General features: G+C 37.0%; 3 protein-coding genes and 1 long non-coding RNA gene across 6 annotated transcripts; 3 read left to right on the top strand and 1 right to left on the bottom strand.

Annotated features, from left to right (window-relative positions):
* Positions 1-8482: 8482 nt before the first annotated feature.
* LOC142533351 (alpha-soluble NSF attachment protein-like) lies at positions 8483-16137 on the top strand. The gene is made up of 9 exons (XM_075640090.1): positions 8483-8709; positions 9143-9192; positions 9267-9339; positions 9780-9859; positions 11873-12024; positions 12470-12629; positions 12714-12761; positions 13011-13091; positions 15847-16137. Exons 1-9 carry the CDS (start codon positions 8565-8567, stop codon positions 15925-15927), a joined length of 870 nt encoding a protein of 289 aa, XP_075496205.1. The 5' UTR covers positions 8483-8564; the 3' UTR covers positions 15928-16137.
* A 15243-nt stretch (positions 16138-31380) lies between these two features.
* LOC142533530 (uncharacterized) lies at positions 31381-32262 on the top strand. Its single transcript, XM_075640342.1, has one exon. The coding sequence runs from the start codon at positions 31381-31383 to the stop codon at positions 32260-32262; it is 882 nt and encodes a 293-aa protein (XP_075496457.1).
* Positions 32263-36880: 4618 nt separating this feature from the next.
* LOC142532933 (uncharacterized) lies at positions 36881-57174 on the top strand. Of its 3 annotated transcripts, none has more exons than XM_075639483.1 (4): positions 36881-37327; positions 37949-38018; positions 38120-38172; positions 56975-57174. In XM_075639483.1, the coding sequence occupies exons 1-3, from the start codon at positions 36908-36910 to the stop codon at positions 38170-38172; spliced, it is 543 nt and encodes a 180-aa protein (XP_075495598.1). In that variant the 5' UTR covers positions 36881-36907; the 3' UTR covers positions 56975-57174. The 3 variants fall into 3 exon arrangements, with proteins under 3 accessions (XP_075495598.1, XP_075495597.1, XP_075495596.1); XM_075639482.1 differs by lacking the exon at positions 56975-57174 and adding an exon at positions 56577-56904 and having other exon boundaries at positions 36883-37327; positions 38120-38213; XM_075639481.1 differs by having other exon boundaries at positions 36884-37327; positions 38120-38213.
* On the bottom strand, positions 38171-50696 carry LOC142532934 (uncharacterized). Its single transcript, XR_012816638.1, has 3 exons — positions 50018-50696; positions 49823-49901; positions 38171-40022 (listed from the first exon to the last, which is right to left on the bottom strand). It is a non-coding gene; the product is annotated as an uncharacterized LOC142532934 (long non-coding RNA).
* Positions 57175-72089: the final 14915 nt, after the last annotated feature.

A 72089-nucleotide genomic window follows, 5' to 3' on the forward strand; every position in this document is an offset into this window, starting at 1 on the left:
GACTAACTGAGATAAGACAGATTAGTTTTTGCATTCTTGTAATTCAGTTACTGTGACAACTGATCACAAGAATACTTCAACTGATCAAAACAATTTGAACACAATAGTTAATCAGTTAACTACACAAGATATGTTTATGGATGTTCGGAGACTTCAACTGCTCCTACGTCACCCCTTCTACCACCTCGGGTAGGATCCACTAGAAGATTTTGATTTATACAATTCCTTGTACAAACCTACTCAGCTAGGACTTACACTACTGCCTAAACTGAACTCCTAGCTACGACTGAAGCCATCACCTTCCAGCCAACACTTTTTTAACGTCTATGTGTCAAAGACTACATACACAAGTTTAACGTCTTTGTGCGAGATGGTGTTTGAGTATTTTTGTGAGTGAGTGTGTATGAGAACTGAACACAGTTCTCACACACTGAGGGACAATGGCTTCTAAACAAAGTTGATACAACGATAAAATCTCTCTAGGCTATAATGCTTCTATAAGCTGATTTGCTACTGAGTGTGCCCTTATTTCTTTTCCCTCACTCTTCCTTGTTGTCGAGTGTTGTATATTGATTCTTCTTGTTGTATGAGTCTTCACTGATATCTTCTTTATATAGATAGGAGAGAATTGATCGTACTGTGAGACTCAATTATTGTATCCGTTGCATTTTGAATTGGCTTCTTGGACTTTGTGTCTCGACTTTTGTCTGCCCTTCTGAAGCGCTTTGTCTTCTAATGCTATGATGCAACGGCCATTATTGTCCTTTGACTGGACAAAGGGTTTTACCTATACGCACAGCTGGAATCCATTTACCGTAATCTTGTCTTGATCTGCAACTGGAAGGTTTTTAACTGATGCTTCAGTTTGGTAAACTTGACTGATCTTCAGTTGGGTTTAGTGAAATAAATTGACTCGTCGGGTGAACTGATTTCACCTTTGTTCAGTTTAAACTGGTCAGTTGAGCTCTTCGTCAGTTGGATTCAAAGAAAACTTTGTTCAGTTTAAGGGTTAGTACATTTTAACTCTGTTAAAAATGCTCCCCCTTAACAACTGAATCAAAGAAATTTTGAATACAAAAGAAAACTCCCCTTTTAAAACTGAGTAGAAAGATAAGGAGAATTTAAAACAGTATTTATCAGTTGACTGAGAGAACAACTGGATTTTAATACAAGTTATCAGTTAAATGAGATGCTCCCCCTCAGGAACTGAATAAAAGCCCGTATTTGAGAAATATTTAATCGGTCAGTTTAATCATTCAAGCATCATAGTTTTAACCCTTTGTTCAGTTTAAGGGTTAGTACATTTTAACTCTGTTAAAAATGCTCCCCCTTAACAACTGAATCAAAGAAATTTTGAATACAAAAGAAAACTCCCCTTTTAAAACTGAGTAGAAAGATAAGGAGAATTTAAAACAGTATTTATCAGTTGACTGAGAGAACAACTGGATTTTAATACAAGTTATCAGTTAAATGAGATGCTCCCCCTCAGGAACTGAATAAAAGCCCGTATTTGAGAAATATTTAATCGGTCAGTTTAATCATTCAAGCATCATAGGCAAGATAACTAAGAATATCTTTTCAATCACAACGAAACATAACTAAATAATCATGATGTTTTATTCAAATAAACTTCCATGTATTTACATTTGAGTACATGCATCAGTTGAAAAGGAATATTGCTACAACAATAGCATATTTTAAACAACATCATATATCAGTTGGCTTCTGTGACAGAACTGGATATACCATCAGCTAGTTATCTTGACTGCTTTAATTATTGCATCACTTGTGAGATCAATTTGCTAGATAAGCGAGTAGAACTGCTTTGAACATGTCCCCTGTGCTCACCTAACTGGTCGAGCAGACTCTGACTAAGCTCATGTGGATTTCAGTTAGTGATTAAATCAGCTAACATCCCAACATAGATGAGTTTCGTCTGAAGAACAACTGACTCGGTAGGTTTGCAACAGAGCTATTGTCCAGTGAGCAATTTTAGCTGTGCATCTTTGCAGATGATTCTCAGTCCCCTGCAGACTAATTAAAATCCTTAGTAACGAGTCTAAAGAAGTGGCTGCAATATTAGTCGCAAAGCCAATCCTCTCAACTCTTTACCAAAGAGCGACAGATAAATATTTTCAAATAGTTTTGAAAATCGTATGAGATACTTTTAAAAAGCTTTTAACACTAGTAAAAAGTGAGATTTTTTTTTTAAAAAAAAACTCAGTTTTCTTCAAATATTCTTCTTAGAACAACCTGGCTCTGATACCACTTTGAAGGACCTATTGCTCGGCATCTCTGGGATGCTTCAAGCAAAATATTCTCCAATGAGCAGCAATAGCTCGTGTTCTAATAATATTAACACCGATGAATTAAATCGAGTTTGGTTTTAGAACCAAGAGGAAGAAACTCGAAGTAATCCTTCGTGAAGAGTACTGATATATTTAGAAAACATTTTTATTTATTTATGTAAACTGACTAACTGAGATAAGACATATTAGTTTTTGCATTCTTGTAATTCAGTTACTGTGACAACTGAACACAAGAATACTTCAACTGATCAAAACAATTTGAACACAATAGTTAATCAGTTAACTACACAAGATATGTTTATGAACGTTCGGAGACTTCAACTGCTCCTACGCCACCCCTTCTACCACCTCGGGTAAGATCCACTAGAAGATTTTGATTTATACAATTCCTTGTACAAACCTACTCAGCTAGGACTTACACTACTGCCTAAACTGAAATCCTAGCTACGACCGAAGGCAGCATCTTCCAGCCAACACTTCTTTAACGTCTATGTGTCAAAGACTACATACACAAGTTTAACGTCTTTGTGCGAGACGATTTTGAGTATTTTTGTGTGTGAGTGTGTATGAGAACTGAACACGAATGTTCTCACACACTGAGGGACAATGGCTTCTAAACTAAACTGATACAATGATAAAATCCCTCGGGGCTATAATGCTTCTATAAGCTGATTTGCAACTGAGCGTGCCCTTATTTCTTTTCCCTCACTCTTCCTTGTTGTCGAGTGTTGTATATTGATTCTTCTTGTTGTATGAGTCTTCAGTGATGTCTTCTTTATATATACATGAGAGAATTGATCGTACTGTGAGACTCAATTATTGTATCCGTTGCACTTTGAATTGGCTTCTTGGAATTTGTGTGTCGACTTTTGTCTGCCCTTCTGAAGAGCTTTGTCTTCTAATGCTCTGATGCAACGGCCATTATTGTCCTTTGATTGGACAAAGGGTTGTACCTTTACGCACAGCTGGAATCCATTTACCATAAGCTTGTCTTGATCTGCAACTCGAAGGTTTTTAACTGATGCTTCAGTTTGGTCAGCTTGACTGATCTTCAGTTGGGTTTAGTGAAATCAATTGACTCGTCAGTTAAACTGATTTCACCTTTGTTCAGTTTGAACTGGTTAGTTGAGCTCTTCGTCAGTTGGATACAACATCTATTGGAAACAAAATTCTGGAGTTTGACAAACTAATCAACCAACTGAAAATACGAACCAACTGATCGAGCAAACTGAACTCTGCAACTGGACTTAATAACTGAAATCACATTACTGATCAGTTGGAAACTGATCAGTTGATATATTCAGTCGGATGCTAAGCACTCTTCAACTGAACGTGTCTCGGGAAAGAACAATCAACCGTCAAGAGACATAGAAGATTGCAACGACGCACTAAAATCAATACAGCTTGGAACAACGCATTTCGGCGAAAGCAATTAAGTCGCCGCATCACAATAAATGAAGTAAACAATGTCCAAGGAATAATCAAGAAGAATTCAACGGATACAAGATTCAAATTCATCTCAAGTTACCGTTGGAAGGGAAGATTATAAATATGACAGAAGAGCAGCTGAAAAACATAACGAAGTGAATACTATTCAAAAGCTTGCTGTCACTCTGTCAAAATCTCAGCTCACCTCTTACTTGATTTATTCGTAGCAGTTAAGGCTACAATTTGAGCTTACAAGCAAGTTGTAACAATCGTTGAAATTCGATAGTGCTAAGATCAGTTAAGCACTGAGAACATTCTGTTATACTAAGAGTTTCAGTTTTTGACTGTGTTAAGTCCAAGCTGAAGTGGGTCAGTACAATTCTTGTATTTGATCAAAGTCTTTTAGTGGATATCCTATCCTTGTGATAGAAGGGGTGACGTAGGAGTAATTGAAATCTCCGAACATCCAGAAACAACACTTGCGCATTTTACTTTTGTATTCTATCTTTCAGTCAGTTACTTTCCGCAACTGATTAAGTTTAACTGATTGATATTGACCAACAAGATTCCGAGAATCAGTTTGTCACCAAACTGAACTCAAAATTCGAAAAGATCAACTTTAATTGTGAGTGTATTCAACCCCCCCCCCCCCCCCCCTTTTAAACACTCTTGATACGTTAATCGATCCTAACAACATCAACTGGCCAGGCTTTTGAGATCTTCCTGCTGAATTACATATCAACTGGACAATTAACTGAGCTGCTTGATAGAAGAACCAGTTGGACTGATTTGGTCTCGGCAATCAGTTGGTCCAATCAGTTGATATCTTCGATTGCTTCAGTTATGACTTCGTAAACTGATTAGTTCAGTTTTAGCTGTATGCGCACTAAGGTAAATTGTTAAAAATAAGATGATAATTTTGTTAACATCAAAATTAAGATTGCGAACTGAGAAGTTCCAACAAATTATAAAATTACTATAAGTATAAAAAATATCATTCATAATTTGTTGAAATTTAAAATGGGCATTTTTTAAATCAAATGGCATTAATGTCCATTCATAATATCCTAAGATAACATTCAATGCAGTTTTATATCTATCAGATTCTTTTATTTGAATCTGTCAAAATCTTGATTTTAAATCAAATTTTTAAAATATAATAGCACTGACAAGTCTATCTAAAAGATCTTTTTTTATTAGGAATAGAATGCATAATCCATTTAAAACTTTATTAAGAGGTTTATAATTGATTACTAAACGAGGAACTCCTCGTTCCTGCTCAGAATATTTATTAACATAGAAAGCAGTACATGATCAAGGAGATTGAGAAGATTTTATTAGACTTTTTTCTAGTAAAGAATAAATTTCATTTTTACTTAATTCCAAATATTCAGAATTCATTTGACAAAGACAAGCCTTGGTATGAATATATTTTTCCTCAAAATTCTCTTCATATGGAAGAGAAATAGTATGTTTCTTACGATTCCAGAAAGCATTTGAAATATCGTTACATTTTTCTAATGAAAATTTATTATAAATGAATTTAATATTTTCCTGTAATTTAGGATTTTGTAATTTATCATCTATACTTAAAAATTTTACTTCTTCTTTTAAAGGATTAATGTGAAAAGTTTTTCTGTCAATCTTTTCTTGTAATTCATTTAAAATTCTATGAACATATTGAGTTATAAATTGAAATCAAATATGATCATCTTGAAAAGTTCATATAATACATGTTTCATCAATATATGTTAAAGGATAAATTTGATAAATAAAAAGAAGTCCAAGTATAAGTTAACTAAAAATGACTTTTGTTAATAAAAAAACTGGTTAAAATATATATTTTTATCTTTGCAAATATATGCTTTTGATAAATTATAATTTATCTCTAATGGTTCTCCTCCAACATGCAAAAGATAATGAGTAGTTTTATGAAAATATTTAGTAGGAATTAATTCTTCCTGTATAACATTTAAATCTGCACAACTATCAATCATAGCAATAAAATTTTTCTTATAAGATTTATCAATTAATAGGGTAATATCAGTATACCATTTCTGATATATAATCATACTTAAAACAGATAAATGTTTTTTATTTGGATCAAAAAATTATATATCTTGAAGATTATCAAAGCTTTCAGAATTATAAACTGAATTATCTTTGTTATTTTCAATGACTGAAATTCTATAATTTAAACTATTATTATTTTGTTGTACAAATTTTATTTGGTCTTTAAGATTATTAATTTCTTTAATTAAATCTTGAATTGTAACTGGACTTTGGTTACTATGTTTTTTCTGCAAAAGATTTTTTACTTTTTTCAGAGAATAATCTTGTTCTTGTTTAACAAGGATATTATTGCTACTGATTGAAGCAGTATTCTCCATTTGATCTATAATTGTAGATTTTAAAATTGGATCATTAATCATTTTAAAGAATTCTAAAATATTATTATTATTATTTAAAACATTAATATTAAGATCCTGAAATTGAGACGTAAGTTTATAAAATTCATCATTTTTATCATCATTTTATATATGATTTATACAAGATTTTTCTTATATACAATTATCACATTCTTCATGATCTGAAATATTTGATTCTAGAATTTCTATTGAATCATATAATTATGAAGTATTTTCAGAATCATTATTATAATCAGAATCTCGATTTGAATCCATTATTATTTTGCATAATGTTTCTTTGATATTCTTATCAATATCTAATTTATTAATTTTTGTTTTAGCCCACCATTTATTAGCTTAATGTCCTGGATTTTTGTATTTTCTACAAATAATAGAGGAATATTTCATATCCTTGTTATTTTCTGCTTTCGGTAATTAACGACTTTATTTTATTTTTTGTTTTCTATTTTTTTGTCTATAAGACAAATGTCTTTTCTTATAAATTTTTTTTGGTTTATCTTTAATTTTCCTTTTACCTTTATTGGGTAAATCTCTACCAAATCGATTACAAAATTTACTTAGCTGTTTTTTCTCAAATAAATTATGTCTTTTAATTTGATTATTTAGTTTTAATTCATTACAGAGAACTAGACTACTTGTATACAAGTGCTTATTAACTTATCATATGTATACTTTTCATATGGAATATATATGTCATCTTTTTCTAATATTTTTCTAATTTTTTCAGCAAAAAAGAAAAGATAAATCATCTATAAATTTAGCTTTCCAAAAACTATTATTACAGTCTGATATCTCATATATACGAGATAAAAAAGTATCTTTATACCATCTAAAATCAGTAAGAGTTTTACATTTTATATTACTTAATAAAGTATGAATTTGTTCACTATTATCAGTGAATCTACCAGTAAAATGTTCTATCATTGTCATTATTAATGAATAGACTGTATTTTCTATTTGAATGTTGTTTTCAACTTTTACTGAATTTAAAATATCATCTTTATGAGATTGATTTAAATAATTATATCACCAACCTTTAAGTTGACAAGTAAAACCCGTTATAATCATTTTAAAAATATTTTTATCATTATTATCGGCAGTTTTACACACAGTGTTATACATAAGCATTCTGTGAGTAGTATTATAAATTTGTTTGTCATTGAACCATCAATATTTCATTCATAAATAATTTTCCCGTTATAACTATTAGAGAAAATATATTCTTGTTTTTCAAAAAGAACATCCATGGGAGTTGGTCTATCATAATAATATTTAGTTTAAGTATGTTTATATGTCCATTTTATTTTATTAATTTCTTCATCAGAAGAATTTTTAATATTTTCAAACTCTTCATTAAGAGTATTTAAATCAAGGTTTTTAAATTTTTCTATATCAGAAACATAAGATTAAAATTTAAAATATTTTATTTCTGGAGAGAATTGAGTAGAAGAAAATGCAATAGAAACAATATTAATTTCTTCTTTAGTTTTTATATAAACATCGGGTTTAATCTGATTGATAGCTATATTTATTTTAAATATCCAAAAGACTTAATAAATCATGAACTCTAATGGATCGAACGTAAAATATTGAAGCCCAAAACAATTTGGCTGTTCATGAAAGTTCGGAAGTCAACTGATTGTTTCACAGGTCAAACAGGATATTGATATTGCCAATAGAAAAATAAAATAAAATAATCGTCCTTATTTTGTGTGGTTAAAAGTTAAAACCAATATCTTTTTAGTTCTCAAGAAAAATAAAAAACATTAACTTTTTCGTTTGTGATATGCCAATAAATCCCTAATTTTAGATTCTTTTTTTTTTTTAAATCTTCCATATCAAATTATTGTTAGAAATTATCATAAACTATGCACATGGAGTAAAAAATGACCAACATGAATTTAGCCACAACACAATAAGGGAGAAAAATCTTATTATCCCAATAATTTAAATACCAATATAAGGGTGACGTAAAAAGTTGTATTGCTATCGTATGATAAAATAAAATTATAAATCTTTTAGTAGTTATAGTTTTTTGATATGATGATAAACGTTGGATCCGAACACTAAATTTTTTTGTTTTTATTTTTTGAAAAAATAGGTGTGCACAAGATGTATGTGCAAAGTATTTCGTTTGTTTTGAATATAATTCAATATTGTTGTTTAGTAATGATTTCTAAAATTTATCTGCACATTTATTTTTCAATTATAAAAAAATAAGAATAAAGATCAAATTCCTAGATACAAGGGATCTCAAATTTATTATTATATTTTATTTTAAAATAAAAAATGAACTTGATTTGCTATCGCCAGGCCAATTTTTATTCATTTCCACCCCCAACTTTCCTTCAAAACCCAAACCGCCGTTAGCGCGAAGAACACAAAAAGGTGAACAACTATGGGGGATCAAATTGCTAGAGCCGAGGAATTTGAGAAGAAAGCCGAGAAGAAGGTCGGCGGCTGGGCCATTTTCGGATCGAAACAGGAAGACGCCGCGGATTTGTTCGATAAAGCCGCTAATGCCTACAAGCTCGGGAAATCATGTAAAATATTTAGAAATTTATGATGCAAATTCATTTTTCCTGTATTATCTGATCGACCGATTCTGCTTGTTTTATCGGGTCCCATCTTATTTTCTTCCTATTTTTGCTCTTAATTTATTGCAATATCGAGAATGTTGATAAAATATTGCCCGTCTCTTGGTTATGACTTTGATTTGCTGCTCAGTTTTAGGATTTTCCTATTTCATCTGGTGACTAATGATACCCTATTGTTTCATTTAGTTTTCTTACGGGTAATGATCATCATTAGGTTGAGTTGAATCTATGAACTTCATGTATTGAATAAATTTAAGAGAACTCCTCTTCTCAAGATAAGAAATGTAGAGTATTGGATTCTTGGCAAAATATTATTTCCATTAACTTTAGTTTTGGGTTGTCTGTGTCGCTAATGTTGGAGTTTGTTTTTTTTAATTAGGGGATCAGGCTGGTGCAGTGTATATAAAGTTGGCTAATTGCTATTTGAAGGTAAGCTTTGTGCTTGGATCGAAGGCCCCCTTTGACTACTTAAAATCTCATACTTGTGTTTATTATATTTGTAGTTGGATAGCAAGCATGAGGCTGCTAATGCATATGCTGATGCTGCTCATTGCTACAAAAAGACTAATGCAAAAGGTTTACTTCTTTTTCCTTTGATTTTGGCAGGTTTAGTGATCGGCATATGTGAAATCATTTTGTCATTTATAGTTTTTATATATTGGCATAGAAATGTCTTCTCTGAAGTTTTGTAAGTCTAGATACTTATAATGATATTTTTAGGTTTCCGTGTGAAGAAACAAACCTAAAGTCATTGCTGCAGATAGACAGCTTTACTTGTTAGTTTCTTTCTTGTTTATCTTCCTCTACTTCTTTGTGCCATTTTATTTTTTGATTCGATACAATGGAATTATTATGTTTATTAATGGAGAATTAATTTACTTACAATTGTGAATCTGGTCGTTTATGTTCACAATTGGATCTGTTGTTGACTCTGCTTCATTTTTCTCTCGGAAATTTCTCTCAATGTCATAGAGTCATTTATGTTCTGCCATTAATTCATCTTTGGCACTTTTTAGAGTCGATACACTGCCTGCAGCAATCTGTTAATTTATTTCTGGATATTGGGAGGCTTAACATGTCCGCCAGATATTACAAGGTAAAAATACTGTACCAGCAATCTAGTTATATCTAAAATTGTTTCTTTTATTTTAATAATATTTTTGTAACCATGTACATGAATCCCTCATCTCATCATCAATTTCTGTTCTTTATCTCTAGAAAATGATTTTTCTGCTTCAAGCAACATATCTCAACAATCGCATTGACCATTATAAATATCAACACCACCGATGCTGCACGAAATTCGGGTTATCAATCAGTCTGGGTGAACACACTATTATGAGAGAATATCCGCTACTTTTGCGTCCACACCAGTAAATATCGGGATCGCCACCTATGACCTATGTCACGAAATGAGGTTAGAGGTGTCGGGAGATACCCGGCGAAAAATCCTCCAACACTTAAGTTAGCAAACACGTCAAGATATGTACTCACAAAAGTTAGAAACTTTTGGAGCATAGAATGAGATAATGTGAATGTCCCCCTAAAATGGAGAGATAGTTCCTATTTATAGACTTCCATGATGGGCCATGGGCTTGAATATCACGGGCTCTCTATTGAGCCTACTTTCCTTAATTAATGACTCATACCAATTTTTACAACCTTTTAATTTTTAATTATGCCAAACTAATATTCACAAAAATAAATAATTTTCTAGACTAATACCCATCTTAAGCCCCCCACTCTCGAACACCTACAGTTTACTGAAGGTGATCGAGAGTATTAATTTAACTGAAGGAATGAGGAGGGATAGAAAACCCACTATTAAAATAGGCCAGGGTCACGGTGAAGTACCCTGCGGGTGGGTTGTGATAAGAATCCCCCAGTTCAGGAGCCTTAAACTTATAGTCAGATGAAATTTCCAGTTTACCACTCAAGCACTTCACATCCCGAGGAGTCAGAAGGCACCGATCTAGGTCCCCGGGAATAGCTTCTCGATCAGGATTATCGCCAAACGAGGAACCATGAAGGCGAGGTAGAAGCACTTGGGGGATGAGAGTGGAACAACGCTCAAGTTCATCTATTAAATCATCATCACTCAAAGAACCCAAGTCACCAAGAAGGGTCAGATCACCCAAAGAACCCAAATCGCGACGGAGTGTCAGAGTGGTAGGAATAAGTATCTGAAGTCTCGTCCCAACTAAAATCACTCGAAAGGGGAGATTTTTGCATACGACTAGCCATTAATAAGGAGTACTCCTTACCACGAGGCGCACACCCTGCAAAAAGTTTTAAAATTTATCAGCTACCCCGAGAGAAGTGGCGTCAGGCACACAACCCATATTATTTTGCAAAGATTATTCATTACCCCAACACAAATCAACCCAGCCCAATCCCTAGCCCAAATCACCCCAACCCAAATCCATTCCACAAATAATCCTAGCCAAATCCCTGGCCCAAACCACCCCAATCCAAACCCATTGCACAAAACTACCCAACCCAAATCTTGGCAAGTCACCCCAGCCCAAACCCAAGATACACCCTCACATTCACCATGGCGAGAACTTCCCACAGACGGCGCCAAACTAATGCTGCACGAAATTCGGGTTATCAATCAGTCCGGGTGAACACACTATTATGAGAGAATATCCGTTACTTTTGCGTCCACACCACTAAATATCGGGGTCGCCACCTATGTCACGAAATGAGGTTAGAGGTGTCGGGAGATATCCGGCAAAAAATCCTCCAACACTTAAGTTAGCAAACACCTCAAGATATGTATTCACAAAAGCTAGAGACTTTTGGAGCATAGAATGAGATAATGTGAATGTCCCCCTAAAATGGAGAGATAGTTCCTATTTATAGACTTCCATGATGGGCCATGGGCTTGAATATCACGGGCTCTCTATTGAGCCTACTTTCCTTAATTAATGGCCCATACCAATTTTTACAACCTTAATTAATTTTTAATTATGCCAAACTAATATTCACAAAAATAAATAATTTTCTAGACTAATACCCATCAACCACAAAATCACATTTATGAAATCTGGTCAAATTAGGAATTAAGTGATTGAAAACTTTGGTTCATATTTCTTTACTTCTCCAGGAAATAGCTGAGTTGTACGAGCAAGAAGAAAACTTGGAACAAGCTATTGTTTACTATGAGAGAGCCGCTGATCTCTTCCAAACTGAAGAGGTGTCCACATCAGCAAATCAATGCAGGCAGAAAATTGCACAATTTGCTGCGCAGCTGGAACAGTTGAGTTTGCTTGCCCTCTCTGTATGTATAGTCTCATGTTGCTTGAATGGGAGTTGTTTCATACATATATATTAGTCATTGGGGGAGGGGGGGGGGGGGGGGGTGCCTCTTTTTTTCTTTTCTTATTAGAATCATTTGCTGTGGTACTAATGCATGTTGTTTTAATCGACACATTTTAATACACCTCTGTTTGGTACTCTATTAATAATTTTACTACATGGAGATGGACAAAATCTATTGCTATTTTCATCCTTAATCCGTGCATTTCTGGTTGCATGTCTGCTGTTTCCACTCCATATAGTGAACCATGTTTGCATAAATTATTGGTGGCTGTTGAGCATGCTAGATGGAAAAGAACCCAATGCACCATTTGATCACACTCTTTAAGGCTGAAAGTCTGTTCAGTTGGAAGTAGACAATGATAATTGGTAACATTTTTCTCAGATATCAAAAGGCTATTGAGATTTATGAAGATATAGGACGACAATCATTGAATAATAATTTGTTGAAGTATGGAGTTAAAGGGCACCTTCTTAATGCTGGTCTTTGCCAGCTCTGCAAGGGTGATGTTGTTGCAATAAACAATGCATTAGAGCGATACCAGGTATAATTTTTGAAGGTACACAAACCCAAGTATCCGTTATATAATATGTACTGTTGATGTGAATTTGTTTTTCTTTATTTGTAGGATTTGGATCCAACATTTTCTGGAACACGCGAGTACAGATTGCTGGAAGTATGTCATTTTCCTCGAGCATTGATTATGTATATTTATATTTTATACTCTTCTTCTAAATATTTTGATGGCTATATCCCATCCTTCTGTTAAATGGATTTTTCTTGTTAAAAAACTTTGCTAATCATTATGTTTCTTCTGTTTTTGTTATTGCTACTGGCATATAATTTATGCTTTGTTTTTCAGCATTGATCTGTTTTTTTAATGAGAAGTTCATGTATTTATGATTGCTATACGTACTGATCACAGGATTTAGCTGCTGCGCTTGATGAAGAAGATGTTGAGAGGTTCACTGGTGCTATTAAGGAATTTGACAGCATGACCCGTTTGGTAAGTGAATTGTTCTGTTAGTTTTTTTTTTAAACTTGATTTGGAGTCTTATGTCGTGATTTGAACTTGTGCAACAGCCTATCTTTGTCGATAATCTGATTCAAATTATTTCTCCATGAGGCATGGCTTAATATTTTAACTCATTGTTTGTAAATCAGTCATTATTTTAACTTCTAGCTAGTTGTGTACATTGAATTAGATTGTCTTTGATCATCCCTTACATTACCTGTGGTTTCATGTGTCAGTATGTGGTATTATTTTACAAAGAATGCCTAAGTTGTTTGTTTAACAAGAAGATAGCTGTTGCTTCTATTTGACAGTCATCTCGGCCTTTCGATGCCACTGTCTTTTGAGATGAAGATTTTCAAAAGGCAAAAAAGGAAAGAGCAAAAAGTTAGATACCACTTGCATAAAAAAATCGAGCTCATGGATGTGGGGTGGCGATAGTTTTTGCTTTAAGATGCCCTTCACGTATAGGCCAAAATTGAGAAGATATTTCTGGAAAAAATATCCGAGGCGTATATTTGCATATTGGTCTCGTATTTGATAACCAATATTTTTAAATACGCACTTGAGATCAACTTAATGCCATGTAAAGGAAATACATTTCAGGAATTGGAACTTGTGATCTCGAATAAAAAAGCTCCAAAAGATTTGTTTGAAAAGCTTGTATTTTGTGGGATGTGTGCAAACAATAATTTTTTTATGGAATACGAGGAAATGATAAATAGCATTATCATTCAAATATTACTCTGGCGAAGCATCATTTCTTTCCTTGAGTTGCTGTGTCTTTAAACTTGTCTATCACTTTGTTGAAGAACCCAAAGTATGAATTTGTTAGCATTGAAATGAATATGAAAAATCTTTTTGGCGTAGTATGATTATGGTGAAGTTGTCACGTGCCAATGTCTATTACTTTCTCTTGAAACTTGTCCAACACTTGGCTTAATATTTTAATGCATTGTTTGTAAATCAGTCATTTTCAAATTTATGGATATGTATTATATTCAACTTTTATCATCTAATAGAGAATTTACTTAAAACTACAGCTTTTGAGTTTGGCGCAGTCAGGTCACTAGTAGATAAGCCAGTGCTAGCGAACATCATATCTCATATAGTTAAGTTGATTCGGTTGTCTGATGTGATCCTTGTGAGGACCATTATTCGCTAATTGTTTCTGTCTGTACCTTATGAGATTATATTGATTTGTTTCTATATAACATGTTTAATGTTGTTAAAAGTTCCCTTGATTCTGAAGCAAGGACTTACTTTTGTTGTTGCATTTGGGGTCGTGGAAAGCTGTTGGGTCGTCTGAACCCACCGTCCTGTGCATGTCCATCTACTATCTTACCAAGTTATTTCTGCTGACTTAACACGATTTAGATTCAGCTCTGAAGCCTTTATTTTAATTTGATGCAAATTTTGAGAAATATGATTTGTTGCAAGTTCAAAATGCTGCAAAAGATATGGCCTCCCTGATCTGAATGTTAGATCAGTCTGATATCACTTTTGTGAGTGAATTTGTATAAGGAGTTGAGACTTTATATGTGCGTAAAAGCTGAAGAGTGTAAGTGGGTTTCAATATATGAAAACAAACTTGATGCATCAAGGTCGATTCCTGGTGCGAAATTTTGGAATGAATGTATGTAACCAAATCAAGCAGTATCAGGCTTGAGCTTGATTCGTTTAAGATTGTTTGAGGCTCAATCGAGCTCGATTCGAGCTTTTATTATCAGGCTCGAGCTTGGTTTGTCTTGAAATTACCAAGCTCGAGAAAAGCTCGAGCTCGGCTCGTTAAAAGCTTGTTTAGCATGTTAATCAAGCCAGGCTTGAGCTTGATTAATTAATAGCTCGTTTAACATGTTTAACAAGCCTGGCTTGAGCTCGGCTCGTTTTCGATTGAGCTTGATTCGAGCTTGTTAAAAATTAAATATATCTATAAGCTAATTTTAAATCAGACATAAAAATGTAAATTCATTCATAAATAACCAAAACGACACAAATAAGAGCTAAAAAACATAAATCAATATATTATTGAACATTCCAAAATAATACATCTAGAATATTCATCATACACTGATATCCCCATATAAATAACAATGAAATAATTTCACCCTTTTAATACTTCAACTAAGTCTGGTGAGAAAGTAGGAAGGACGTCAAAGAATCCATTAAAATCAGGAATTACAAAATCATCTACAATAACAACTTGTCAAGTATCATGCAAAGTTCATAATAACATTAGTACTAATATTTTTATTTGTCTTGTGTTCAATTCCTTCCATTGACATTAGTACTAATATTTTTATTTATCAACTCAACAAATGAATCAAACTTAAGCTTACGAGCCACCTAAACGAGCCGAGCTCGAGCTCGCGAGCCTATATTCAAACATGTTTGCGAGCTCACGAGCCGAATATCTTTAGGCTTGAGCTTGGTTTGATTAATTTTTCGAGCTCAAAATCGAGCTTGAGCTTGACTTGATATGATTAACGAACGAACTCAAACGAGCTTTTTATCGAACCGAGCTTCGAATAGCTCGCAAACAGTTTGGTTCATTTACATCCCTATACGTAACCTTATTTGGTTGGGAAGTTGAAATTACTCCGTCAACAATCAACTTGAATATGCCGATTTCATGCATTCTTAACTCATCTACAAGGTGTATTCTGTGATGTTGACGTCTCATAAGGTCTGAAGGTCTATATATTTCTTGATTGATGATTGGTAACTTTGGCATACTTTCTTCATACAGGATGCTTGGAAAACAACGCTTCTCCTTAGAGTGAAGGAAGCATTGAAGGCCAAAGAGCTAGAGGAGGATGACCTTACCTAAAAGATCTTAGTAATTCGCTTGGACGGTTTCTTCGACATTGTTTTCTTGATTATTGTGCCTTCATTACTCTGTCTTGGTTGTGTATTATTATGCCTTCGTTACTCTGTTGTTTCTTTTGTACGACTTGATGAATTCTTAATTGCACAGAACGCTCTTGGTTCTCTCGGAAGGCTCTTGATTGTCTCCTAAACTTGTGTGATTTGACACTATGTGTTGGTTTGTGCGACTTCAGATTGTTTCAGTTTATGTTTCAACTTGTTCTTTCTATTGTTTTGGTGAACTAATACTTTCTTTAAAAAATCAGGTGATATATTTATCAAGGTTTTATAAAACGTGAAACATGCCGAAACATTGCTGTCAAATTTCAAGCTAAAATTTAACAAAATCAAAGCATAAACATATTAGTTCCAAAAATCACAAATTCCATATATGACAACTTTCTTTAATTATTATCGGCTGAGTGTCGTCTCTCCGTCACAAAAAGTGTCATCTCACAATAACAAAGAAGGGGCTTCTAAGGGTAAGTTTAATTTTGATTTTTTTGTTTAAAAATTTTATATTTTCTATATTTGCTTATTTAAAATCTAAAATTGAACTTTTAAAAAAAATTAAAATTAACTTGTTTTTTTTATTTGTTTTTTTTTCTCTGTTTCCTTGCTTAGTGCAGTCGAGCCAAGGTGGTCTGCTTTTTTCACGTTTTTGCTTGAATCGAAGCTTTTCTTTAACGGTTCGCACTTAATCGGGTTTTTTTCTCCATATATTCAATTTTCAGTGAGTTTTATTTGGCCATGGTACAATGGGAAAAATTCACTCAATGTAGCATAGAAAATGCTCGGAAGTATGAATATGTACCATCATCTTGTTTCTTATTCTCAATTCACGAAGTATTGAGTTTGGGAGTGGGAAAAAGGCTGATGGAGATGAGAGTTTCCCTCGCTAACTTATTATTTTGAAATATTTCTTTAGATGTATATACTTTTAGATATTATACAAGGTACAAGTGATATATTCCTGTGGTCATTGATAAATTGATTTCCCCTGAATGTGAATATAGGGTCTACTCAAAAACAGACATGTTACTATGAAAATCACGCTAATAAATGTTTTTTAGATAGTTTGAAATCTATATTATTGTCATTGAATTTCGTAAATCATATTTGAGATATAATAAAATTTACAGAGATCATCATTCATTCTCAAGGACATCAGTTTACACCAAAGGGCTAAACCGATTATTGGATAAGTTTTTCGTACATTGCTGACACGGCCAAATTCAACTACACTACATCTTGTACGGATGTCAGAGAATGATGACCTGAACAAAAGACGCAACAACAGATCTTTTTTTTACATCCGTGACTGTTGCGGTTGAAGTCTATAAATAGATATGAAGATCAGTTGAGCAGGTGAACAAAGTTAGAAGAAAAACAATTATACACTTGCAATAACTCTTTGTTTCAAGCTTACATTCAATCAAAATTTATCATAAACTCAAGCACATTTTACAAAGTATTGTATCTAATCATTAAGGATCATTAAGTACTTAGGATTCTTTGTAATTCATTGTATTTGAGAATATTTTGTATACTGTTTCTTCGTTCAGTTGAGTAGACTAAGAGTTTCATTTTTGACAGTGTTAAGTTCAAACTAAACTAGGTCTATTGCAAATTGCTTGTAAAGATCAAATGTAACATCTACTACTTAAAAATACTGCTAATTTTTTATTTGTAACTAAATTTTGAAATTTAAAATCTTGCATGCATGCACTACTGCTGAAAATACACCTTTTAAAAATAATCGTAACCAAATAACAGATAAAATACTGCAGTTTAAAATTTGCCAACTCGACACTCAACCATTCATGAACAAAATAAAATAAGTAAAATCCTGAAAATCAACATCGTAGCGCAATAACGTATAAGACTGATCATGTCTACTCAAATCTCATGAAACGTGATGTACGGAAAAGTGTGGTCCTCTGGTCGTGTGCGCACATTCAGCCCTGGCCACTCAGAGTTCGGCACCTCAAGCCTCCTCATCAAAATGCTCATCTGTATCACACACGCCTAGTGAGTCTAAAGACTCAACACACTTGTACCGTTAATAGCAAATACAAATACATAAGATGCAACAGTGAAAAATACAGTAACAAATTATGTTTCATTAACTTAAAAGCATAAACGTAAACATGTCATGAAAAATCATTTCGAGTCAAAACAGTTCATCGTATTATCATATACTTATACATTTACTTTGAATGAATTCTGTAAGGTCCAGGAAATTTAAATTTACGTAACCTGAATGCATGCAATCTAGGGTTTTATTTAAATTATGTGTTTATTTATTTATACAGTATTTTATGTATAATTATTGCATGGTTAGGAGTCATTTCACGATATTTTTATAATTTCACGTATTAGGGTTTCTAGATGTATTTCACGCTCGGACGAGGAATGGAGACCTGGGATTGTCAGGAAAAATATTTTTTTACATGATTAATTTTAATTAATTATTATGAGGTGTTTTTAAGGGTGCTTTCGAAAAATGGACTTTTGTGGGTATTTTTACTCGCCGGGTCGTATTTTTAATTAGTACGCAAATAGAGCTGTCAATATGGGCTGGGCCCGCTGGGTTGGCCCAGCCCGACAAGAAAATTTAATGGGTTGGGTTTTGATTTTGTTGGCCCCATTTAAATTCGGGCCTAAACGGGCCCAGTCGCTCGGGCTGTGGGTTGAATTGGGCCTAACCCGATGGGCTCGGGTTAGCCCATGGCCCATGGGTTAAATAAAAAAATTATTTACTAATAGTCTAATTCTAATTCTACCTTTGGACAATTGGACCGAGAAAGTGAGAAACCTAAATAATAATTCATTTTCTCACAGCCACACTCCACGCTCCACAGCCTCCACCGACCACCAACTCTCCAATAGCTGCGGAAGGCAGACTGGCGGTCGCGGAAGCCATTTAATTCAATAAAGCTCAAAATCAGCGCCTTAAACCGGTGAGTGGGAAGTGCTTATAAGTTTTCAAACTCGTTAATTTTCTCCAAAGCTTCTTCCCTGTTCCAGATTCCGTAAAACCCAGAAATACTGTTTTTGTTGGCTCTATTTTTCATAACTCAAGTTAAGCTAAACTTTTATAATCTTCCGGTTGTTCAAGCTTTGAAAGTCGCTGTTGTTGCTTTGAATAAAATTAGAGAGTCAGTCAAGTATGTTAAAGGTTCGGAGACTAGGATGAAGAAGTTTCAAGAATGTGTACAAGCAGTCGGTAGCATTGATACTAGTATTGGCTTGCGATTGGATGTGTCTACTCGTTGGAACTCGACATATTTAATGCTTGATAGTGCCATCAAGTATAAGAAAGCTTTTGTTTTTCTTCAATTCAATGACAAGAATTATAAATTTTGTCCTTCAAGTGAAGAGTGGAAAAGAGGAGAAAAAATATGTGAGTTCCTTGAGCCATTTTATGACACTACCAATTTGATCTCCGGTTCTTCTTATCCTACATCAAATTTATATTTTATGCAAGTCTGTAAGATTGAAGTTTAAGGAAAACTTAATGCATGAAGATGAGGTGATAAGTGATATGTGTAAAAGAATGTTGGGAAAGTTTGAAAAGTATTGGACACAATATAGCATGGTGCTTGCATTTGGATCCATTCTTGACCCACGGATAAAGCTTTCGATGTTGGAGTTTTTTTATTCCAAGGTTGAGAGTGATTTTGTTAAATGTCTCGAGAAGATAGAACTTGTGAAAGCAAAATTCTATAAGCTTTTTGATGAATATTATAAGACTGACAATGCAAGTTCTTCACGACCACGATCTTATTCTAGCACACAAATTGCTCCCCAAAGTGCAGGAGAAGGTAAAGGAAAGAGCAAAAGCATTTTTTATGTAAGTATTCTAATACTTTTTTTCTTGTATTATTTAATTGATTTATATTTTCATATCATAATTATTGCAATTAATATAGGAAATGATGGCATATGAGAGCCAGACAATTACAAATGTTGGAAAATCTCAAATTGATCTTTATTTGGAGGAGCCAAAACTTGAATTTGCATATCATCAAGATTTGAATGTTTTGGAAGTACGGGAAGGATAAAAAACATCGGTACCCCCACCATAGCAATGATGGCATGTGATGTTTTGGCTATTCCAATTACTACTATTGCATCAGAAATAGCTTTTTCCATCGGTGCTCGTGTGCTTACCAAGTATAGAAGTTGTACACTTCCTGAAAAAATTCAAGCTCTTATTTGCACTCGCAATTGGTTGTATGGTTACGTTGGTAATTTTGTTTACAAATTTCTAGTTTGTTGTTGACTTAGTTGATAAATTAGTTTATTATTATTTTAATTTTAACTACATTCGTATTTTTGTATTTTAATGTTGATCAAGGTAATGAAGACGAAACAAGTGTTAAAACAGCGTTGTCTAATCAGGGATCAAATGCTGAAATTGATAAAGGGGGAGAGGATGAAGATGGGGGAGAAGAATTTGATATGAATAATTTCATGATTAATGAAATTTAAAAAATTGTATTGTTTTTTTTGTTTAGTTTGATGAACTTTAATTTCTTTGAACTCTTTAACTTTTTAGCACTTTGTTCGTTTATTTCACTGTCAATTGTGGCATTTCATGTTTTAACATTTACTCATCTTTGGATTCTTTGACCGCCAACAACCCTTTTTTATTCAGATTACAGCACAACGCTTTTTGTCAATTGTTTTGGGTGAACTACAGTATGCAAAACTAAGCAAATATATTGAAATTGTTTAGATTTTTTTAGACCCGTGGGTTGGCCCAACCCAACCCGCGGCCCATCTTTTGGTGGGCTGGGCTGGGATTTCCCAACCCACCAACCCGATGGGCCGGCCCGCCACAGGCCGACCACTTCCCAACCCGAGTCGGGCCGACCCAACCCGACACGGGCTGGCCCGATTGACAGCTCTATACGTAAATTTCATCGAATCAGGGAACTTTTTGAGGGCTCAGACAATATTTTCAAAAGTACCAAAACGAAATATTTTTCGAGAATGTTTTTTGGCTTGATGGGTTTGTTTTTATGCTAAATGAGCTCAAAACCCTTTTTAAATTTTTCTAGGGCCCATTAGTGCATAATTAATTATTTTAAAAACCCACTAAACTAACCCTATATCTAATCCTCCATTAGCAGCTGCCCACCCCTCCTTCAGCAACTCCATTCACGTGAATTTTCAGCAACAGGGTCGGCTCCCTCATGTTTTTCTCAAGCAAGTTCCTCCCCGCTCCTCCGGTGTTTCTCCGATGCGTTTTTCTTCAAGATTTTGGTCATAAAATCATCAAGACACGCTTGTATCATCTTTTCCCCTTCATTCAAGCCATATTACTGCTGTTATTTATGTAAATGCATGAGGTTCTTTTTGGCTAGCATGAAAACTCGTTTTGATGCAAGTTTTGTCACGATTTTTGCATTCATGTGTTGTGTCCTCACGTTTTATTGGCTGTTTTGAAAGGGGCGGCTAGATATAGAGTGATAAGGGGCTGCACATGATGAGGACTAAGGGAACTAGGAGCTGGAGTCACGGCTTGGTTGAGTTGTTGGGCGATATAAGGTGAAATGTTCGGATGTGGCTTGTTTTGGCTAGGTCGATGGTTAGGCATGAACCGATGTTGCAAGGGTGACTCCAGACCGTGGAACAGGCTCTGGTGGGTCTGAACCATGGTCTGGAAAGGCTTGAACATGGCTGGGATTAGGCTAGAGGCCGCTTGAACGAGGGGCGCTCTTGTTGGCTCGGTGTGCTTCAGGTAGAGTTAGGGGGTGCGTGTGTTGTATGGGCTGCATGGGGCAGCATGTCACGGTTAGATGGGTCCAATAGGGTCTGGTCTTATTCCTAGGTGGTCTGGTTTGGGTCTGGTAGGGGCGGTGATTGAGCTAGGGTCGTGAGTTGCACCTAGGGTTTCGATTGGGGAGTTGCAGAAAATTCCAGCAACTTCTCGGAACAGATCGAGGGTCGTAGGTGGTCTGGAATTTTTGGTTTAGGGGCTGCTAGATTGTGGTTAAGGTTTGGTAAAGGTTTGAGAAAAATCGGGTTAAGTTTCGGGTTGATTCGGGTTAAAACCGGGACCCTGTCCAAGTTTTAAAATGAATCGTGTAAGTTTTGAATCGGACTCGAGTTTACGTCTAACAAATGCTCATAAATATGTTTTGGGATGTTTTAAGGAGTTTGGTTGGCTTCGGGTCGAAATTTTGAGGTCCAGGGGTAAAACGGTCATTTTGGGTTTTCAGGGGCAAAATGGTTATTTTGCACCCGGAGTGGGTTTTTAGTCTTGGCAGTGCCCTGAGCACAAATTTATCATGTTTTAAATGTTTAAGCATCATGTATATGATTTTTGAATAATTATGAAAAATACGGTGCATGATTGGTTTCAAAAAAATTTACGTATATGCATGTTTTTATTAAGTGATGAATATGATTACACGTTTTGAAGGATGAGTGTTGGTTGTGACTAATACGATTGTATGAGATATTATGAGCTGAGGCCAAGGCTCAATGGACAGGTAATGTTGTCGCTGATGTCTCTTATAACGGCCCGGAAATCCGTGTTTGAAAATTTGCGGAAAAATTAAAATTTTTCTTTTTAAAATAATTAAAATGACTCGTTCATAAAATAAACTGATAAGTAAAGTTTTATGTTCGAAATGGCAGCGGAAGTAAATGTTTGTTTGTAAAAATAATAATTTAAAATAATCCAGCAACGTGAAAAATGTTTGATCATAAAATAGTAAATGCTGAAAAAATGAGGTCCTCGGGTCCCACTACTGCCGACTCGAGCTGGCTCACTGATCCCCGCTCTCGATCCCGACATCAACAGTACCTACAACAATCAAGTCTAGTGAGTCTAAAGACTCAGCATGCATATATCGTAAATAACGAGTAAATATATAGTAAAATTTGCATGAGATAAAATATCATGTCATGAGGCATAATGTGAAAATAACTTATCATGAGCAATTATAATACGTGCATAACTGAACTGAAAATCATAGTGAAAATGTTTGCTCCTTGGAGCCCTGTACTGAAAAAGCATGTAATAATTTTCTGTTGAGATTATGGTCTACGCAAGTGGCCCCTGAACTGAACTGAACTGACCGGTAACTGGCGACTGGACCGGTAACTGGCGACTGGACCAGTAACTGGCGACCGGGTTTAGTAATGTTTGTCTGATCAGACTAATGCCACAGTATACTGGGTGAAACTGAACTGAACTGACCGGTAACTGGCGACCGGATTCAGATGCTCCCATGACCGGTAATTGGCGATCGAGTGAAGTAATAATCCCATGATAGTAAAGTGGCCACAAGCAATATCGCATAAATCTCAAAATGAATATTTTGCACGTGATATAATTAAATAACATCATTAAATATGAACAATTTCGATCTTCTTGCATTAAAATCATGTACTTGCGATATTTAAAAATACCTATATGGCTTGATTGAAGAGTGAAAGAAGATATAAACATGCCTTGGTTTGTTTTGACAGAAAACAAACGAAATAACGACGCGGCACGGCGGAGACGGAGTGATCTTCACTTTCTCACTTTCTCTCTCTTAATCCCTTTAAACCAATCATGCACCATAATTATTATAATAGCGTAAAAATCGTAAACGTGATGCATGAACATTTAAATATCATGATTTGTGCTCAGGGCGCTGCCAGGACCAAAATCTCACCCTGGGTGCAAAATGACCATTTTGCCCCTGAAAACCCAAAAATTATCGTTTCAATCCTTGACCTCTAAAATTGACCCGGAGCTTACCAAACTCCTTAAAATGTCCCAAAACATTTTTATAATTATTTCTCAGACGTAAACTCGAGCTCGTTTCAAACTTATTCGATTCGTTTTAAAACTTAGACCGGGGTCCCGTTTTTAACCCGAAGCGACTCAAAACTTTACCCAAATTTTTTTCCAACTTTTACCACATCTTAAAAACGATCAAGGGGCCTTAAATAAATGTCATTAAGCTGCTAATTTACGGCTGAAATATTCAGAACTTGACAGCATCTTACGGTCCTATCACAATACACCAACACATGTGCATTCACTCCCCAAAACTCACACCTCACGCTAAACCGACTTCCCCAGCCTTGAACCAACCTACTAAGGACCTCGATCAGAACTTAAGACATCTATCAAAAGCAAGCCACCGTCCCCATACACGCCTGTAACCACTAGGAATCAAGAAAACGTGTTAAGCTCTCTACCGAGACCACTCTACCCAACATGGTTCGGTTGTTTGCTCCTTCGACCCCAGCGATGTTCGAGCCATTCCAGCCCCCACCACAGAGCCATCAGGGTCTGGTCTAGGCTTGGAGAAGGTCCTCACCCGGTTGGTGTACAAGAATCCAAGGAACCACCCACTATCCCAAGTCTCGATCCGCATAGCCATCACGGCTTTGAACCAAACTCCATCAAATTCCCACTCCTGCACCTACAGTTATCACACCCGATCGTTACCTGCTCTTGACAATCCAACCCAGCAGCCCCTTGCACCACAAAACCGAAACGTGAGTAGCAAGCATGAAAGAAAATGCAAGAATACATGCACAAACCGAAAACTCTTCATGCCATGAACTGGATCGAAATATTTCATGCATAATACATACACATCAGACATATATTACGTGAATGATGCAGAAAAGATGTTACATAGCATGCCTTGATGCAATAAACGCAAGAAAACTCGAAGCGGGGAACCCGGGGGAACTTTGGTGCAAGAATGAGCTATGGCCGAGAGGTTGCTGCTGATTTTCTTGAGGAAACCGCGAGAAATGAGAGAGGAGGGGTGGTGTCGGCTGATAGGAGGATTAGGTTTAGGTTAAGGTTAGCTTAGGGTGCTAATTAAATAGTTAGGAAAATGCTAATGGGCCAAGAGTTGGGTTTAAAGGGGGATAAAATGAATTTAGGATCCATTAAGCTTAAAAATAGGTCCATTAAGTCCAAACACATCCCTGAAAAATATTTCGGGTCGGCAAGTTCTTGAAAATATTATTCGAACTCTCAAAAAGTCCTCCGATTTGATAAAATTCGCGTACCGCTAAAAATTAAAATCCTTGCGGGTAAAAATACCCAAAAATTCCAATTTTCGAAAAATACACTTAAAATGCTTTTAAGTTAATTTATAAAAATAAATCGTACAATAAAATAATTTTCTGAAAATTCTCCGGTCTTCGTTACTCGATCGAATGCAACTTAAAAATCTTAATGCACGAACTTTTAAAGTTTCATGAAACACATCCTATCTTGCATGAATTATGCCTAAAATGCATAAAAATAATTAAACATAAATTAATGAAATAAACATGCATTTAATGCTTTAAAACATTTAAATAAAATACCAAAGAAGTTTAATAACTTGCATGCATGCCAACTTTTTAAATTATATTTACTAACATGCTAAATTACCACTTCTTAAATAAGTCTTTATTAACTTATCTCAATACTCCATCTCCAGTCCGGCCTCACTTATTTTACTGAAAAGATAACAATTAAACTACTGCGTAAAATAAATAAATTTAAAGAAAAGAATTTAAATACTCATACAATAAAAATCATTTTAATTTTAAATACTAGAATTATGCATGGCTTATACGCAATCCAATTTATGGGTTCTACATCTCTGCTGCGAGATACCGCGGTTATATAGATTGATCCATCGAACAGAGCTGATACTAAAGTCACAACTAATGAATTGTATTCAATTAAAAGAAAATGTATACGTATATGATGATATGTTGAAGCATGTTTTGAAACGTTATGATTTTATACGACACGTTTACGTTTATGCTTTTAAGTTCATGAAATGTATGTTGATTACAATATTTTTCACTTGTTGTGTGCTATGTATACGTATTTACAATTAACGGTACAGGTGTGTTGAGTATTTAGATTCACTTGACGTGTTTGTTTCAGGTGAGTATTTAGATGAGGATACTGGAGGTGCCGAACTCTGAATAGGCAGGGCTGGATGTGCGTGCACGACCCGATGACCACACTTTTCCGCACATTACGATCTTATGATTTTTGAGTAGACATGCTCAGTTTATACGTTTTTATGATATGCTGTTGATTTTCAGGATTCCACTTGTTTTATTTTATTTATGCATGATTGTGGACCGAGTTGACAATATTTTTAAACTGCAACACTTTATTTGTCGATTGTTTACGATTATTTTTAAATGACATATTTTTCATTAAGGTTGCATGCATGAAAAATATTAAATGTATATTTTCAAAAAATAAGCTTGTAAAAAAAAAATTTAGCAGCATTTTAAATTAATAGACGTTACAGTTGGTATAAGAGCAGGTTCCTATATAGGGTTGCGCCGCCGCCAGCTGCTGCAGCTCAGTCTTCACGCCTCAAGTCTGTAAGCTTTAAATGTTTTGAATGATTTACTGCTATCACCTGTATAATTATATGATTTACGTTTTTCACTGACTTGCAGTACATGTTTAAATGCTTTCACGATTTAAGGAATTTACTGTTTTAAAAACTATATTAAATTTCATGATGGGTTACATTTAGAATTTGAATTGTATTTAGATATCATGCCTCCCAGACGCCCTCCCAGTACAGATAGACTGGACGATCTCCCTGGAGACGGCAGAGGACCTCCACCACCACCACCACCACCACCACCACCAATGGATGTAGTTATCTGTGTACTGAAGGGTATGGCTAGGCTATTGGAGCAGGTGCAGCAGGCTCCCCGACCTCAAACCAAAAGTTTTGAGCAATTTAGACGGTTCCATCGAAGGAGTTCGGGGGTACCACTGATCCATTCTTGGCAAAGGGATGGATTCAATCGCTGGAACTGAATTTTGAGTATCTGCAGATGAGAGAGGGCGACCGAGTCAGGTGCGCCACATATATGTTGAGGGATAATGCATCCCTATGGTGGGAAGGAGCCGCTCATGTCGTGGACTTGGCTACTCTCACCTGGGACAGGTTCAAAAGATATTTTACGGCAAGTATTTCTCAGCTGATGTCAGGGGCCTCCTGATAAGGGAGTTCATGAATCTCTGACAGGGGGACTTATCTGTGGCAGAGTTTATTCGGAAGTTTAACAGGGGCTGTCATTTTGTGCCCATGATTGCTAGAGATGCCGCTCAGAAACTGAGGCATTTTATGGACGGACTGAGACCCATCCTGCGTCGGGATGTTATGTTGACGAAATCGGTGAGCTATGACGAGGCCACCGCCTTTGCTTTTCAGGCAGAGCAGGCACTGCAAGACATCGATTTTGAGATGCAGCGGAAGATACAGCAGACTCAAGTCCAGTTCCCAGCCGCAGAAAAATCAGTTTACTGGGCAACTGAGGCAGCAAGGGCAGCAGAAGCCCCAGGGACATGTTAGGAGACCTCCTCAGGCGCTAGGGGCGCCTCAGCCAGAGGACGGAAAGCCTTGCAGACAGTGCAACAGGTTCCATTTTGGCAAGTGCATGTGGGGGGCCTATAAATGCTTCATTTGCGAACATGAGGGCCATAAAGCAACAGACTGCCCTAAGAACAAGGGCTCCACTACTGGTCGAGCATATGTGATGATTGTCAAGGAGGTTGAGGCAGAGCCAGATTTGACGCTGATTGCTAGTAACCTTTTGTTTAAGATTTTAATTTACCGCTTGATTGTATGGGTTATATGCTTGTTGTGAGAATCAATTCCTGAAATTGCGAACATAGAAGGAATTAGGATGCATGCTCTACCTAGTTGGGATTAAGAATTTAATTGTTTAATTTGAGAATTTTAGGGACCTAATTGTAAAAACCGATAATTTGAGGATCCATTTGCTAAACTCGAACTTTTAAGGGGCTAATTTCGAATTTTGAGAATTATTTTTGAATTTTTCTTGGGATAATTGGGATTAATCCAGTGAATTTTTGAGGATTTTGAGATAATTTCCGGTAAGGAAATTTCTTAAATTTCAATGCGATCAGATTTGATTGTATGTTTTGTCGCGGTGAAGATATATATTTCAGGTGTAGCCACGCATGCATTGCTAGATTTAGGAGCTACACATTCGTTTATATCCGAATCTTTCGTCAAGCGGCTAGGAATCATACTTGTGGCGATGGATTCAGGGTTAAGAGTATCGATTCCATCCGAGGATCAAATGTTCACTTCCTAGATAGTGAAGGGATTGGAGCTTTGGTTACAGAAATATACGGTGCATGCAGATTTTATAGTGATACCGTTGCCGGAGTTCGACATTATTTTGGGTATGGGCTGGCTTTCTTTGAACGGAGCTGTCATAGACTTTTGACAGAGGTCAGTGTCTGTCCGACCGCCCAGTGGTAAGCCACCAGCAGATGCCGCACGTCATTTCCTGCATGTGTGCGAGGAAGCTTATGAAGAGAGGCTGCCAGGCATTTTTGGCCAGCATTGTATCAGTGTCAGAGCGAGTCGATCAGAGGCTAGAGGACGTCAATGTGATCAGAGAGTTCTCCAGTGTTTTTTCAGAAGATGTTTCAGGCATTCCACCAGACAGAGAGGTGGAATTTTCTATTGAGCTCATGCCAGGTACAGTGCCGATTTCTAAGGCACCCTACCGTCTAACACCTGCCGAGATGAAAGAAATGAAAGAACAGATACATGATTTGCTAGATAAGGGATTCATTTGCCCTAGCTTTTCTCCATGGGACGCACCGGTTCTGTTCGTTAAAAAGAAGGATGACAGCATGAGGCTTTGCATTGACTACCGAGAGCTAAACATGGTCACAATCAAGAACAAGTATACCGTTGCCGAGGATCGAGGATTTGTTTGATCAGTTTCAGGGAGCATCAGCGTTCTCAAAGATAGACCTCCAATCCGGGTACCATTAGCTGAAGGTGAGAGAGTCTGACGTGCATAAGACAGCCTTCTGAACGAGTTATGGGCACCATGAGTTTATGGTGATTCACTTCGGTTTGACAAACGCGCCAGCGATCTTCATGGATCTCATGAATCACGTGTTTCAGCCATACTTGGATCAGTTCTTCATAGTTTTCATTGACGATAACCTGATCTAGTCGAAGAGTAGGGAAGAGCACAGTCAGCATCTGAGACCGTACTGTAGACTCTACAGGACAGACGACTGTATGCCAAGTTCAGTAAGTGCGAGTTCTGGCTTGACAAAGTGCCGTTCTTGGGCCACATTGTATCTCGGGATGGTATTGAGGTCGGCCCCATTAAGGTCGAGACAGTCAGAGATTGGCCAGTCCCTTAAAGCGTGACAGAGATCCGTAGCTTCTTGGGATTGGCTGGTTGCTACAGGAAGTTCATTCAGGCCTTCTCTTCCATTGTCGTGCCTTTGACCACCTTGACGATGAAGAATGCCAAGTTTATTTGGGGGTCTGAGTGCCAGGAGAGCTTTGACACACTGAAGCAAGCATTGACTACTGCACCAGTTCTAGCTATGCCATCAGGGCAGGGAGAGTTCGTGGTTTATATAGATGCTTCGAAACTCGGTTTGGGCGCGGTTCTGATGCAGCATGATAGAGTTATAGCCTACACGTCCAGACTGTTGAAGGTCTATGAGAATAACTATCCGACTCATGACCTCGAGCTAGCAGCAGTGGTATTTGCTCACATAATTTTGTTTAGATCTCTAATGTGATATGCACGAGGAGTGCAGTCTTTGATCGTGGACCAGATTAGACGATTGATGAACGAAGGACGATCCAATTAATTGTTCGTATGAATATACAAAAAGAGTTATTATCGTCTAAACACGAGATAGTTGGAGCCAGCGTTAAGAATACAAATGTAAACAATCTAAACACCCTATGAATGAGATTTAAATCACACGACGTCGAAGAATATTTTGAATGTCAAAGAAATTTTTTTTAAACTTTTACTACATCTTGGGTACGAGAAAACAATACTATATTAGTAGCCCATCGTCCTCGCTGAAAGGTTCGACCAGCCCAGCTCCATCGCCTGGGTTCACACTTGGACCGTCGCCCATGAGATAATCACCCAAGTCAGGGAGTACTTCAACACCTTGTTTACGGTAACCGGTTCGGAAACACGGATGAACCGGTCACCGACATCGTGTCGCTGATCAGTTGCATGTCCTCGTGGGAGAGCAGTCTTCCGGAGTGTGTCGGGAAATCCATCCCAGGTCTCGTGCTTTTCATCTGAAATTCATTTGCGCACGTTTTATGTGGAGTATGTGTTAGTGTAGGGAGAATGAAAGTGGTATAAAAAATGGTGAAACTCCCGTGGTTTGTTGGTGATGATGCATCTTTTGTGTGTGACGTTTTGTTTTCGGTTACGAAAATAAATGCGTGTGCAAATGAACGCTTCAACGTATATTTCATATGTTTTATTCAATTTTTTTAATATTAACTAATTTATAAAATAAAATATTAAATTTTTTATTTTTTTTAAATAATCAGAATTTTTCCACATAATAAATGCCGGACATAAACTTTTTCCAATGTAAAATATACGCACTAAGTCTTAAATTTATTATATTTATATTTATATTTATATATTATTTTATCTTTATTTGATTCTAGATAATTAAAATTTTGTTAAAAGTTAAACAGACTTCTGGTGCTTGAGTTTCAACTAAACATGCTTAAAATTGTAATGTTGAATCCTCCATCTAAATATTTTTTTGGGTTAATAATTGTATACATATTTTTATTATATCTCGAGATTGCTGAAAACATCGTAACAAAAAAGCAATATATTAACTCTCCTTGATTTACAAATCTTGAGCACATATATACAAATGTTTTAAAATTTGAGAAAAGAAACCCATTGTTTTTACGTATTTTTCAGGATATGCATGTATTAGTTATATTATATTGGTAATATTATATTTATTAGTATCTAAGGATATTTTAGTCTATTTACTTTTATTGTAAACATTAAATATATAAACTCTTTAAGTTGTTTATACGTTTCAATAAGAAACCATATTCTTCTTTTCTCTATGTTATCATGGTATCAGAGCCGTCCCATAAATTTGTTTGATGTTTTGAGAGACTGTTAATCCACTCTATAGTTATTGGGGATCGAATTACGTTTATCAGATTTGAAAAGAAAAAGAAGAAAAAGAAGGGGATTTTTCGGATTTTCGGAATTTTCAGGAGCAGCAAGACGAGATTTACGATTTCTCACGTTTAAGCCGTTGGATCGTCTTGAAATTTTGACAGTTGGTTTAAAACATATAGAAGTACATTCTGAACGGTGGAGATCGTTTTTCTTTGTTTTCTAAGACGGTTCTGTTAGGGAAAAACGGGACTACAATTTGGGGTTTGGAATTTTTCGGTTTTTCAGTTTTTTCACTTTGATTTGTTCTCGCTTTGTTTGATTGGATTTTGTAAATTTTGGATCTTTCGAATCTGTTGATTTGGTTATTTGGGGATTTCAAATTCTGTTGATTCAAGGATTTTGTCTCTGTATCTCTTTCATTATGGCTAGTCGTAAGGATGATTCCCTTCAGTCGATTAGTATTCAATTGGATGGTAAAAACTACACGTATTGGAGCTATGTTATGAAGAACTTTTTGCGTGGAAAATCTATGTGGAGCTATGTTACAGGTGTGCGGGTTAAACCTACAGACGACCAGGCAAACGCTTATGCGGCCTTGGTTGACAATTGGGAGGCTGATAATTCGAAGATTATTACGTGTATTAACAATTCTGTTACTCACTCCATTGGTGTTCAGTTGGCTAAGTGTGAGACGGCTAAAGAGGTATGGGATCATCTGGCTAGATTGTATACGGAGTCTAATTTCGCCAAACAATATCAATTGGAGTCAGATATTCGCGCACTTCAGCAGAATGATATGAGTATTCAAGAGTTTTATTCTGCCATGACTAATCTCTGGGATCAGTTGGCTCTTACTGAGTCTGCACAGCTGCGAGCATTTGAACCGTATATTTCTCGTAGAGAAGCACAACGTCTGGTACAGTTTTGTATGGCTCTTCGGAATGATTTCGAGGGATTGCGTGGGACAATTCTACATCGTTCTCCTCTTCCATCTGTTGATTCAGTGGTTAATGAATTGTTAGCAGAGGAGATTCGGCTTAAGTCTAAAGTAGATAAGGTGTCTATCACACCTACGACTCCATCCGTCTTTGCTGCTCCTCAACAGTCTCTGCCTAGCAACCAAAACAGATCAGCTCCTAAGGTCTCTCCGGATGAAAGTGCTTTCTACAAGGGGAAAGGTCATTGGAAGGCTCTGTGTCCGAAATTGCTGAGAAAGGCAAGCCACCTGCAGCAACAACGACCACCGCAACAACAACGCCCGTCGCAGATTGCTCCATGGCCGTATCGCCCACCTCAAGTCTAACAGTGCAGTTGATGCCCCGTCTTTGGATCCACATATGTTTGAGCAGTTTCAGCAGTTCCTTACTTCACAGTCTCATGCCATGTCAGCCTCCTCTCCTAAAGGTTTGTCTTTGTCTGCTAATTCAGGTAAATCGTCTCCCTTATGGATCTTAGATTCAGGAGCTTCTCATCAGATGTCTCCTGATATTGATTCTTTTACGTCTGTTACTTCTGCTCCCTCTTTGTCTGTCATGATCGCCGATGGTACTCCAATGTCATTGGTAGGAATTGGCTCTGTTAGCACTTCCGTGTATCTCTATCAGATGTATACCATATTCCTAGTCTAACCTTAAATCTTGCATCTGTTGGTCAATTGTGTGATTCTGGTCTCTCAGTTCTTTTTACTTCTACCAATTGTTGTGTTCAGGACCCGCAATCTCACAAGGTGATTGGGACAGGCCGTAGGGAAGGGGGACTCTATCTTTTGGATGAGCACCAAATATCAGATATTGCTGCTTCTAGTGTGGATTTGTCGTCTTTTCGTTTGAGTTATTCGTCTTCTGATTTTTATCTTTGGCATTTTCGTTTGGATCATGTTTCTGCGTCTCGTTTAAAGTTTTTGTTGTCTACAGGAGTTTTAGGTCATTTATCCAGTCATGATATTTCTGATTGTCGTTGTTGTAAACTGGCTAAATTTTCAGTCTTGCCTTTTTATAAAAGTATTTCTTTTTCTATTGCGCCATTTGATCTCGTGCATTCTGATGTGTGGGGACCCTCTCCTATATCTACCAAAGGGGGTTCTAGATATTATGTTTCGTTCATTGATGATTTCACTCGTTATACTTGGGTTTATCTTATGAAACACAGGGTCTGATTTTCTTACCATATTCAGTAACTTTAGAGCCCTTGTGAAAACCTAACATTCCTCTGTTATTAAACGTTTTCGGTGTTATTTGGGGGGTGAATACACTTCTAACAATTTTTCTCAGTTACTTGCTTCTGATAGGACTATCCACCAAACCTCGTGTACAGACACTCCTCAATAAAATGGTGTTGCTGAAAGGAAACATCACCATCTTTTTGAAACAGCTCGTTCGTTCTTGTTGTCAACCGAGGTTCCAAGTGAGTTTTGGGGGGATGCAGTACTTACAGCTGCTCATGTGATCAATAGAATTCCAATATCTCATAATTCTGGTTTGTCTCCTTTTGAAAAGTTATATAGTCATTCACCCGATTATTCATCGTTGCGCGTCTTCGGTTGTACTTGCTTTGTTCTTCCGACCACATGTTGAGCGTAATAAATTGTCTCATCGGTCCGCCTTATGTGTTTTTTTGGGTTATGGTGTTGGTCAAAAGGGATATCGTTGTTTCGATCCAGTTAGTCAAAAATTGTATGTCTCGCGTCATGTTGTGTTTTTAGAGCATATTCCCTTCTTTTCTGTTCCTGCTAGTTCTCATCACATGACACAGTCAGATTTAGTTCGTATTGATCCCTTCGATACTGATCCCGACGAAGTTCTATCTGATACTTTGGTTCAAGAGGCATCCACCTCTCATGCCCTTGCTCCTATGACCACCCAGTTGTCGGATGAGATTGCAGACGATCCCCCTCTGCGTCAGTCTACTCGTACTCGTAAGTCTACTAAACTCCCTGATTTTGAGTACTCTTCTTATTCTACTTCCTTTGCTTCTTTTGTTGCCTCTGTTAATCGTCTTTCTGAGCCTTTGTCCTATAGAGAGGCAGTTCGTGATCCTCTTTGGCAGGCTGCTATGGCTGAGGAACTTACTGCTCTACACCAAACTCATACATGAGATTTGGTTTCGTTGCCAGTCCGGAAACATACCATTGGTTCTCGTTGGGTCTACAAGATTAAAACCAAATCCGATGGATCTATTGAACGATACAAGGCTCGACTTGTTGCTAAAGGCTATTCTCAGGAGTATGGCATGGATTATGAAGAAACTTTTGCCCCTGTTGCAAAAATGACGACTGTTCGCACTCTGATTGCAGTTGCTTCTGTTTGCGAATGGAAAATATCTCAGATGGATGTCAAGAATGCCTTCTTGAATGGCGATCTTCATGATGAAGTTTATATGACGCCTCCTCCCTGTATAGCTCATCAACCTGGTAAAGTTTGCAAACTTCGCAAAGCTCTTTATAGCCTCAAACAAGCACCACGTGCCTGGTTTGAGAAGTTTTCCATAGTGATCACTTCGTTTGGCTTTCTTCCTAGTCACCACGATTCGGCATTATTTGTCAAGCGTACAACGGCAGGTCGTATTCTTTTATTCTTGTATGTTGATGACATGATAATTACTAGTGATGATTATATTGGTATTGAGTCTTTGAAGTCTGAGTTGGCACGTTGCTTCGCTATGAAAGATTTGGGTGTGCTACGTTATTTTTTGGGAATTGAGGTTGCCTATTCTCCAAAAGGCTCTCTCTTATCCCAATCAAAGTATATAGCTGATTTGTTTGAGCGTACTCGACTCACTGACAACAAGATTTTTGATACTCCCCTTGAGACTAATGCTAGATACTCTCCGTCGGATGGCATTCCTTTGACAGATTCCAGTCTCTATCGTACCATTGTAGGCAGTTTGGTTTATCTTACTGTGACTCGCCCCGACATTGCGCATGCTGTTCATGTGGTTAGTCAATTTGTCACTGCTTCTACTACAGTTCATTGGGCTGCCATTCTTCGTATTCTCAGGTACCTTCGGGGCACTCAATTTCACAGTCTTTTGTTCCCTTCTACGTCTTCGTTAGAGCTGCGTGCTTATTCTGATGCGGATTGGGCTGGATGATCCTACGGATCGCAAATCGACCACTGGATTTTGTATTTTCCTCGGTGACTCGCCTATTTCGTGGAAGAGAAAGAAACAAGATGTCGTTTGGTTACGCCTGTTGCTTGCTGATATGGGTATTTCTCTTTGTCACCCTACTCCGTTACATTGTGGTAATCAGAGTGCTATTCAGATTGAACACAATCCAATTTTTCATGAGCGAACCAAACATATCGAGATTGATTGTCATGTCACTCGCCATCACCTACAGATCGGCACCATCACATTGCCATTCGTTTCTTCTCATCTGCAAATTGCTGATATGTTTACAAAAGCACTTTCGGCTTCGCGCTTCCGTTTCTTGTCTGACAAACTCTCAATGCTTATCGCTGCAGCATCGTGAGTTTGAGGGGGAATATTAGTTATATTATATTGGTAATATTATATTTATTAGTATCTAAGGATATTTTAGTCTATTTACTTTTATTGTAAACCTTAACTATATAAACTTTTTAGATTGTTTATACGTTTCAATAAGAAACCCTATTCTTCTTTTCTCTATGTTATCAGCATGTTCAAAATTTGAGAACATATGGAGTTAATAGTCTTAAGGGGTTTTCAACAATTTTGTGATTTCACGGGGGTACAATTTTGTGATTTCACAGGGGTGGTGTATGAAATCAACTCTACCTTTTTAATGATGTGAGATCTACAGTCGCTACCATTTAGTGTACATTGAGTAAATCTCTAGGTTAATGCAGTAATTTACAAATCACGCTAACAAAGTAATCCAAACCGTGTAAGACCTGTGTAGCAGGCTTATCCAGCGATAAAGTGTTGGTGAGAACATTAAATATATAATCATTAATTAAACGTTCACAAATTCCATAACCCAGACGCCCGTTAGAACCATCTGCATTTCTATACTTGGTCATACTTCATGTGTTGAAAGCATATTGAATGGAAAATTATGAGTAGGTCTCTTGTGAGACGGTCTTACGAATCTTTACATGTGAGACGGGTCAATCATATCGATATTCACAATAAAAGGTAATATTTTTAGCATAAAAAATAATACATTTTCATGGATAACCCAAATAAGACAATAAAAAGTAACTCTTAGCATAAACAATTAATACTTTTTCATAGATGACCCAAATAAGATATACGTATCACAAAATACGACCCGTGAGACCGTATCACACAAGTTTTTGTCGAAAAATATTTAGAAATTTATGTGATATTTAATTTTTAAAAAATACGTCAAATTTAGTTTTTTTTACAAGTATCATAGCTCATAATTCCGAAAGTTTAAAATACGTCGGTGTAAAAACAAATGTAAAAATAAACAAGCAAGATTCTTTTGATGTAAAATTAATTGTAATTAAAATCTTATATTTTAAAAAGTGAGACATAAGTCCTCTATAAATGAAATAAATGTGTTTTTTAACAAAATAATACGTTAAATGGTCTTATTTTTTTAAAATAATATATATATTAAAATATTAGTATTTTTAGAGAATTTTATTTCTTTTAAATTTCAAACAAAATCAGGTTTGATGGACCCGTTATGGATCAAATGGTGCAAACAAAAAATTAATTTTGTTATTATTATTATTATTATTATTATTATTTGCACGAGAGCAAAATGGTAAAAAAAAGCGTTTACCATTATGGAACGACAAACAAATACATTGGATAATTCAAATTTTATGTTGTTGAACGAATTGAATTTGAATATTTCTTGTTCAATTTCGGATTATAATTCTATTTTTTTCAAAATTAAATTAAATATGAAAAACAAAATCTATCTTATCCTCCCGGAATTCTGTTCTTACAATAAAAATATAAAAAAGAAAAAAAATTCAAGTTTTGTTCAGATGATTCGCACTCAATCTGTATTTTTGATTGTTTTTATTTTGAATTTATGGGAAAATCAATTCCAGCTGCGCACAGATTTGAACACTTCGCCAAAGCCATCACCTCCACCAGCACCAGCCTCCGCCGCCCCACCCAATCGCCACCCACCGCCAAAATTCCACGACCCATATCCTCCTCCCACCCTGCTGGGTCCAGGGCCGGAGTCTCGGCACAGGCTGAAGCTTAACAATCGAGGCATGGAGGCGGCGGAGAACTCGGAACGGCAGCGGCGGATACCTCTGGCGGAGGTGGTGACTGACTGCGTCAACCGGTGGTTTCAGGATACGCTTAAAGAGGCCAAAACTGGTGATACTGCGATGCAGGTGCTCGTTGGCCAGATGTATTATAGCGGATATGGTGTAGCCAGAGATGCCCAGAAGGTTTATTTGGTTCTTTATTTTCTTTATCATATTTTTTTTTGGCTGTGCTAAGATTATGTGCTGTATTTGTGGTTGTTGGTTGCTCAAAGTCTGAATCTTTATTGTATTTTTTTGGATAATTTGTGGGAAAAATGTGGAGATCAAATTGATGAATGATAAGCGTGTGTAGATATTGTTTAGTGGATTGGTCTATTGGAGATTTTGATGGAGTTCAATTCAGGAAGTGAAATCTGCAGTAGTTTTCTTTATGCTTATGCTGTGTCCTAAATTGTGCGCAAAGAACCCATTTATAGTAGTGAAGTAAAGCAAGAAGGTAATCAATAAAACATGAGAAGAATTCAATTCACTTTATTTTGACCGAAAAAGGTCACTTGATAATGATAGCTTAGAAAAATGGAAATCAATTCTCGTATTCTGTGTGACATCTTGAGAAACTGGAGACAGACCCTTTAGCCAGAAAACAAAAAAGAAAGCGGTTCAGATGCAAGAGACCTGTAATTATGTCCTTGAAATTCAGTCTTACGTCATAATTTTTGACTTTTCGAACTGGAGATTTAATTTCCCATAGTAGGACCATGAGACATGCTTTTAGCTTGTATTTTATCATGGTTTGTACTGTAGGGAAGAGCGTGGATTGGCAGGGCCGCAAAGAGTCGGTCTTCGGTGTGGAAAGTTTGCGATAAACATCCAGGTTCTAGATATTCATGTTCTCTATCTATTAATATGTTAATGGTTCCATCTGTTTGCGCGCTTCTTTGTTTTCTTGATATAATATTTTTGTATTTCCTTTAGGTTACAATGCTAGTGATTCTGATTCCGATGACCCAAAAGAAGATGCCGAATAGGTCTGGATGCAGTTTATATTGATAACAGAAACTCTGACAAAGTGAGCTGAGTTATCTTCTCATGTTCTGCTTATTAAAACACACTAATTGAAAAATTTTTACTCGATATTTACTTAAACCGTATGCGTTTTTTGTTTCAGAATATTCCCGCTGCATGGTTATAAATCCTAGCATTTTGGTTTAATTTATACGTGAAATAGATTTATCCATATTAATATAAGCATCAGCTATATTCTTGTAGTGTTACATATAAAAGGAAGTATTTAAGATTGGATAAGTTCTTATTTGGATCTATGAAATTTATGACCAATGCACCAGAGGAAGGGTTATATAATTATATTTTCAACAATGTTCTAAATAGCGATCGAGACGGCCGCCTAAGCGGTGCCTATGCGGTAGGCTGCCCTCAACCGCCCCGCGTTTGTCCGGTCCGAGGTTATCCGACAGGCAAAGCGGGCGAGCAGGTGGCAGAGGCGATGGCGGCCAAGGCGGTCAATTATTTTAAAATCCTAGTCAACTGTCAAAATCAAATAATTTTAAATAATCAGTCAATCAATTGAAAAAACCTTAGTTATAATAAAAACATCTTTCACTGTCTTTTGTATTTACTTTTGATTTTAAGTGTCTTTTTGAAACGACCATAACTTCTACATTCATTTAAATATACGCTAGTTTTTTTTAACAATATTCTAAGTTTCTAACACATGCATAATTAATTTATCATAAATAAACTAGCACAACTAATCAAATAATTGAATTCCATCCTATCCAGACTCGTTCTTGCGGAAATAGTAAATAAAACGCAATCAATTCTAGCATCCTATCAGTCTGTAAATAAAAACAATAATCCATAATGTCATTAAAATCTTTAACATATTCGGAATTTCAAGGTCCTCGGGTATGCACTGCGCCTCCTGGATGGCTCGATAGTCCGTATCTCACAACTCAACATCATTATCATCACCTGCAATCATTCAAACCTAGCGAGTTTAATGACTTAGCATGCTCAAACCTGATATAATAAGTACATATTTATACAATCACATGCGTAAAATTACGTTTACTAAAAATAGATTTGTCATGCAAACACGAGACCTTAAAAAATATGCAACTTTCTAAATCAATGAATCATGCATAAATATGAACTTTTCCATAAAATGAAATTTTTAAGTGAAGTCCGATCCTCGACAGTGACGACATTAAGTCGATTGATCAATCTGTAAATCATAGTACTAGGCGGGCAGGTTCAAAGTCCATTTCTTCGACGATCCCTCCGACCATAGTTGTCAAAAGCACGAGGCGCAAAAAAACGCTCAAGTGTCTTGAGGCTTCAAGTGCAAAGCGCAAAGCGAAGCGCACGTTTTACGGAAAAAACAGCATTAAACAAAATATTATAAAAAAAAATCAAAATAAAATAAAAAGTTTTTCAAAATGTGATAGATGAAATATCAAATGTCATTATAATCGTCATCTTCATCTTCATCTTCCAAATCTACGTCATCAGCCCCATCACTTGATTTGTATCCATCGGTATCTTCTTCTTCTTCAGTTTCATCATCAATGTTGATCTCTTCTTCATCCACAAGACTAGTTCGAGCTGAAGATTGCTTTCTTTTTGCTGAAGTGGATGATGATGCTCCTTTTGAAGTAGATGCATTTCGAGATCGAAAGTCATATGCACTTTCACCAACACCAACCGCTTGTGCTACATCAATCCATAGTTGTCAAGGCGCTAGGCGACGTCAAGGCGACGAGCCACTGCCTAGCGCCCGAACGCCTAGGCGACAAAAGGCGATCGCCTAGCCACGAGGCGATAATATAGAGAGAATGTATTATATATTTATGTTATACTAAAAATCAACTATTAATAATAATGAACTATATGAAAACCTAAATATATAAAGCTTCAAGTAATAAAAACCAAAAATATCTCAATATTGTCGATAAATCAACACATTCAAATCTTATGCTAGACAATTTAATTTTTCCAAAACAATCTAGACTCAGATCAATTCACTTTCTAATTCAATCATTTCATCCACATCACCATCCTCCACATTTTCATCAATGTCTGAATAATCATCTTTCAACACATCATCATCAAACTCTCCCTACATGTTACTTGAAAGTTGAAACTTGAAACATAAGAACAATTACATGTATTGAGGCTCGAAAGCAGTACATAAGAACAACTACAGTACATAAGTTGAAACATAAGAACAACTACAGTACATGCCCCATTTCACAATGCCACTCAAATATAATCATACTTCACAATCATGATATTGTATTCCCATGTATTAAGGCTCGAAAGCAATACACCCAACAGTGAATCTGTAACGTCCCAAAAAAATTTGAAGGTCCACGTGAACCACGCGTATGCAAATTATTAAATTTCCTTGGTATTTTATTAAATTATTTTAAAGCATAAAATGCATGTTTATTTTATTAATTTGTGTTTAATTATTTTTATGCATTTCATGCATAATTCATGTATGATAAGATTTAATTCATGAAACTTTTAAAGTTCACGCATTAGGGTTTCTAGATGCATTTCACGCTCGATCGAGGACCGGAGACCGGAGAATTTTCAGGAAAATTATTTTAAAGATACGATTTATTTTTATAAATTAAGTTAAGGTGTTTTAAAGGGTATTTCTCAAAAATGGGATTTTATTGTGTATTTTTACCCGCAAGATTTTATTTTTAACGGTACGCAAATTCTATCGAATCGAGGGACATTTTGAGGTTTCGGCTAATGTTTTCAAAATCTTTTCAACACAAAATATTTTTTGGGATTGCGTTTGAATGTAATGGGCTCACTTTTAAACTTATTGGGCTTAAAACACTTTTAAAACTTTTAAATAGCAAATTTGGGCCCATTATCTAATTGTTATCTATTTATTTATCTACCTAAACCACTCCTTAACCTAAACCTAAATACCCCACAAAGCCGACACCTCCCCTCAGCAGCAGACACTCTCGTTTTCATCATTACAGCAAGAGGCCCCATCGGTTTCCTCTCCATCCTTGCAAAGAAACTTTCGGCTCGTGTGTGTTCTTCAATAAGACCATCACCAGGCACGCTTGTACCACCCTTTCTGCATCATCCACGATCATATATTTGTTGTGTGTGCATTCATGCAGGGAAACTCAAGATCTAAAGCATGTGTAAAAAGGGTTTTCGGTTTTGATATGCCTCTTGCATTATTTCTTTGCTGCTCATGTATTTTTCTGGTTTTGTGTAAAGGGTTGCGATGTCAGGGCTGGTAAGTGATCAAGGTGAGGGTCAAGAGGTGGTTTGAGGGTTTAGATCAAGCACCGATGCTGTAGGATGGGAGATCGAGGGGTTGCTTCTCGGTAGTGCACGTTTGGGGAGGAGGCCGTGTTCGGATAGGAGGCGGGACGGGTGGCGTGAGGGCTGTACCAGGGCATGGACCAGACCCTGTTGGGTCTGAGTCACAGCCCAGGAAGGCCAAGACATCGCTGGAACCTCCTGGCTAGCCGACCACACGAGACAAGGGAGGAACTCGGGTAGGGTGGCTTGAGAGATCACGATCGGTGCTGTGTGGTAAGCTGCATGGGGCTGATTGTGTGGTTAAGGTAGGTTCTTTGGAGTCTGGTCTAGGTCCACAATAGGCTGGTTCATGGTTGGCACGATGGGGGTAACTTGAGGTGTGAGTTTTTGAGAGATATGTGCACATGAGGTGGGGTAATGGGATAGGACCGAGAGTGGATTTTAGATTCTGGAAGTTTGCAGCCGTGGGGTAGCAGCTTAATGACATTTGTTTAGGTCCCATTAAGTGTTTTATGAAATATGGTAAAATTTAGATAAATGTTGAATCGAATCGGGTTAAAATCGGGACCCCGGTCCAAGCTTTAATACAAATCAATTAAGTTTGAGTATGAGCTCGAGTTTACGTCAAGGAATGCTTTTAAAAATGTTTTGGGACATTTTAAGGAGTTTGATAAGCTTTGGGTAAATTTTAGAGGTCCAGGGGTTAAACGATAATTTTTGGGTTTCCAGGGGCAAAATGGTCATTTTGCACCCGGGGTGAGATTTTGGTCCTGGCAGCGCCCTGAGCACAAATTTATGATATTTTAAATGTTTATGCATCATGTTTAAAAGTTTTACGCAATTATGATAAATACGGTGCATGCTTGGTTTAAAAGAAAAATTACGTATATGCATGCTTTTATTAAGTGATGAATATGATGACACATTTTGAAGAAAGTGATTTAGTTGTGACTAACACGATGACACGATGATATGATTGGAGATATCGTGAGGGAAAAGGCCCCAGAGGGAGCCCGTTTACGGGAGAAGGCCCCAGATGGAGCCCGACGATCGTATTTCCATTGACATGATATGATGACATGATAGGCTCGGGCTCAGTTGACGGGTGAGAGTGTCGCTGATGTCCCCCGCCGCCGGGTACCGCGGTTACACGTAGATGGATCCATCAACTGACATGATTCACAGCTAATGAACGGAATTCAAATTAAGATTTTAACACGTATATGCTGATACGATGATACATGCTATTACCATGTTTTGACAGGTCACAGTTACGTATATGATATGATAACATGATGAGACATGTTTTGACACGTTACGATTTTACACGACACGCTTATGGTCATGTTTTTAAGCTCATGAAACGTATTTTGATTATGCTATTTTTCACTGCTGTGTGCTACGTATATGTACTTGTTATTACTGGTACAGGTGTGTTGAGTCATTAGACTCACTAGGCGTGTGTGATGTAGGTGAGCATTTTGGGTAGGAGACAGGAGGTGCTGAACTCTGAGTAGGCAAACCTGGTGCACTGACACGACCCGAGGACCACATGTTTTCCGCTTTATGATTTATGAGATATGAGATGATATGAACATTTTTATACGTTGATGATTTTAAGAATTTTTATACGTTTACGTTTATGTTGATTTTGGATGACGTTAGTATTTTTTTAAACTGCGTCATTCTTGTTGGTAAATAAATACGATTATTTTAAATGCAATTTTATAATTGCAAGCAAAAAAAAAAAATATTTCCGCACTTTTAAAACGAGTAGACGTTTCAGTTGGTATCAGAGCAAGGGTCCTGTATAGGGTTGTGCCACCGCCAGCTTCTGCAGCTCAGTCTTCAAGCCTCAAGTCCGTAAGATTTTATGATTTAAATGTTTTAATTGTTTTTAATGCTATCACCTGCATGTTTACATGATATATGCTTTGCAGTACATGTTTATGTGTCGTTATGTTGTGAGATTAAATGCTTTAAATTTTTTACGCATGCTTCGACATGAAATGAGAAATTACATGATTTCCATGCATACTGGTTTTGTGGTGGAAATTGGACATTGGTACGAATTTGGTTTTTGGGCGTTAGGAAAGGTTGGAAATAATTTGACTATATTATTTTTGGTTAGTAAGTACTGATGTTATACTTGTGGGTAATAAGTTAAACTTAAAAATTATGAATGCCTTTGGGATTTGTAGATTTTCTAAGAAATTATTGATGGTTCGTGACTATTAGTTGAATTAAATTTTGAAGATTTCATGTAAGGATTATTGATTAGAAGACTACGACGATTTTTGGAAGTGTAAAGCGTAGAATTTATTTAGGATGCATGCTCTACCTGGTTAGGTTTAAGGATGGAATTGCATGAACTGAAAATTTTAAGGACTTAATTGTAATAACCAATAATTTGAGGACCTAAGTACAAAAATAAAATACTAAGGGACTATTTTCGAATTTACCGAATTTTGGGATTAAATTCTGAGTTTCGAGAATCTTAAGATTTAATGAGGCAAAGTTGGAAAATTTTATGGGGACAATAATGCAAATTTCGAAGAGTTGTAGGGCCAAAATGATAATTTTCGAGAACTTTAAGAGCCAAATTGCAAGTTCCGAAATTTTTGAGGATTAAATTATAACTTTTGAGGACACTTGGGTTAAATGAGTAATTTTTCGAGGTCATGAAAATTGTTTTTGGGTTTAATAAGCTTAAAATTATTGAGATTTATATTCCGGGAAACCTATAAAGTGGATTTAGTAACGCCAAGAACTTATGTGTAATTGTGGAATTTTAGAAAATTAAGGACAAATCGGATAATTTTTGAGGAAATTAAGAATTAATGTTGCAATTTTAATAAATTTGGGGGATTAGTTTAGCAGTAAGTGAGAAATGAATGGTTTAAAAGATAGGAATTGCCAGTGATTTAGGCTTGAAGGATATTTAGAACCTTTAGACATTTGAGTTATAATGTTATAAGGAATGATAAGCAAGGACATTGTAGGAAAAATCAACATTGGGTTTGAAAGGTTAAGCGCTAGTAAATTAATGCTGTGGCAAGTTAAGAATTTAGAGTGATGACAATTTAAGATAAAGTTGAACAATTAATTAAGTTATAAGATTCAACAGTAAGTTAACTTATTTTTGGGGAGTTAAGGTTTGATGTGTCATAAGTTTTAATCATAATTTTAAGAGTTAAAAATTACACATGTGACATGGTTAAATCTTCCTAGAAAGTTGGGTATAACGGATGGTTAGGTTATTTGATAGAAACAAGCAGGAAGTGGGCTAGACACCATGTTCTGAGGAATTTTTTTAAAGTCATTAAGGAACTTAAGATTGAGTGGATGTGTGTGTAGGGATTATGTTATCTAAGACTATTTGGGTTGCGTAAGATTGAATTCAAGTTTATGAAATAGGTGTTCATACGAAAATGTTGGGTGAAATAAAAACGAAAGAGAATTATGGTGTTCAACATAGGTTACCAATGGACGAATATTAAGATTCTTACCGAGCAAGAAATCTAAAATCTTGATATGGGAATTCTAGAATTCTATGGGTTATAAGTAAAGTTGATTTATTAGAGTTAGTCCAATATTAACATGAAATAAATTATTAAATTTTTACGCTGGTATTAATTAAGCATTTAGGATACGTAAGGATGCGACAATTGTTTCAAGGAGGAAAGTCCAAGGGTCTTAGACATCAACTATATTACAATTGGGAAGGAAATAGTTTGAGCATTTAATTGGGGCTAGAAGGGCTTATTAATATAGGTAGAAGATCGACACGGTATAATTGGATTTTATGGATTAACGTTACTCGAGGTTTAAGATTTGCAATGATTTAAAATTCGGGATGTACTCGTAAATAGTAAGTTACATAAGTTTGTTGTAGTGAGATAAAGATTCAATTCAAGGGACTTAGGCTAATATTATTATGGGGTTGAGATAAAGTTTAAATTTTAAGTGTATCACCGATGATAGAAGTCGGTCAGTAAATTTTGGGACTAAGGTTTCCTTAGTTGAATTGCATAAATGCTAATGTAATAGGTCGATGAATATTATGGGTATAGTATAAATAAAGTAAGATACGATAAAGTTTGGACATCCATTTCTAGTAGGAGGAATTGCGAGGTAAGTCGAAATTCGAGGTATTAGGAAAATAGAACTTAGTCACCATAAGTCGTTTTAGTTTGCATTTCGCAAACGAGGATTTTGGTAGGCAAATTTAATTAAGATTGAGGGTGCATAAGGACAACTTAACATTTATTTTATCAGAGTAGCGCAGCGGAAGCGTGGATTATTAGGATACTAGCATTAAGAGTTTAAAATTTTTGTTGGTCAAGGATAAGCGAATTTCGAGGACGAAATTCATTTTAAGGGGGGTAGATTGTAACGTCCCAAAAAAATTTGAAGGTCCACGTGAACCACGTGTATGCAAATTATTAAATCTCCTTGGTATTTTATTAAATTATTTTAAAGCATAAAATGAATGTTTATTTTATTAATTTGTGTTTAATTATTTTTATGCATTTAATGCATAATTCATGTATGATAAGATTTAATTCATGAAACTTTTAAAGTTCACGCATTAGGGTTTCTAGATGCATTTCACGCTCGATCGAGGACCGGAGACCGGAGAATTTTCAGGAAAATTATTTTAAAGATACGATTTATTTTTATAATAAGTTAAGGTGTTTTAAAGGGTATTTCTCAAAAATGGGATTTTATTGTGTATTTTTACCCGCAAGATTTTATTTTTAACGGTACGCAAATTCTATCGAATCGGGGGACATTTTGAGGTTTCGGCTAATGTTTTCAAAATCTTTTCAACACAAAATATTTTTTGGGATTGCGTTTGAATGTAATGGGCTCACTTTTAAACTTATTGGGCTTAAAACACTTTTAAAACTTTTAAATAGCAAATTTGGGCCCATTATCTAATTGTTATCTATTTATTTATCTACCTAAACCACTCCTTAACCTAAACCTAAATACCCCACAAAGCCGACACCTCCCCTTAGCAGCAGACACTCTCGTTTTCATCATTACAGCAAGAGGCCCCATCGGTTTCCTCTCCATCCTTGCAAAGAAACTTTCGGCTCGTGTGTGTTCTTCAATAAGACCATCACCAGGCACGCTTGTACCACCCTTTCTGCATCATCCACGATCATATATTTGTTGTGTATGCATTCATGCAGGGAAACTCAAGATCTAAAGCATGTGTAAAAAGGGTTTTCGGTTTTGATATGCCTCTTGCATTATTTCTTTGCTGCTCATGTATTTTTCTGGTTTTGTGTAAAGGGTTGCGATGTCAGGGCTGGTAAGTGATCAAGGTGAGGGTCAAGAGGTGGTTTGAGGGTTTAGATCAAGCACCGATGCTGTAGGATGGGAGATCGAGGGGTTGCTTCTCGGTAGTGCACGTTTGGGGAGGAGGCCGTGTTCGGATAGGAGGCGGGACGGGTGGCGTGAGGGCTGTACCAGGGCATGGACCAGACCCTGTTGGGTCTGAGTCACAGCCCAAGAAGGCCAAGACATCGCTGGAACCTCCTGGCTAGCCGACCACACGAGACAAGGGAGGAACTCGGGTAGGGTGGCTTGAGAGATCACGATCGGTGCTGTGTGGTAAGCTGCATGGGGCTGATTGTGTGGTTAAGGTAGGTTCTTTGGAGTCTGGTCTAGGTCCACAATAGGCTGGTTCATGGTTGGCACGATGGGGGTAACTTGAGGTGTGAGTTTTTGAGAGATATGTGCACATGAGGTGGGGTAATGGGATAGGACCGAGAGTGGATTTTAGATTCTGGAAGTTTGCAGCCGTGGGGTAGCAGCTTAATGACATTTGTTTAGGTCCCATTAAGTGTTTTATGAAATATGGTAAAATTTAGATAAATGTTGAATCGAATCGGGTTAAAATCGGGACCCCGGTCCAAGCTTTAATACAAATCAATTAAGTTTGAGTATGAGCTCGAGTTTACGTCAAGGAATGCTTTTAAAAATGTTTTGGGACATTTTAAGGAGTTTGATAAGCTTTGGGTAAATTTTAGAGGTCCAGGGGTTAAACGATAATTTTTGGGTTTCCAGGGGCAAAATGGTCATTTTGCACCCGGGGTGAGATTTTGGTCCTGGCAGCGCCCTGAGCACAAATTTATGATATTTTAAATGTTTATGCATCATGTTTAAAAGTTTTACGCAATTATGATAAATACGGTGCATGCTTGGTTTAAAAGAAAAATTACGTATATGCATGCTTTTATTAAGTGATGAATATGATGACACATTTTGAAGGAAGTGATTTAGTTGTGACTAACACGATGACACGATGATATGATTGGAGATATCGTGAGGGAAAAGGCCCCAGAGGGAGCCCGTTTACGGGAGAAGGCCCCAGAGGGAGCCCGACGATCGTATTTCCATTGACATGATATGATGACATGATAGGCTCGGGCTCAGTTGACGGGTGAGAGTGTCGCTGATGTCCCCCGCCGCCGGGTACCGCGGTTACACGTAGATGGATCCATCAACTGACATGATTCACAGCTAATGAACGGAATTCAAATTAAGATTTTAACACGTATATGCTGATACGATGATACATGCTATTACCATGTTTTGACAGGTCACAGTTACGTATATGATATGATAACATGATGAGACATGTTTTGACACGTTACGATTTTACACGACACGCTTATGGTCATGTTTTTAAGCTCATGAAACGTATTTTGATTATGCTATTTTTCACTGCTGTGTGCTACGTATATGTACTTGTTATTACTGGTACAGGTGTGTTGAGTCATTAGACTCACTAGGCGTGTGTGATGTAGGTGAGCATTTTGGGTAGGAGACAGGAGGTGCTGAACTCTGAGTAGGCAAACCTGGTGCACTGACACGACCCGAGGACCACATGTTTTCCGCTTTATGATTTATGAGATATGAGATGATATGAACATTTTTATACGTTGATGATTTTAAGAATTTTTATACGTTTACGTTTATGTTGATTTTGGATGACGTTAGTATTTTTTTAAACTGCGTCATTCTTGTTGGTAAATAAATACGATTATTTTAAATGCAATTTTATAATTGCAAGCAAAAAAAAAAAAATATTTCCGCACTTTTAAAACGAGTAGACGTTTCAGTTGGTATCAGAGCAAGGGTCCTGTATAGGGTTGTGCCACCGCCAGCTTCTGCAGCTCAGTCTTCAAGCCTCAAGTCCGTAAGATTTTATGATTTAAATGTTTTAATTGTTTTTAATGCTATCACCTGCATGTTTACATGATATATGCTTTGCAGTACATGTTTATGTGTCGTTATGTTGTGAGATTAGATGCTTTAAAATTTTTACGCATGCTTCGACATGAAATGAGAAATTACATGATTTTCATGCATACTGGTTTTGTGGTGGAAATTGGACATTGGTACGAATTTGGTTTTTGGGCGTTAGGAAAGGTTGGAAATAATTTGACTATATTATTTTTGGTTAGTAAGTACTGATGTTATACTTGTGGGTAATAAGTTAAACTTAAAAATTATGAATGCCTTTGGGATTTGTAGATTTTCTAAGAAATTATTGATGGTTCGTGACCATTAGTTGAATTAAATTTTGAAGATTTCATGTAAGGATTATTGATTAGAAGACTACAACGATTTTTGGAAGTGTAAAGCGTAGAATTTATTTAGGATGCATGCTCTACCTGGTTAGGTTTAAGGATGGAATTGCATGAACTGAAAATTTTAAGGACTTAATTGTAATAACCAATAATTTGAGGACCTAAGTACAAAAATAAAATACTAAGGGACTATTTTCGAATTTACCGAATTTTGGGATTAAATTCTGAGTTTCGAGAATCTTAAGATTTAATGAGGCAAAGTTGGAAAATTTTATGGGGACAATAATGCAAATTTCGAAGAGTTGTAGGGCCAAAATGATAATTTTCGAGAACTTTAAGAGCCAAATTGCAAGTTCCGAAATTTTTGAGGATTAAATTATAACTTTTGAGGACACTTGGGTTAAATGAGTAATTTTTCGAGGTCATGAAAATTGTTTTTGGGTTTAATAAGCTTAAAATTATTGAGATTTATATTCCGGGAAACCTATAAAGTGGATTTAGTAACGCCAAGAACTTATGTGTAATTGTGGAATTTTAGAAAATTAAGGACAAATCGGATAATTTTTGAAGAAATTAAGAATTAATGTTGCAATTTTAATAAATTTGGGGGATTAGTTTAGCAGTAAGTGAGAAATGAATGGTTTAAAAGATAGGAATTGCCAGTGATTTAGAATAAAATAAAATATGAACCCATCATTGCCGGGACCTACACCCTTACTACAAAATTTTGGGTTGTCAAAACCCATACTACTGCAACAACCACCACCATATAATCGTTAATCTCCAAATAAGATTGAGGCAGTACATGCCCCATTTCATCACTCTGAAGTCTGAACCTCTTATATTCATTGTTCATGAAAATAATTAAATAAATATTCATCAAAACAGCCCCATTGTAGTCAACAATTAAACTTCCCCTACCAATACCCAGCTCCACAACTATTTACTGCAGAAGTTTACTGTCATTGGTGCGCAAACAAAAAACCAGAAACTATAATGAACAAGACCTACAGCTAGAGTGGATTGACTCGATGACAAACAAAAAACCAGAGAGAAAGAGATGGTGCGCACTGCGCAGAAGCTTCAATCGGCAGAAAGAGATTGGTGCGCAGCGTGAAGCTTCAATCGGCGGGCCTTTGGACTATTGTAGGAATACGTATCGACATGCAAACTAGGCTATTTTTTTAAAATAAATTAGTTATGGGCTGAAATTAGTTATGGGCTTATTTAGTTGGGCTTTGGGTCATTATAAAATAAAAGAGAAGCCTGCTGCAAAGAGGCGGAACGCCTGGACTGCCCGTCGCCTGGAGAAAGGCGCGCCTCAGGCGCTAAAGGCGCTCGCCCAACCATGCACGTCGCCTGGTGGTCATCTGAGGCGCTGAAGCGCCGCCTAGCCTCAGGCGCGCCTTTAACAACTATGCATCAATCCAACGCAAATCATCATCTTCAAAGACAAAATCGTTATCATCATTATTTTTATCACTGCCATCAAACTTTCCCAACAACCATTCGTTACCATCATCTATTTCTGACAAAGAAATAGGATCAATCTTATCTCGCACGGCATATCTTCGCCTCAACGCTCTGTTGTATTTGACATATATAAAATTATTCAGTCGTTGTTGAGACAAACTATTTCTTTTTTTTAGAATGTATCTGCCAAAAAAATTAGGAAGTAAGAAGTTAGGTTCATACTCCATAATATAAAATTTAATATGTATAAAAAACTTTTAACTTATATGTTATAATACACTCCAATTACGTTCACAACCCGAAGAAGAGCATGTGAGGTACAAAATCTTCACTGCAAATGTTTTTAATTCATGTGTTGATGCAGCATAAGAAGTCCACCAATCAGCTTGAAAGTTGAAACACAAAAAAATATAAGATTAAATTTTTTATCATTCAAAGTTTGTATCAATAGATTCTATACTATAAGTAATGTTTAAGAAATAAATTAATATTGCACTAAGTATTATTTATCTGGTGATTTTGAAGCTCTTTGTCTAATAGTCATGGGTAAACCAAAAAGTCATGCTGCTTTTTTGTATTTATCCAATTGATTTGTGATCTTATCTTGTAAATCTTCACCTCGCACCAATCTAGCTATGCATTTGTACAGACCCTCCAACACTCCTTCGTCATTTTCTATGTCACGATTTGAGTAAAAAAACTCAGGATTTAAGAAATATCGCCGCATGTAAAGGATGATGGAGTTGAATGTTCCATCTTTTGTCGATGATTTCAAAAATACCACGATATTTCTCTTCATTATTATTAAATGATGCAGCGATAGCTTCTTTGACTCTGTCCATTTTTTAATAAATGTAACCCATTGGGGCCTTTTTTCACCGTCTACTAGCCGCAATACTTTCAGCAATGAGCCACCAACTTTTAATGCAAAAACTGTAGTTTTCCAAAAAGAAGGCATCAATATCACTTCTGCAACACGTTTTCCAGCCGCCTCTCTAGAATATCGACTTTTTGCCCATTTTTCAGATGTAAACATCTTTCTTAGATTTGCTTGTTGAGCTTGAAACCGCTTTAAAGTGAAAAGCGATTGCGAAACGAGTCTTTACAGTTCTTACCATGTCTCTCTGTCCTGTAAATTCCCTCGTCATGCTCAACAATTGTAAATATAATCATTCACCATCAATGCCCGTTCATGCAATTTTTGAGGTTAGAAATTTTGAATATTTCCTCAAGCATCAATGAGCTGCACATGGAGTCCGATACAAGTGTGGAAAATTGTTTTCCAAAAGACGGCCTGAAAAAATAAAGTAAAATTACTTAAAAAATTAAAAAAATCAGATTTTTAATTCAATTTACAATTTAAAATATTACCTGCTCTAACATTGCAACTTGCATTATCTGTTACAATCTGGACCACATTTTGTTCTCCAATTCGATTCACTAATTGAGAAAGTAGCTCTTACATCTTATCAATAGTGTGAGAATAACTTGAAGCATCCACCGATTCAACAAATATGCTTTCTTTAGGACCATTTACCAAAAAATTTATAAGAGTTCTTTTTTTATCCGTCCACCCATCTGCCATGATTGTACAACCATATCTAACATGATATTCTTTGTAGGATTTGAGAAGCAGGTTTGTATTTGTAACTCCTCCTTCAAATACTTAACTCTTACTTCATGATATGATGGAGGTTTCCTTCCCACTCCAAAAGTCCCAATAACATCAATACATTGTTGCAAAGAATCATATTTAACAGCATTAAATGGAATTCCGGCATCATACATCCACGTAGCAAATTTCTGAACCGCATCTTCTCTTAATTTCTTCTTATTTTCATCATATTGGCCTTTACTTTTCGCACATCTCTGTTTGACAATTTTTTCTACATCTTTCACAAAATAAAGATCAATAGTCCCTGCTTGTTAACACCTTTTACCCTGCACCGTAGGGTCGGACATTAGTCGTTTCCCTTTCCTTTTAGTTTGAATATCATCCTCATCTTCATCTTCTTCCAAATCAACATTATCATCTAAATGAGGAATATCATCCATTTGATTCTTCAAAACACTCTTTTTTTGCATGAGCTCTTTAATTTCTTCTTTAACATGCTCCGGACACTTTGGACAAGTTTTCACATTTCTATTGCCCCCAACTAAATGTAGCTTGTGCCGATAAATCCCACCATTTTTATTTACCACAAAAACAACATACAATATTTGGTTTTTTAGGATCCGGAAGTGTTGCATAATTCCAAGCAATGTTCTTTCGATTTGATGTAATTGTTGTGTTTGACATGTTTAAATACTGAAATATAAATACAAACCACCTATTATATTATCAAAAATAAAAAATACAATCTATAATTTTAAACAAAAAATCCTGAAATTAGGGTTTAGTGGTTTACCAATTGGGTAGCAAATGAGAAGGGGACATGGCGGGGCGGCGGCGGCGGCGGCGGCGGCGGAGCTGCGGTAACAAAGCAGAGGCAGAGAAGAGACGAACGCACAGATGCAAAAGAGTGGACTTGGGCAGAGGCAGAAACGCACTAAACGATAGGGATTTTAATTATGTACGTGGGCTGGGCTTACATTTGGAGGCTGGACTTGGGCTAAATCTGGACTTGGGCAGAATTTTAAAAAAATTGGGCTGAAGCGCATAACAATCGCTCAGAAAATCACAGGCGAAGCGCAATGAAGCGTGCGCTTCATCCACCTGCTGCGAAAATACACTATACAGTGTGGGGCCCCATCCGAAGCGCAAGCGGGTCGCCTAGCCTCACCTCGCCTCGCGCTTAGGCGAGTGAGGCGAGCGTTTTTTACAACTGTGCCTCCGACTATCATACGAGCGAGGCGAGCGCTTTTTACAACTGTGCCTCCGACTATCATAAAATAACTTCACCGTTCACTTCTTCAACGGATCCATTATTATTGAGATTCCCGCTCCCGTTCATTACAAGGTCAGCGTTCCCGTTTTCAACAGATTCCTTACTACGATTAAGTCACGATCAATTCACATTCTTCAAAAAATATTTTCCTTTATTTTATTGTATCATAATAACATGCATAACTTTCCATATTTGTTGAAATTTAAAAAAATGACTTATAATATTCCTATACGTTGAGAATGCTAAAAATAGCATAAACATACATATATATTAAAACTTCTAAAAAATAGCATATAACATGATATGAAATTGTTTTAGTAAGTTGCAAACCGCCCTCGACTTTCCTCGAACCGACCGAACTCGATACGACTCAAGACGTACCCGAACGACCCCGGACTTGGACTTAATGAAAACGACTCGATTCCACAATTTTAAAAATACCAAAATATCTAGAAGCTTGCTGGAAATTTCATCTTAGGACCTACGTTTCAAAAACGACTTGATTCGCTGACCGAACGACTCTTTTACCCCCATTTTCGCGTTTTGGGGCAAACAAATGACCAAACTACCCCTCCGACTTGAACCAACCCGAGACAAGAACATTATTAACATCCCATGACCCAATTATGCTACTGGAACTACCCAAACCCAAGCCAAAACGAAACAAGAACAAGAGTTTTAACCTAGGCCCATTTCGTCTCTATTTTAACACATTTGGACGTTTTACGACTCCGAACGGACCACGGCTCGAAACGACCCCGAATCAGGACCTAGACCTCTTCCTTAGACACAACTTAAGCCCGTGACATGGCCCTTTTGGACTCAGACCAGACGCCCTAAGCCCTAGACTCCACGAACCAGCGCTGCACCAAATGCGCACCTTGCGCGCAAGGACTTGCATGCTCCTACGGCTGCTGCAGCCCTTGGCTCGACCCAAGACTCACACCAGCCCCTCACCAGGACCCTAAGCACGACTCTAGCCCCTAGTCCAGCCTTTCCCACGTCCCCTAGCCTCTAGAACCGCACACATGCCAAACAGCCCAAGACGGGCAGTTTGTGGAACTCACGGCCACAGCACTGTTCCAGCCCGTCCAAGCCCTGACTGACCCCGACCAAGACCTTCCTAGGACCCTAAATCATCCCTCCAGACCCTGGCTAGGACCCCATGCAGCCCCCTTAGCCGTAGGTTTCCCCAAAACCCGATCCACGCTCTCGGCATGCACGCATGATGCGTGCAGGGTTGTGCAGCCTTACCAGCCTTCCTTATGACTCTTACCCCTTCAAGATCTACCCTTAAACGTCTAGATCGACGCTTGAATCTTTTGGTTTGCATTTCCCCTTCAACAATTCCCAACACATCAAGAATTCTTTATGAAAACATAAGATGCACATGTATAAAACTTAAAACTATCATCATCATGAACTTTCACACAAAAATCGAACACATGCAATAATGTGGAGTGAATGGTGCACAAAGAAGGGTTTTAAAACATGCCTTGATCGTTTGTGCTTACGAATAACGAGCGACGGCGCGACGAGAGACGAATGGGGCTCGCAAATTTCTTCCCTCTTCGGCTATGGAGCTCTCGGCCACCCTAGGGTTTAGTGTGTGTGATTTGTGTTTGGTGCAAGTGAAGGAGGCGTGTGTGAGGTGTGAGGTTAACTAGGGTTTTAATTAAGTTGTTAGGTGGGCTTTTAGGTTAAATTGAACGTCTCTAATTCTTTTATTTAATCACTGCTGAATCTAGGCCCATTAAGGAGTTAATTAAATTAATAATTAACCCACTAGAAGTCCAAACGAGAATTAAAAATATTAGGTGTCACTGGTTTCCGGTACCGTAAACCCGAAACTTCTCATTTTCTAGTAAAAGTTCGTTACCATTTAAGTTCGTACCGTAAACCCGAAACTTCTCATTTTCTAGTAAAAGTTCGTTACCATTTAAGTTCGTCTCTTACTGTATATAAATTTGCCACTTTCCTATTTTGGATTACTAAATTCTTAAACTTTTAAAAGAATGAACATTTTCTCAAAATCGTCCTCGGTTCTCTCGCCGCGGCTATACATCGCGTATTCAACTTTAGAAAGTTCAAATTCATAACATTTGATCTACTACCCATTAAATTAAATCATACAAATACCTAAATATAACTTTAGACTACTTATTTAAATAAATTCTAATTAATTTTCATGCATGCATGTGGTTAGTGTGTTTGGGTTTTCGGGCGTTGTAATTTTACCATCAGCCACCACCTGCCTCAAATCTTCTCCGGTTGCCGTCGCAATTAGCCACCACCTTAATTATCTTGTTAGTTTGTATTTATCTATTTATTTGCACTTTGTCTAGATTGTGTTATATTGTATGAAGCTTTTTTTATATATAAACAATATTTAATTACATATATTACGTAAAAAATGATATTATTTGATATTATGTTGCATGATTATGTATAATTACCTATAAAAAATTTCTTAAAAACCTATAAAAAATTTCTAAGAAAATTCAAATTCCTAAGCGGTGATTATATACAATTTACCTATAAAATAATTTCAATTTTTTTTTTTCAAGCGCATAGGTGACCGAGGTGGTAGTGACCGCAACCGCCTCCCATCATTTGCAACATTGATTTTCAAGAATGTGATTTTGATTGCGTTGCAACTTATGCCGGCGATAAGAGATTTAAACAGGGGTGTGATAGTTTAATTTGATGTAATGTTTGATGGACTATCCCAATATAGGAAGGGTTGTTTTTAGAAACTGACTGGCAACCACTAACTAATTTGATCTGGCCTCCTGCTTGTGCTCTGTTATTAGCCTGAGTGGTGGACTGGTGGTTCATTGTGAACTGAATGTAACTGAACTTACATTCAAATTTAAAGCTGTCTATTAAAGCAGCTTATTTTTGTTTTAGAATTACAAATTTTTTGTAATACTTGATGTAATGTCTCTTGACATTGGCCTTTGCTTCTTGTATGACATACAAAATAGAAGCTAGCCGCCACCTATTCTATTTTTGTCAGTATAATAGATGGTGTGGCACTGAGATTTGTGGAAGATAAGTAAAGATCTTAGCTTTGTTTCTTTTTTTAGGTTTAGTTTAGAAATGTATTAAATGAACCCCCGATTTTGTAAATAGATGGGCCATGATTGTGCTACATTATGTGGACTGTGTCCTTGATTGTGCCGTACTTTGTTGTGTCGACAAACACCTCATTTCGGTCAAGGTGCAACCATTTTCAAGATTCAGTCTCAACTAGCATGCTGGCTATTGCTTATCCCTGATATTTTTAAGCTCTCGTGTATCATGATATATAAATAGCTTATTCTTTTGGATTTCTTTTTTCTTTTCTCTCCTCGGATTCCTTGCATTCGAGGTTTATAGGTAGTCCGATTACCACATTCCACAGTGTATAGAGACCCAGCCACCCCATTTGTACCACATCCACATGTGACAAGAATAATTCCTTCTGTACTCTTGAAAAATTGCACGTAAATTCTTATTTCAGAACAACTATGGTTTTCTTCTCTCTGCAGTGTATTCATGTGTTGCCTCATCGTGGCTACCAGGATTCTGCAACAGCCGATGCTTAGCTAGGCATATGGTTTTCAAGTAGCAATATTTTTCTTCTCGAGTAAATAACATTCTTCCTGATTTTTCGGTAACTCGGAAAACAGTTTTGTGTGCACTGGTAATGTCACACCAGTCTTTTGAGATTGTAATCCCTTTGGTATGATGATATTTGCTTAATCATATACCAAAATTAGGGAGGACAATTTCCTCCGAACCCCGATACCCGACCCGAATAGAAGAGGGAAATTTTTTTAATCCAATTAAATAAATGGGTAATCGAGTATGTAGACAAAGGCGGGTGTAGTAATGTGGGGACCCAGACGCTAATCAATTCTTAATCGTCATCAGGATCAATTTACTAATCAAGTAATTAGGGTCATAAAATTTTTTCTTTTTAATGCGGAATGTAGTGAAATCAAACTAATATACAACTCAGTATAAAATAAAGTACAAGTCATGTACCGTCTACAAATCAGTAAAAACTAAGGTTCAACATCTAGTTATCAAGTGTCAAAACCCTATATACATCAAAGTCCGAAGTCTCCACTCTATCACGACCTCTCCTCATCTCCTGGACCCTGATCCTGTCCCACCTGTTGTCATGTACACATACAAACAGGACAACAGCCGGATAATTCCGGTGAGAATATAATCCCAGTATAAATCAATGAAACATGCCATTATATGAAAAACATAAAAGCATGAACAGATAACATCAATATGTATCAAAATCTGAAACATACTCAATATCAAACTGTCGACAATGCTCGTGACTCCACGACTCAGACTAGACTCAATCCTAGTCTAGGGATCCCGGTTTCCAGATGTGGGTATTCCTATATCGACCAACAGTAATAGAAAAGACTCCAGTTCTATCCACGTCGATATAACCAAACATCCAGTGTCCTGACCTATCCGTCATAGACTGTGGCCCTATCGCCAATATCCTATCTTGTGACATCGTGCAATGTGCCTGTGGCGATCCCGCCCCTATCAGGCACATCTGTCCCAAGATTTCTATACTATCTTGTGACATCGTGCAATGTGCCCGTGGCGATCCCGCCACTATCAGGCACTTCTGTCACAAGATCACTCGTCGAGACTCGTCTAACACATGCTCTCTATAAATCCATAGAACAAGCATATCAAATCGAGTCAATGCAATTAATAACAAATAGTATGTGATTTAGGGAAACTCAAGTCCAAACCGACTCAAGTCGATCTCCCAATACCACATTGACTTATACCTTTCGTTTGTAGTCTCGGTCTGAAGCAATATCAGTTCTGAACTCAAGACTGTCTCTGTAAATCTGAAACGACATATCGAGAATCATAATATCAATGTTCTATTCTCAATTCAACACTGAATCTGATTAATCTGGATTTAAGTCAAATCAACGGCATAACGTCACAATCTCAGTATCCCCGTCAATACCAAATCAACAGATATCAATTACAAATCATAACTCATATCCGATACAATCTGTAATTCATTCATAATCCAAATCTGTCCGATTTCAAATCAGTATAATCAGAAAATCATAACAATTTCATAATCAGTCCGTTTTTCAATCTGACTTCGATTCTATGATGTCTAACATGTCAAGAACATCATATATGAATCATATCAAATTCCTACAACATCATAATTTCAAAACATATTCAAACTCAATAAAACTTACGTCCAGTTGTAGCCTGCGTCGATAGGAACACAGTACTGAAGTCGGATTTAAACTCGGACGGACAGATTTCTCGTAAATCGAATTCTAAAATCAAAATCGGAAAGTTGGCTTTGGTTTTTCCCCTTTTTCCTTTGTCTGAACGAAGGCTTAATTCTATATATATATATATATATATATATCAATTCGCATGCCAAGGTAACGTGGCAATTCTTAAATCTGCATGTCTCGCGCATATGCGCGACATCCACTGGCGCATATGCGCGAGACCTACTGGTCTCGGCCCTTGGCAACTCGCGCATATGCGCGACACACTTCAGCGCATATACGCGAGAGCCTCTGTTCTCGCATCGTATCTACTGGCCTCCTCGCGCATATGCGCGAGGCCCTCTGCCTACCTCACGCATATGCGCGCATCATTGTCGCGCATATGCGGGAGAGACACTGCCCTCACACATCAATTTCTGCATGTAATCACATTTCCAGTCATGGTTGATCCTTTCATATTCATATTAATTTATCAATCAATAATCGCAGATCAACAATTAAATAAATCTCAGGCATTACAAGTAACATCCTATCCATACCCGATTAGATAAATATATGTGTGTATATATATATGTGTATATACATATATTTATGTATTTATTTATATTAAAAAATATTAACTCTAATTTGTTTTATTGAATGATCATAGTTGAATGAACAAGTAAAATTATTAGTATAAAGCTAATGTTATTTTATAAGATAACAGTGTTAATAAATTATTTATAATGTTTTGTTATTTCTTATATGACGTTTAGTTTGGTATTTTTTATATGTAATTTTTTTCTTATTATGCTATTAAGAATTTGATAAATAAGCATAGTTTTATCAAAATAATTCAAATTTGAAAAATACAATTGTAGGTGGTTTTAAGATATTTGTGTGGGTATGTATACACAGTCCTCCAGACGAGTGTGAGGATGATGATGAAAGTTCAAATACACAGCATGAATGGTGATGAGTTTGAGGGTGAATACAATAAATAGGGATGAGGACGGAGGCATAAAATCTTATCCGAACTCGATCTATTGTCATCCCTAACCAAAATATTCTAATAAAACTAAAGAAAATCTTGATTTCGTTCTTTTATCTTGCTTCAACCATTCATGTTCAAAGTTTGTGAAGTTGATAGAACGGGCCTGTCCAGCAAATCTCTCGCCTGTAGCATTTCATTATTATTTTTATGTTAGAGTACCGTTTTCTCGAACATAAGACGTATCGAAAGTTTAAAAATTTTCAAATAAATTTAATTTGACAATTAAATATTTTTTTTTATCATATGATTCAAATACCAACAGTATGATGTTTAGAGTTTTTATCTTTACGTTCGTAATGATAGGCACAGAACTATTCCTGATTTTAATATGATATAGTTTTTTTTGTAGTTCTCTACGAACAATCAATTGGAAGTAATGTCGTTCTTCAATCGTCTAATTATGTTCACGATTGAAGATTGAATTCTTTTTCTATTTCGCACTAGAGAATATAGAAGAAATTTATGTTGAGACTATATCGTTGGAACACGATGGAGGCACTACAAGGCGTCGGTCGCGTACAGTGGTGGCGTGGAGGTGATCGGCCTAGAGTGCCTTTCTTAAGGATGATGATCGATTATATTGTGTTTGTGAGAGGAGAGAAAAAGTTTAGCATCTTAATATAAATGCATTGACATATTTATAATTTGGCAAAAACTTGTGTGAGACGGTCTCACGGGTCTTATTTTGTAAGACAGATATCTATTTGGGTCATCAATGAAAAATTATTAATTTTTATGCTAAGAGTATTACTTTATATCATGAATATCGATAGGGTTGATCCGTCTAACAGATAAAGATTCATGAGACCGTCTCACAAGAGATTTACTCTTATAATTTTCATGGATTATGTTATAATCTTATTATGACTTTAGAATTGACTCAAGTTTGAATCTTAATGAAACTCTTATTTGAAGTTTTCATCTTGTCAAAAATAACTGCTAGGTTTCATTGTGTAACTAGAATTACTGCTAGTTAGAGTTGTATTAGGATTTTCTAATCATATTAATCAAATAATCCATGATTGAGTAATGATCTCATGTAGTGTTTTCAACTTTTGACAATATATTATATAATTAAATAACTATTATTCAATTAATTCATTCTAAACCCTACTATCATATTCCATGAGAATTTCAAATAGTAATCAAAACTACTTTATTAATATTTAACTAGCATATTCTAAATTTACTGATTAAATAATTGTGACTTTATTATAACAACGATCGACGATTAGAAAACGTCAATATGACGATGATATAAATCTCGCTATTATAATGATAAATGAAATTTTGAAAATTAAAATTTTCACCAGACTCTTTTTTTTTGCAGTTGTCTATTTTAGAACTTTTTCATTAAATTAGTCAGTTGCACTCTATTCACTAAATTAGTAGTTAAACTAACCCCACAACTTCCAAATATGAAATATACTTATAAACTCTTTTATAAACAATCTGTATGATCTCCATAAAACCACAACTGCCAAATTAAATTTCTTGAATTCGACAATCTCAACGAGAGCACATAATTTAATACTTGTGTGACCTTCAATAATTTAGGGATATAACTATGTAAGGTCCAAAATTAAGACGACGTAATCCAATTGCATGCGAATCTAGGAAATTATGAAAAATTGAGTAATTAATTGATTTTAGTTGCTAATTAATTATGTGACATACTTGTTTATATGCTGAATTAGACTTTTATTATCATCATGCATTTAGTGGTATTTTTAGGAATATTCAAGTGACGATCGAGGAACGGGGACCGAGGGCTGAAAATGAAAAATGATTTATTAAATGATTATTTTTAATTATTTAAAATATGGCCGATGTTTGTCAGTATTTTCGAAAATAAGGGTTTTGAGGTGATTTTATACGCCGGGACGTAAATTTTATCGGTGTTGGTTTTTCAACTAAAATACGAGTTTTTTGGCAACCCGGCTAATAAATTCACATTTTAATTAAAGAAAAACTTTGCTAGTATTTTATTTAAATCTTAATTTAACTAATGGGCTTAATTTTATGGCTTAATAGGCCTAAAGCCTACTTAATGATTAGATTATTATTTAATGTGTTAATTAAAACAAAACCCTAGTCTACCTTTGAATCAAGAGATCGGCCACCCCATTTAAAATTCTGAAAACTCCTCTCCCCTCTCTAAAACTCACGGCTGCACACACTTGGGCATTAAGAAGGACTTTTCGAAAGGCAGCAAGCCAAGTGGAAGCAATCGTCGCGTCCCGTTCTTCGTCGACAACGTATATTCGAGCGTATATTACGCAAAGGCACACCCTAATCTCCTTTTCTCATCCATCATGTCATATTATTGTTTGCTTGGTATATGCATGAAATCATGTTCTTATTTTTTCTGAAAAATCGAAGGTAGCATGCTTGTCTCGGTTCCTTGTAGTTTGTTGTTTAAAATAATTGTTCAATCATGCTAAGGGGCTGCCATGATGCTATGCTATGATTAAACAAAGGTTTCAAGTAAAACTAAGTCTCACACACCCAAACAATTTCGACAGAAACCAAAGGAAATAAAGAATCAGAAATTGCATGCGGTTATTTTGTGTTGGGGGCGATCGGGTTTAAGGTAGGAGAGTTGGGCTCGGTGCGGCTCTTGTCCAGCGGCTAGCCAGGGGCGTGAGGGAGACCAGGGAAGAGTCCTAGCCATGCTAGGACTCGAGAGGAGAGGCGGCGAAGAGTCCTTTGCAGGAAGGACTCTACCCGAGAAATCAGTGGCAGCGCTGTGATGCCTTCGCACGGCTTCAGGGGTGTATGGCTCGATGCATGGGGCACGGGCAAGGCAAAGGTGATGCACTAGAGTCCTAGGAGGGTGCACGAGGGGTGGTACAGGGGCTGGGCTCGTTGGTTCAGGGGTTGGGGAGCAAAACATAGAGTCCTTGCATGTGTAAAGTCTCGGCCAGCTTAGGTGTATTTTGGGGTGCCACGTTTTTGGCTTTAGGATGGTTTTGTTGTCAAAGTTAGAGTCCAGTAGGTTACTTTGGGATGTTGGGCAAGTTTTGGCTCGACGTGGTCCGGGGGTAACTCGTGAAAATCAAAAGTTGGCTCGGGGTCGAAGTTTAAGTGTCAAATAGGGCTTTCAAAAAGAAGAAAATTGGAAAACGACTCACGGGGGTCGAGTCGTGGTCTATAAGGGCTAAAATAATATAAAAAGACTAAATTTAGAATTTAGGAATTTTATATTAAAGTTTGGTATTTTTCGGGATTAAAACACCGTTAAAACAATTAATTAAAGATAATTAAAAAAGTCTAACATTTAAGCCAAATAAAATTATGGAAAAATTCACGTAAGCTTAAATAATTATTTGGGACATGTTAGAGTCATGAAATCAAGAAAAAAGTCGAAAACGTAAAATGACCGGGAGATTAGTAAAGGTCATGGCAGTGCCCTAAATACTGTTTTTATGATATTATGATTATTTTTAAATGTTTATGAAATGTTTATGATTAAATTATGATTTTAAAATGTCTATTTGATTTTTATGATTTATGGAAGACATTTAAAAGACATGTTGCATGCTTGGTTTCAAAAACAAAATGTTATGTTATGCATGATTTTTATAAAGTGATGAGAATGTAAATGTTGAAAGAAGTGAAGTGATTGTGACTAATTCGTTAATGTTGGCAACGTCGTGAGGGTTATGGTCCCAGTAGAAGCCCGACGATCGTGTTTCCATCATTGCGAATATGTGGTAACGGTAATGTGGTAACGGTAAGGATGGGAATGTCGTGAGGGGAAAAGGCCCCAGAGGGAACCCATTTATAGGAAAAGGCCCCCGAGGGAACCCCGACGAGCGTATTTCTATTCGATCATGATAGGCCAGGGCCCAGTTGACCGGTGAGAGTGTTGCTGGTGTCCCCCGCCGTCCAGTACTGATGTTTCACGTAGATGGATCCATCGTCATGTCATGTCATGTCAGGAAAGTCCCAATTAACGATCTGAATTCAACAAAGGAAAAAAAAAAGAAATGTTCATGATTATGTTTAAGGTTTTTTGTCATGTCATGATGAGGAAAAGGAAATTCATGTTTGCATGTCATGAAAATGTTTATGTTTAAATTTTATGCATCATGAAAATGTTTACGAAAATGTTTATGTTTATGCATCTTCATGAAAACGATATTTTAAGTACAAATATTTTTCACCGTTATATGTTGACTGTATTACGTATTACTCGTTATAAATATTATGGTGTGTTGAGTCTTTAGACTCACTAGGTGTGATGGATGCAGGTGGTATTGAGGGAGGACTTGATGAGTGATTTGACTGGACTGAAGGCGCACACAACCCGAGGACCAACGCTTCTACTTTTTCCGCATTATGAGTTTTGACTCATGCTTTATGATTAAAGATTTTTAAGTTTATTTATTTATGCATTTGAGAGATTTTTGAGAGGTTTAGTATGAGCTATTATTTTCAAATTATTGCTTTTTAGGTTTGGTAAAATGTTTGACGATTTTATGCTTTAAAATATTTTCCTTTGGATTTTTAAATAGTAGTTGGATGGTTATTTTTAAAATGATGTCAAAAATATTTTATGGTTCGGCTGATGTTAAGTGAGGTTTTAAAAAAAAAATAAAAATTTTCTAGTACTTTTAAAGCAATAAAAAGGACAGGACGTTTCAGTTGGTATCAGAGCCAACCTCTCTTAGTACGGTGTGGTTCGGGGACGAACCAAGCGGAAGCTGGTGGGCATGTGAGGCCCGGGGCCGAAGAGGGCGGGGGGTGATCGCCGGTGCCATCAGTTGCACGGACAATGAGCGGCTCCTGGCAGACTTCTAGGTGGAGGGAACATGAATGAACCGACCCACACGGGAATGAGAGGGATTCCGAGACTGTTCAATGTAATGGACTGTACAGTTGAAGAGGGCTTAAAAAGATTTGATTTGTACTACTCATATCACGAAGGTGCATCTTCTTTTCGATAGCTCATCACATAAGAACTCCAAAGTTAAGCGTGCTTGACTTGGGGCAATTTTGGGATGGGTGACCTCCTGGGAAGTTTCCTAGGGTGCGTGTGAGTGAGGACATAAGCACGCTGGAAAGACTCGTCTTGATACAGTGAGGACAGTCGTCGAATCTGGGACGTTACAAGAGTGGTATCAGAGCAAATGTCCTGTAAAGGGTTGTGCCACCATCAGCGCCGGGAAGATCAGTCGTCAAGCCTCAATTTGTAAGTTTACATGCTTTATATGATTTAGTATGATTTTACCTGCATGATAATATGAATATTATGTTTATGATGCATGTTTATTAGCTTTTCGAGTATTTATGCTTTGCATGCTTAAATTGATAAAATGAATTAGGACATGTCACATGATTAGGAAACTTAGATTTAAATGCATGTTGGTTACGTTAGAATTTGAAAAATATTCAGATAATATGCCTCCTAGACGCGTACCCGTTATCGAGAATCAGGCAGAGAACAGTGTTAATCGCCGAGGGAATAGTCAAAGAAATGCACCACCACAACCACCTCCTCCACCTGGGGATCCTGCTACTCGTGCATTAGAGGGCATGGCTCGCCTCTTCGAGCAGCAGTTACAGCAGCAGCAATTACAGCTGCAGTTACAGCAGATGCAGCAACAGCCACCTAGGCCACCGCAGGATATTTATGAGCAGTTCCGGAGGCTAGGGCCGAAGGAATTTTCTGGTGCCACCGATCCATTTGCTGCTGAGAGTTGGATCCGATCACTCGAGGTACATTTTCGCTATCTGGACATGGGAGACGCCGACCGTGTGAGGTGCACTACTTATCTGCTTAGGGACGACGCTTCTTTATGGTGGGAAGGAGCCGAGCATGGTGTTGACCTTGCTACACTCACTTGGGCACAGTTCAAGACGAAATTCTATGAGAAATACTTCACTGCTGATGTCAGAAGCCGGATAAAGAGGGAATTTATGACTCTCCGTCAGGGAGACATACCTGTTGCTGATTTTGTGAAGAAGTTTGATAGGGGTTGCCACTTTGTACCCCTTATTGCTGGAGACGCGGAAGAAAAACTTAGGCATTTCAAGGATGGCCTACGACCTACCATTCGGGATAAAGTTATGATGATGCGTCTGGAGAATTATGCTATTGCAGTTACTTATGCTTATCAGGCTGAGCAGTCCTTAAAGGACATTGACTTTGAGATTCAGCGCAAGAGGCAGCACTATCAGAATAACAGTCAACCCAACAAGAAGCCAAATACTGGTCCTCCTAGACCTCAAGGGCCTCAAAAGCCCCAAGGTCAAGTCAAGAAGCCAGCGCCACCAAAGCCACAAAATCCTGGAGCACCAAAGCCTGCTGAGAGACAACCATGCAAACAGTGCAACCGTACACATCTTGGCAAATGTGAATGAGGATCATTTAAATGTTTTTAAATGCAAGGAGGATGGACACAAAGCTATCGAGTGTCCAAAGAAGAAAGCAGCTACCACGGCCCGAGCTTATGTTATGAATGCCGAGGAAGCTGAGGAAGAGGCAGACACTACACTCATCACGGGTAACCTAGTCATTTAACATTTTTATATTGCTTATTAATGCATGAAGTGTTAAATTGGTTATTAGAATTGATTTGGGATCAAGTTTCAACCTAGAATAAATTAGGTTGCATGTTCTACCTAGTTGGATTTAAGTGATGATTTTAGAAACCATAGAAAATGATTTGAATTTTGTGCCTTGTTTTATGTGAAGGATGGAATGATTCCAAATAAAAAGTTTTAGGGCCAAAATTAAAGAAAATCATAATTTAGGGAGATTTCGAAATTTTGGGGGTTATTGTGCAATTTTCGAAACTTTGAGGTCTATTGTGCAATTTCGAAGAAATTAAAGGGACTATAATGCAATTTCGAAAATAAGGGACCTAAGTGAAATTTCTGAAATCTTAAGGATCAAAAAAATGCAATTTTCGAAACATGAAGGGCTAAATCAGAATTCCAAATAATATAAGGACTTAATTGCATTAATTCGAAAATTTTGGGGTCAATTTTGCAAATTTCAAAAATTGAGGGACTAAGGTGCAATTTTTTTCAAAGAAATGTTTAAGTTCAACGCGCAATCTTCTTATAACTTTGGGAATTAATGATAATTAATCCTTAAGATTCAACGCAAAAAGATATATAAGACAATTTTCATCGCAGGGAGGATCATCATTTTAGGTGTAGCTACCTATGCATTGCTAGATTCAGGAGCTACACACTCTTTTATATCTGAAACCTTAATAAAAAGACTGAAAATTACTCCTCAAGATATGGGTTTGAGTTTCAAAGTTTCTATTCCATCCGTCGATCAGATGCTCACGTCTAAGATTGTTAAGAATCTGGAGCTTCGGTTATTCAAAGATGTTGTTCGGGCAGATCTTATTGTGCTTCCTATGCCCGAATTCGATATTATACTTGGGATGGATTGGCTATCAGCGAATGGAGCATCGATTGATTTTCGTCAGCGATCAGTATCTATTAGGCCACCTAGTGGTAAATCTTTTGTCTTTGAGGCGGCAAGAAACAAGCAAATGCCGCACATTATCTCTTGTCTATGTGCGAGGAAGCTTATTAAGCGTGGATGTCAAGCTTATCTAGCATGTGTCACTACTACACATGAATCTATCAGTCAGAAGATAGAAGATGTTGATATTGTGAGAGATTTTCCTAGCGTCTTTCCCGACGACGTTTCTGGCATTCCACCCGATCGTGAGGTGGAGTTCTCTATTGACCTTATGCCGGGCACTGTTCCTATATCTAAAGCACCTTATCGTCTAGCACCCGCTGAAATGAAAGAATTGAAAGATCAAATTCAAGAACTGCTAGACAAGGGTTTTATTCGCCCTAGTTACTCTCCGTGGGGCGCACCAGTTTTGTTTGTGAAAAAGAAAGATGGTAGTATGCGTCTTTGCATCGATTATCAAGAGCTCAATAGGGTCACTATCAAAAATAAGTATCCACTGCCAAGGATTGAGGATTTATTTGACCAGTTGCAAGGAGCTTCGATATTTTCTAAAATTGATCTGCGATCTGGATACCATCAGTTGAAAGTCAAGGAGTCTGACATGCACAAGACAGCATTTCGCACAAGATATGGGCACTATGAGTTTATGGTCATGCCATTCGGGTTGACCAATGCGCCAGCGATCTTCATGGATCTCATGAATCGCGTATTTCAGCCATATCTGGATCAGTTTATTATTGTCTTCATTGATGACATATTGATCTATTCCAAAAACAGAGAGGAGCATAGCCGTCATTTGAGGATCGCACTGCAGGTATTACAAGACAGAAAGCTATATGCAAAGTTCAGTAAGTGCGAGTTTTGGCTTGACAGAGTGGCGTTCTTAGGTCACATCATTTCTAGTGATGGCGTGGAAGTTGATCCGAGTAAAGTTGAGGCAGTAAAAGAGTGGCCAGTACCGAAGAGTGTCACCGAGATTCGCAGTTTCTTGGGACTAGCTGGCTATTATCGCAAATTCATCAAGGGGTTCTCATCCATTGCAGTGCCTTTGACATCTTTGACGAAGAAAAATGCTAAGTTTATTTGGGGATCCGAGTGTCAAGACAGTTTTGACAAGTTAAAGCAAGCCTTGATATCCGCTCCAGTGTTATCTATGCCATCGAGGCAAGGGGATTATGTTCTTTATACCGACGCTTCTAAGCTTGGTTTGGGCGCAGTTCTTATGCAAAACGACCGAGTTGTTGAAAATTCATGAAAAGAACTACCCTACTCATGATCTTGAGCTTGCAGCAGTAGTCTTCGCACTGAAAATTTGGAGACACTACCTTTATGGGGAGAAGTGCAAGATATTCACCGATCATAAAAGTTTGAAATACTTCTTCACCCAAAAGGAGTTGAATATGAGACAGCGCAGATGGCTCGAATTGGTAAAGGACTATGATTGTGACATTAGCTACCATCCGGGGAAAGCTAATGTAGTGGCGGACGCATTGAGCAGAAAGGCAGCAGTTATCACTCAGTTATCGCTCCAAAGACCGTTGCAGTTCGAGATACAGCGGTTTGAGCTTACAGTATATGCCAGGGGCGAGGCCCCTAATCTTGCCACATTATCAGTACAGTCGACTTTGAGAGACAAAATTCGTGATGGGCAGTCTACTGATGAGCAATTGCAAAAGTGGAGAGCAAGAGATGAAGCCAAGGGCCGGAATTTATATTCGGTGGTGGATGCTTTAGTCCGTTATCGAGACCGTCTATGGGTTCCTAGTGACGATTCTTTGAGAGATCTTATTATGAAAGAAGCCCACGACACACCATATTCCATTCATCCGGGCAGTACAAAGATGTATAGAGATTTGCAGTTGTTATATTGGTGGCCAGGCATGAAGAGGGACATTCTGAGATATGTATCTGAGTGTTTGACTTGTCAGCAAGTCAAAGCAGAGCATCAGAGACCAGCGGGAAAATTGAAGCCACTCCCTATTCCCGAGTGGAAATGGGAAAATATCACCATGGACTTTGTTGTGGGATTGCCTAAGACTGTTAAGGGATTGAATGCCATTTGGGTGATAGTTGATCATCTTACAAAATCAGCGCATTTCGTACCTATTAAGACGACATTCACCATGGTACAGTATGCAGAGTTATATATTCGGGAGATAGTTGGTCTGCATGGGATACCAGTATCTATTGTTTCTGACAGAGACCCACGGTTCACTTCATCTTTTTGGAAGAGTCTGCATGCAGCGATGAGGACCAAGTTATTATTCAGTACAGCATTCCATCCTCAGACCGATGGCCAGTCGGAGAGAGTTATACAGATTTTGGAGGATCTACTGCGAGCATGTGTTATTGATTTTCAAGGCAGTTGGGAACCCAAGTTACCTCTAGTGGAGTTCACCTACAACAATAGTTTCCAATCATCAATTGGGATGGCTCTTTTTGAGGCACTCTATGGAAGAAAATGTAGATCTCCTATTCATTGGGACGAGGTTGGGGAAAGAAGAGACATTGGTCTAGATGTGATTGAAGAAACAGCTGAGCTTGTAGTCAAGATTCGTGATAGAATGAAGACTGCACAAAGCCGACAAAAGAGTTATGCGGACAAAAGACTAAGGGACTTGGAGTTTGCAGTAGGCGATCACGTGTTTGTGAAGATAGCACCCATGAAGGGTGTTATGCGTTTTGGCAAGAAGGGCAAGCTTAGTCCTAGATTTATTGGCCCATTCGAGATTTTGGAGAGGATTGGGACGCTAGCTTATAGAGTGGCATTGCCACCCGCACTTTCTGGAGTTCACAATGTGTTCCACATTTCGATGCTGCGGAAGTACATGTCTAACCCATCACATGTGCTTAATTATGAACCTCTTCAACTAACTCCAAATATGTCGTATGAAGAAAGACCTGTCCAGATTCTGGCTAGACAAGAAAGACGATTGCGTAACAAAGTCATTCCAATGGTCAAGGTCAAGTGGCTGAATCACTTGGAAGAGGAAGCGACTTGGGAAACCGAGAGGGAGTTGAAGAGTCGCTATTCGGATCTATTCGGTAAGTTCCAATTTCGAGGACGAAATTTTATTTAAGGGGGGAGGAATTGTAAGGTCCAAAATTAAGACGACGTAATTCAACTGCATGCGAATCTAGGAAATTATGAAAAATTGAGTAATTAATTGATTTTAGTTGCTAATTAATTATGTGACATACTTGTTTATATGCTGAATTAGACTTTTATTATCATCATGCATTTAGTGGTATTTTTAGGAATATTCAAGTGACGATCGAGGAACGGGGACCGAGGGTTGAAAAAGAAAAATGATTATTTTTAATTATTTAAAATATGGCCGATGCTTGTCAGTATTTTCGAAAATAAGGGTTTTGAGGTGATTTTATACGCCGGGACGTAAATTTTATCGGTGTTGGTTTTTCAACTAAAATACGAGCTTTTTGGCAATCCGGCTAATAAATTCACATTTTAATTAAAGAAAAACTTTGCTAGTATTTTATTTAAATCTTAATTTAACTAATGGGCTTAATTTTATGGCTTAATAGGCCTAAAGCCTACTTAATGAATAGATTATTATTTAATGTGTTAATTAAAACAAAACCCTAGTCTACCTTTGAATCAAGAGATCGGCCACCCCATTTAAAATTCTGAAAACTCCTCTCCCCTCTCTAAAACTCACGGCTGCACACACTTGGGCATTAAGAAGGACTTTTCGAAAGGCAGCAAGCCAAGTGGAAGCCATCGTCGCGTCCCGTTCTTTGTCGTCAACGTATATTCGAGCGTATATTACGCAAAGGCACACCCTAATATCCTTTTCTCATCCATCATGTCATATTATTGTTTGCTTGGTATATGCATGAAATCATGTTCTTATTTTTTCTGAAAAATCGAAGGTAGCATGCTTGTCTCGGTTCCTTGTAGTTTGTTGTTTAAAATAATTGTTCAATCATGCTAAGGGGCTGCCATGATGCTATGCTATGATTAAACAAAGGTTTCAAGTAAAACTAAGTCTCACACACCCAAACAATTTCGACAGAAACCAAAGGAAATAAAGAATCAGAAATTGCATGCGGTTATCTTGTGTTGGGGGGGATCGGGTTTCAGGTAGGAGAGTTGGGCTCGGTGCGGCTCTTGTCCAGGGGCTAGCCAGGGGCGTGAGGGAGACCAGGGAAGAGTCCTAGCCATGCTAGGACTCGAGAGGAGAGGCGGCGAAGAGTCCTTTGCAGGAAGGACTCTACCCGAGAAATCAGTGGCAGCGCTGTGATGCCTTCACACGGCTTCACGGCTGTATGGCTCGATGCATGGGGCACGGGCTGGGCAAAGGTGATGCACTAGAGTCCTAGGAGGGTGCACAAGGGGTGGTACAGGGGCTGGGCTCGTTGGTTCAGGGGTTGGGGAGCAAAACATAGAGTCCTTGCATGTGTAAAGTCTCGGCCAGCTTAGGTGTATTTTGGGGTGCCACGTTTTTGGCTTTAGGATGGTTTTGTTGTCAAAGTTAGAGTCCAGTAGGTTACTTTGGGATGTTGGGCAAGTTTTGGCTCGACGTGGTCCGGGGGTAACTCGTGAAAATCAAAAGTTGGCTCGGGGTCGAAGTTTAAGTGTCAAATAGGGCTTTCAAAAAGAAGAAAATTGGAAAACGACTCACGGGTGTCGAGTCATGGTCCATAAGGGCTAAAATAATATAAAAAGACTAAATTTAGAATTTAGGAATTTTATATTAAAGTTTGGTATTTTTCGGGATTAAAACACCGTTAAAACAATTAATTAAAGATAATTGAAAAAGTATAACATTTAAGCCAAATAAAATTATGGAAAAATTCACGTAAGCTTAAATAATTATTTGGGACATGTTAGAGTCATGAAA

This window comes from Primulina tabacum, chromosome 18, assembly GCF_025594145.1.
Source record: "Primulina tabacum isolate GXHZ01 chromosome 18, ASM2559414v2, whole genome shotgun sequence".
In the NCBI taxonomy this organism is placed as follows: domain Eukaryota; kingdom Viridiplantae; phylum Streptophyta; class Magnoliopsida; order Lamiales; family Gesneriaceae; genus Primulina; species Primulina tabacum.

Coding starts and splice junctions, on each gene's coding strand:
- LOC142533351 (XM_075640090.1), top strand. CDS start 8,565: ATGGGGGATCAAATTGCTAGAGCCGAGGAATTTGAGAAGAAAGCCGAG. Junction 8,710..9,142: donor CTACAAGCTCGGGAAATCAT/GTAAAATATTTA, acceptor TTTTTTAATTAG/GGGATCAGGCTGGTGCAGTG. Junction 9,340..9,779: donor CAAAAAGACTAATGCAAAAG/GTTTACTTCTTT, acceptor GGCACTTTTTAG/AGTCGATACACTGCCTGCAG.
- LOC142533530 (XM_075640342.1), top strand. CDS start 31,381: ATGGCTAGTCGTAAGGATGATTCCCTTCAGTCGATTAGTATTCAATTG.
- LOC142532933 (XM_075639483.1), top strand. CDS start 36,908: ATGATTCGCACTCAATCTGTATTTTTGATTGTTTTTATTTTGAATTTA. Junction 37,328..37,948: donor TAGCCAGAGATGCCCAGAAG/GTTTATTTGGTT, acceptor TTTGTACTGTAG/GGAAGAGCGTGGATTGGCAG. Junction 38,019..38,119: donor AGTTTGCGATAAACATCCAG/GTTCTAGATATT, acceptor TATTTCCTTTAG/GTTACAATGCTAGTGATTCT.